The 72,089-nt window shown below is 42.2% G+C and overlaps 1 protein-coding gene across 2 annotated transcripts; it reads left to right on the top strand.

The window, feature by feature from the left end:
* Positions 1-16,589: 16,589 nt before the first annotated feature.
* Positions 16,590-60,591, top strand: KCNG3 (potassium voltage-gated channel modifier subfamily G member 3). Of its 2 annotated transcripts, none has more exons than XM_028117179.1 (2): positions 16,590-17,221; positions 59,946-60,591. In XM_028117179.1, the coding sequence occupies exons 1-2, from the start codon at positions 16,590-16,592 to the stop codon at positions 60,589-60,591; spliced, it is 1,278 nt and encodes a 425-aa protein (XP_027972980.1). The 2 variants fall into 2 exon arrangements, with proteins under 2 accessions (XP_027972980.1, XP_027972979.1); XM_028117178.1 differs by having other exon boundaries at positions 16,590-17,254.
* The last annotated feature ends 11,498 nt before the right edge of the window (positions 60,592-72,089 follow it).

Genomic DNA, 72,089 nt, shown 5'->3' with positions numbered 1-72,089 from the left:
ATTTAATCAATGCAGTTTTAGCAAGGCCCCACAATTAGCATAACCAGGTGCCTGTTGGTTCACCTTCAACAAGAACTGTGTCTTAGGGAGTATTTGAAAAATCCAAGGAGAGGGCAAACAACCAGCTTCAGAGGCAGGCAGCCACCCTTGCACCTGCCTTTCTCTGGGACTGTCTGGGTGACAGAGCTCCTGGATAGCAGATTGGTGTTCGTGTTCGTTCTGGGCAATGATTTCTAGGTCTAGATGAGGTTATCTGGCTATTGACTTTAGGTGGCATTGGAGTCTCTGAGTATTCTGGCTCCCTGGGAGAGCCGTGACAGGGCAGTTCTTTCTCTGTGGCAAAAGAGAGGTTGAAATTGAAGTGCATTAGTAACAGGACTAGATGAAGCCATGATGCTTCACCCTCAAGAGACCTACAGGTGCTTCAGGCTTTGGTTACTCAGTATGATGTCATATAGCATTGGTTCTCCCCAAGTTGGCCTTCAGGCCTGGAAGGTGGCCTTATGACAGGTGCCCTTTTTTTTTTTTAATTTTTAAAAAATTTATTTTAAATTTTATTTCTGTCTTTCACCAATGCCCAAATACAAGTTGTTTTGTTTTTTAAAGATTTTATTTATTTGTTTATTTACTTATTTATTTGAGAGGAAGAGAAAGAGGGAGCAGAGGAGAGGGTGAAGGACAAGCAGACTCTGTGCTTAGCGTGGAACCTGATGAGGGGCTTGATCTCATGACCCTGAGATCATGATCTGAGCCGAAATCAAGAGTCAGAGGCTTCACTGACTGAGTCACCCAGGCACCCCTCCTCCCCAACAAAATACAAGTGTTTAGGGCCTAGTGCTTCCGTATTCTGAGACAAGCTAGCACCACCCAAAGACTGGAGACAGCCATCTCTAGCTTAAATCTAGATCAGGGTATGTGTAAACTTTCCACAACAACGGCTGCAACCATTTCAGGTGTATATAAAGCTTTTTTTTCAGGAGGCCAACCAAAGGGGACTTGTAGGGAAAGCGGAATGAGACTATAGGAATGACCCACAAACCCCAGGAACTGTTCTATGTCTTTGATGGCTTGAAGAGTTTCAAGTCTAGGACCATGGTCACCTTTGTTAGAGTCAGCACATCCTGGCTAAAGATATACTCTGGGAGGGCCACCTCAGGCCAGAACACCTCTCTGTTTCTGGAGAGGTGATTGTATTCGTTGTGGGGAGAGGGGGTTTCTGAGTTACTGTTCCAAAGAGAATCCCCAAATCCAGTGATTTAAAGAATAAAGAAGCTGATTTCTGTTTTGCATAACATCTGAGATGAGTGTCTAGGCCAATAGGTAACGTTGCTTCTTGAGGTTATTTAGGGGCTAGGTTCATTCTTCTTATGGCTCCTTTGTCTCCTATGGCCTTCTCTCCCTGGCTGAAGCTGGGCCATCACCTTGTCCAGATTCCAGCAGTAGGGAGGTAGGAAGAGACCCTGTGTCAGCCCACATTTAGAAATTTGAGGCCAAGTTCAAGGAATATAGATTGAACTATGAATCCTTTTAGGATAAAGATTGCCTAAAAATTCGTCTTTGTGGGGGCACCTGGCTGGCTCTGTTGGTACAGCATGCGACTCGATTTCAGGGTTGTGAGTTCAAGCCCCATGTTGGGTGTAGGGATTACATAAAAATAAAATCTTAAAAAAAATTTCATCTTTGCATCTTAAATCCCCAGAACCTAGCACAGTAGCTATACCTAAATGCTGCCAATAAATACACGTTGAAGTTTGTGTTAGTTATGTTTCTTTTAGTTGCAAGAAAATATTATTGAGAGCTTAGCAGGAAGCTTCTCTGGGTGACTCCTAGAATTTACAAAAAGGAGCTAAGTAGGAAGTCTCGGGAAAAACGGGAACTAGCACAGCTGCAGGGAACCCAGCAGCTGGTTCATGGACATTTTCTGTAGGGCAATACTCTGGATTCAGCTCCCAAGACCCTCAGCCTTGGTTGTTATTGATTCATTGAAACTCCAGATCGACAGGCAAGAGAATGTGACTGTCCCAGGCTGGGCCAGCTGTCATCTCCTATCAGTCAGCCCCAGCCAGGAATAGGGAGGAAAAACACAGACAAGACCCCCGGGGGGCCAGCCCAGTGTTTGGACATTTCTAGAGAAGGGAAAATTGTCCCATGACTTATCCAAATGCCTGACCTCGTTCAGGAAGTCTTACAAGCTTTAGTTTGTTAGGTGCTGGAACCCAGCAGGGCAGATGTAGCCGCCATGGAATAGGACAGGCTATTCAAAGTAGCTGAGCCTTGGAGGTGGTTTTGAAAATGTGTATAGCTCGGAACACACGCTAGGCAGTGGTAATCTTGGCAAGGTCCCAGCTTGTTATTTTCATGCTTTACAAACTTCCTAGGAGACCCTGGCAGTTACCTTGAAGGTCTGATGAACCCCCACCATGAGTGTGGGTCTCTGTGCTTCTGGAGAACCTGGATCTTCTGCCTTCCCCTGCCTGTGCTTGGACCCAAGAGATGAGGAGCAGCTCAGTCCAATCTTTATTCCACCACTAAGACCACACCTTGGCTTCTTGCCCTTGCCTGAACCAGTTCTGCTAAGCAGTTTGCCTAGATGTCCTATTCCAGAGAGGCTGGCCACCTGAAAGTGGGTGGAAAGAACAACATTATTCCAGAGCAAACCCCATAGCAAGAGCCACAGCTCACCTGTCCCAACCTTCCTGGAGACGTCACTGCACTCTGACTATACTCTTGACACAAACTGGAGACACAGATACCTTACATTCTGCAGTGAGTAACCCCTCATGATCCTCTCGCATGTTGAAGTGAGGAAGGGAGGATGGTTGTTAACTGTCTCTCTGTCTCCCCATTCAGGTCTAAAATTAGGAAGACTGCTCAGTCAGCTTCTATCACACAGCTGGAAAGATTAGGAAATTATTTGCATGAGAACTTGGACAGCTTGACTCAGCTGCCTTAGAAGGAATCAGATACAATTATCTGGCAACTAGCCAGCCTAGATTAGCCAGTCTGACAAAGGGACTCCCAAACTGGCTTGAATTAATGAGGAGAGGGTTCTGCCTACTCTTGAGCGCCATTCATTCCTTTTGAACTCTCATTCATCGCCCTGCATGATACCTGGTTTCCAAGTGGGACACTGGGTTCACCCAGTTTGAGTTACCCACGAAGGTGGTACAAGGGTTTAGGAGGTTTATTGGTTTTTGATTGCTGTGTAACAGATTACCCTAAAACTTAGCAAGATAAAAGAGCATTTATTATCTCAGTTTCTGTCATCAGGAATCTGGGCAAAGCTTTGCTGGGTATCTCTGGTTCAGGATCTCTCACAAGGCTGCAGTCAGTTTGCCAGCTGGGGTTGCAGTCATCCCAAGGCTCAGGGGTAGGATCTGCCTCCAAGTTCACTCATGTGGCTGTGGGCAGGCCTGGGTCCTCTCTATTTGTTGGTCACAGACATCATCTCCTTGCCATATGCGCCTCTCTGTAGAGCAGCTCACAACATGGCAGCTGGCTTCCCTCAGAGTGAGCAAACAAGAGAGCTAGAGAGAATGCCCAAGATGGAAGCTGCAGGCTTTTTGTAGCCTAATCTTGAAAATGGTATCGTATCACTTTTGCTGTGTTTTATTTGTTAGAAGTGACTGACTTGGTCCAGTCCATATGCAAGGCGAAGTGATTATCCAAGAAACCACTGGGGGTCAACTCTCAGAGATACAATGCCAGTAAGGGGTTTGTCAGTTCTAGGAGATGCCAGGACAGAGGAGTAAGATGTTTATCAAAGTCACGGACTTGAGGCCAGAGCTAAGAAGCTGGGATGTTAGAGTAGAAAGTCCAGGCAGAAGAAGAGTCAGGTTGGGGAAGATTTGGGGGAAAAAGACCAGAGAGGTAAAGTGCCATTCTCATCACCTCATATCAGAAGGTGCTTACTATTAACACGGTATCATTGGTGAGGTTGACCATTTTGCTCAAATTGTTCCAGTTTTCACCACTGGAAACCCTTTTAGGTGACTTTTCTGTCGCTTTGACATACTGACATCATGGCGGTGGTTTGGTTTTATTAGCACTTGCTGACTTTCTGACACTACAAGATACTCCAAGTTCATTGTGTATATTTCTTGCCTGGTCCTAGACTCAGACATTCCTCCAAGGAGACTTGGTTCCTTTTACTGGAGAATGGTATTAGAAAACAAGATCTGGGGACGTCTGGGTGGCTCAGTTGGTTAGGCATCTGCCTTCGGCTTGGGTTGTGATCCCAGGGTCCTGGGATGGAGCCCCACATCGGGCTCCCTGCTCAGCAGGGAGCCTGCTTCTCTATCTGCCTGCTGCTCCCCTTGTTTGTGCTCTCTCTCTCTCTCTGACAAATAAATATTTTTTTTAAAGATTTTATTTATTTGAGAGAAAGAGAATGAGAGATAGCATGAGAGGGAAGAGGGTCAGAGGGAGAAGCAGACTCTCTGCTGAGCAGGGAGCCCGATGTGGGACTCGATCCCAGGACTCCAGGATCATGACCTGAGCCGAAGGCAGTTGCTTAACCAACTGCGCCACCCAGGCGCCCAATAAAATCTTTAAATTAAAAAAAAAAAAGAAAGAAAGAAACCAAGATCTGGGCACTGGGTGTGCTCAACTCAACTGTATCTTCAACTTTTATTATTTCCTCACCTAAGATAAAGTGTGGTATACTTTGCAAAGGCCTACTTTGGTTTCCATTATGGCTTCCTAATTTCTTTGTAGACTTTGATATGCATTCTCTCTTCTGCTTTCTCTCTACATTTAAAGGTGCTTAAATGGCTGTTTGGACTGATGTCCATGGGTTGTCACCGCTAGATTCCTCAGTCACATTTACTGTTTCAAGTCTAGACTTAAGGTCCTGCAGCCATTTCCTTCCTTCCTAATGTAAGGGTATTGATTGCCATTTTGCAAAATAAAACTATAATCTTTGCCTTGAGTTTGAAAGCCTGTAAAAATTAGAATTCTGTAAAACCACTGTTGGGGAAGGAGAGAGGAAGTCAGCTGGACATCCAGGGAGCTAGGTTGATTTGGGACCCTAAACCTGAAAAGGCTTGAGTTTCATGAACACATGTCCATTTTTTGAGCTTAATAAAAAGCCTGGAGGTGCCCGGGTGGCTCAGCCGTTAAGCATCTGCCTTCAGCTCAGGTCATGATCCCAGGGTCCTGGGATCGAGCCCCACATCGGGCTCCCTGCTTGGCGGGAAATCTGCTTCTCCCTCTCCCACTCCCCCTGCCTTTGTTCGCTCTCTTGCTGTGTCTCTCTCTGTCAAATAAATAAATACAATCTTTAAAAAAAATAAAAAGCCTGGATCAAAGAAAGAGGGAGCAATATTTATGGTGTTGGTTTTTTTTTTAATAATTTATCTCTGTGGCTACTGCCCTGAAACCCAAATATGGCCCCAAATCCCTTTTCCTTCAGTTTAACAAACACAAACCAAACTTTTTCAGAAAGAGCTTTCAAAATAAACACACACACGCATATATAAATGAAAATGTGAAAGTATAGATTTTTTACAAACAGCATAAAAATGGTGAGCTAACAGCACAATTTTCTTGTCCTGAGATAACCATGATTTGCCCAACTTTCATTATTGCAGATCTGGGATTCTTCAAACCCTCACTTCTATCAATCACCCTGAGGGGTGGGGAGGAGGCCAGCATTGCTGGTCTGATGGGAGTCTGAGCTCTTTCCCTGGCCTTCCTGGGAATGAGCTCCCATTTGCCTCTCAGACCAGCCTGGGAAGCCTGGCTGTCCTGGCACTTCTCTGGCCCTCTCAGATTCTTCCTGATTCCCAGCTTACTGATTCCAGCACTCATGGTCTGGGCTTCAAGTTAGCTAGGCCTAACTTTCCAAATGTCCCCCCTTTTCAACTTTTCCTTTTTGGGGGGGGTGGTCCCTATTTCTTTGCCCTGGAAGTTCTACTCTTTTCTCTATCCAAAGAATATTCCTGAGGATCCTGATAAGTCTGGTTATCCTCTTTCATGGAGTTAGGTCCCTTGACAGCTTTAGGTGCAGTGTTACCTTTGACTAGGTGGTCTCTGGAGGCCACTGTCTCCTTAACTTAGAGCCCATAGCTTTTCCAGTGTTGTGGTCACTGCTCTTTCCCTTCTAGGCCTCCTAGTGGTTCTTTTCTTAGCCTCTGAAATGTTCAGTTCTAAGGATGCCTATTAAACCAAGAAGATTGACCGACTGAAGCTCAGTGACTGCAAAATCCTTTCTCAGTCAAATTCTGTACAGGGACCTGGTGTTCCAAGTAGTTCTCATTTTGTCCTTAAAATCCCTCTGACCTGAATTGGTTTTTGCCATATAAATCACTACACTTTAACATCTAAAAAATACCTTAAACATCTACCAAGGTACTTGCTAAGGCAGAGATAAAATGGGGTGCCCCCTGAGGGGGGTAACTGGAGTCGCCAGTCTCTCCTATGTGCCTAGTTGATTATTTAGCAGGTTAGAAGTGAGGGCAGAGTGAACATTCCTCTAGGGGATCCCGTGGTGACTAAATCAAATGAAGTGACAATGTTACTTGTATACCTTGCATTTTCACAGTTTGGGAGAATTGATTGAGTGGCACTATTCAAACTGGTTTCCTTGAGGGTCCTAGAAGTAAGGGGATGTCTCAGCAATATTTAATCTATATAGTATATAAATATCACTCTTGACTTGGTTACTAGGGAGAAATCACAGTGAACTAGAAATTGAAAGTCCTGACTAATGCTGACTCAATGGAAGTTAAACTTGCATTTTCTCCCTTTCTGTAAGTATCTGTCGCTGTTGAGATAGACCACTGGTACAGTCACTGAGCGTTTTGCTAATCCCTTGACACTAAGTTAAATACACATTACATCTAGAGAAGAGAATGCCTTGGCATCGTCAAAGGAAACTTGGTAAGCCTATTTTCTTCTTTCTTTGGAGATTTACACTTACATTTACTCTAATTGTTCCTGCAGTTTCATCCATCACAATAGAAACTAGTGTAAGGGTATAAAAAGCTTCTCAGTATTCCTTTGCTACATAGATTTTTATTTGTGATTACTTTCCTCTGGAAAGGAAAAATCCTCCTTGGAAGACTGGAAGTACTAGCAAATGTTAAGCAGAGGGCAAGTTCCCTTGCAGGCATAGGAAGAGCCTATCTGAAGATAGGATCTGATGTCACTTGGCCACGTGGCGTTATAGCTGGTCATTCATTTTAGCATTTCTTGCTGAGCCATAGCCTCTGTTCTCTGACCCAGGCCTTGGACAGGCTTATACCAACCTAATTGCATCTGCTCTAAACCTCCTTTAAAAACTGTAAATCTTCCAGATTGCTGTATTTTGCGGCTTTCCACTAAAAGCACACTTTTTACTCACCTGTGAGAACATGTGCCTCAGGGATAAACGAGGTTGGGGTTTTGCCATAGAACGGTATGGGATCACACAAAGCAGAATTGGATGATTTTATCTCCAAGAAAGAACTGGAGAAAAATAGTCCGTATTTTAAATACTGTACCTTAGAGAAAAATGCAATTGCTGTTGAAGAGTGTATCAATTATTAAGCGTGGAGCGAATGCTATTTTGGTTGCATCTACAATGAGAAGATCATTTCCAGGAATACCATACGCTTCGTTTCAGTCAACCCCAGCCCCAATCTTTCCTCTGAGGCAGAAATAATAGCACTGGGCATAAGGGGGGGGGGGAGGGCTGGGATTGTGGTTCAGGGAAATAAGATTGTTACAAGGACAGAAGGGTAAGAACAGCAGGTGTTTTTCAAAGCAGATTCCTAAACTAGTTAATTTTGGTTCATTAATGTTCATAAAGGCAGACCTCTTATTTGCAGAATGGATAGAACATAGCGGGGAATTTTCATTCATTTTGAAAACGTCTTTGATTTTTCTTGTGTGTAGAATCCTTTCTTGGGCTGTATGAATATGCCCTGTGATGTGGTAAGGGGCAGAATGGGGGAATCCCTCTTTCTCTGCTTGGCTCTCCCACTTCCTTCCTGTCTGGGCTCAAAGCCTGCTTTGCTGGAAAGCTTCTCTTGCTGATCTGGACCATCCAATCAGGCAGTGGGGTTTCTGAAATGTCAGTCTACCATCAGGGCAATAGCCTTTTACATTTCTTTCCATATTTTTTTTTTAAAGATTTTATTTATTTATTCATGAGAGACAGAGAGGCCGAGGGAGAAGCAGGCTCCCAAGGAGCAGGGAGCCCGATGCGGGACTCGATCCCAGGACCCCGGGATCGTGACCCGAGCCGAAGGCAGACGCTTAACCATCTGAGCCACCCAGGCACCCTCTTTCCATATTTTCTATAGTTCCCTGAGCCAAGACACATAGAACCTCCTGGATCCACATCCAATCCTTTCTGGACAGTTTTATTTTTTTGGTAACAATTTTGAAGTGTTTAATTCAATCGTGGCCTTTTTTTTTTTTTCTTGAAGCCTCTGGTCTGATTCCACAATATCTCCTTCCTCTAGCGACAGGTACCAGTGGATGATGGCATCTGGACACAAGTAGAGCTGACTCCAAGATTTTTTCTAATGAAAGTACCTGCTAGGGAAGGACTCCAGGGCTGGGGCCTGACCCAGGGTTGGGGCCTGCTAAATGAGTAGGGCTTCTGCAGTGTTTTGTTTTGTTTTTTTTTTTAAAGATTTATTTTGAGAGAGTGAGAATGAGAGAGAGAGAGACAGAGACAGAGAGAGAGAGAGCACATGAGAGGGGGGAGGGTCAGAGGGAGAAGCAGGCTCCTCGCCGAGCAGCGAGCCCGATGCGGGACTCGATCCCGGGACTCCAGGATCATGACCTGAGCCGAAGGCAGTCGCCCAACCAACTGAGCCACCCAGGCGCCCTTCTGCAGTGCTTTTAAATGCTAGGAAGCTGGCATACACTATAGGTCCAGGGAAAACCGGGCCAAGATCTTCTCTGCCAATATGCCAACCATTTAACAAAATTGAAGTGGTTTTTCAGAAAGAGCCTGGGTTTTTCAAGTTGGTCATTTCCAACTTCACTATTACCTATACACGGATACTGCCAGTTTAGTGCTCTATTTAGAACACTGTTGTAACTGACAGTAATAGTCATTAATTCCCTCACTCAATAAATAGTTATTGAGCTTCAACAAGGAGGCTGGTACTGTTCTAGATGCTGGGGACATTGCTGTGAACCAGTCCCAGGGTTCCCATTCTCAGAGCAGAGTCTGGTGGTGGAGACAGATGATAAACAAGTAACAGGTGGATGAACAAGATGAATTTTTTTTATAGTGATAAGGGAATAAAAAAGTAGGTTGATATGCTAGCATGGGTGGTCAGGGAAGGCCTCTCCAAGGAAGTGACCTTTGAACTGAGACTTGAGAAACAACGAGTCAGCCACATAATGCTCTGGGTCAGAGTGTTCCAGGCAGAGGGAGCAGCAGGTGCATGGCCCCAGATGTAACTGAGCAGAGGAGGCAGGACACAGCAAGAATTGGCCTGAGGGAAAAGAGAATTTGTAGGAGGCTATGTGCTGAGATTTTTTTTAACAATTTTTTTAAAACTATAAACATAATCTTTGAACTCAGTTAAAAAAAAAAAGACAAAATGTTATAATCAATAACAAATATGTCTCATATTTACTCTAAACTTCCCAGTTCCTTGAGCAGGAAAGAATCACCCATAACTGTATTTTATGTATCTTTTCAGAAGCCTTATCATCTATCTGTATTTACATCCACGTATCTTACGTATAAAGAAGGAATAATTTAACCCATAGTGCAGGACCTAGACTTTGTTTAGCAATTTGACTTAGTAACTTTTTTTAAAGATTTTTATTTTTAAGTAAGCTCTACACCCAACGTGGGGTTCAAACTCACAATCCTGAGACCAAGAGTTGCATGCTCTACCGACTGAGCCAGCCAGGTACCCTGACTTAGAAATGGTTCTATATGAACCTGTATATGCTGTATTATTTAAATAACCAGTTCCTTAATTATGGACATTTAGATAATTTCTAGACTTTTGCCATTGAAAACGATGCAATGATCCTTAAATGTACATACTTATGATATATGTAAGTTTATTTGTAGGATAAATTCCTGTTGTTAAAATTGCGGGACCACTAGGTGTGTGCATTTAAAATTTTAATAGACATGGTCAAATGCGTGCTGAGCTTTTTTATACTCTGTAGAAACGAGAGGGCCTCTTTATGACAGGCATTGGGAAAAAGTGCATTCTGGTCTGGTCTGAAGGAGTAATTGTCAACATTCAAAAATAAGCTTAGGGGTGCATGGGTGGCTCAGTTGGTTAAGCATCTGCCTTCGGCTCAGGTCATGATCCCAGGGTCCTGCGATCGAGCCCCGCATTGGGCTCCCTGCTTGGCGGGAAACCTGCTTCTCCCTCTCCCACTCCCCCTGCTTGTTTTCCCTCTCTCGCTCTCTCTGTCAAATAAATAAATAAATCTTAAAAAAAATAAGCTTAAATGAAGCTCAAAGTTTAAAATTTTTATTTTTGTATTATGGACAATTTCAAATAAATCAAAGAGGGAGAGATTAATATCAGGAACTCCCATCACTCAGCTTCAACAATTATCAACTCACAGCTAATCTTGCTTCATCTACATCCTCAATCCACTTGCCCCTGCCCTTGATTGTTTTGAAGCAAATATCAGACATTGTATCATCTCCTACCTAAATATTTCAGGGTATGAAAGTGACTTTTTCTTAAAGATTTATTTATTTGACAGAGAGAGAGAGAGACAGAGCATGCGCACAAGAACAGGGAGCAGCAGAGGGAGAGGGAGAAGCAGTCTCCCCGCTGAGCAGGGAGCCCAACGTGGGACTCCATCCCAGGACTCTGGGATCATGACCTGAGCCCAAGGCAGACGCTTAACAAACTGAGCCATCCGGGCACCGCTGAAAGTGACTCTTTGAAGATTAGTTATCTTGTAGAATGACCCCCATTCAAGAGAGCTCACATGACTTGGGATTTTGGTACTGGGTCTAGTGCTTCCTAGCAGCTATGGGTCCTTGAGCAAGTCCAACCTCTTGAAGCCTCATTTCCTCATCTGGACAATGAGGGTTACAGTAAGAAGTTTTTGTGGAAAGCTGAGCTTGTGGTGCCACACAGAAAGGGCTCTTAGTTACTGTAAGGAGCAAGGGACACAGAGTGGGGGGAGGCCATTACATCACAATCCAACATAGTGTGCGGGAGTGAGGGTTGGGTGGGGATAAAGAAGGGCCATTCTGTAAATGGCACCACAAAGGTTTTTGCTGTTAATGATGAAGGACAGCAGCATATGCCACCCCAAAATATGCCACTTTGGCATAAGGACTATTTTGAGCTAAAAGCACTTACAAAAACGTCAGGTACAAGAAGGATGCTCTGACCCTGTCCCCTTTTCTTCCTAAAAGCAGTAGATGAAACCCCCACATGGAAGATATCCTCCCCATACCAGGAGGTTAAGTACCATTTTTATCATCTCTCAGAAGCTGAGGCTGAGAGAATTCCATCCAAGCCGACTTTGTCAAAAGAATTCCTCTTCCTTTTGCCTCCCCATATATTTTATTAACTTTTCTGCAACTGCCTTTCTTTTTCAACGTAGTATAAAAGCATTTAGGTTCTGCCACTTCTTTCGGTCTTCATTTCCTCAGGAGGGCTCCTGGGTCACATAAAACTTAAATAAATTCATATGCCTTTCTCAGCTAATCTGTCATATCAACCTAATTCTCAGGCTCAGTCGAAAACCCTAAGAGGTTAGAAGTAAAATTTTGCCTCTCCTGTAATGATTACATGTTGACCCTCTCAAAGCTGGAGATTTAAGGACAATAGTGTTCCTTTTGCTTTCATAAGACTACAAAGTGCCCTGGAGCAGAGAATAAGGCAAAGGCATTGGTGTTCGGATAGGGGTGAATGACCCCTCTACTGGCTTCTCACTTAAGAATGGGGTCCATTTGGTGGGATGGTTCTGAGGGCAGGTTATTAAAAGTTGCAGCTTTACCTTCTACTTGGGTAATTGTGCATAGTAGGTGAAGTCATCTGAGTCATTTATATAAAATCAGAGACATTGGAAGACTACATGTCCATTAAAAAAAAAAAGCTGACTTTTTAAAGCATCCACTGGTTTTGCAGATGCTGAGAAATAAGCTGGTCTAACCATAAACACTTGGAAATACGAATTAACAGCAGAATTAGAGCTTTTTGTTATTATTTATTTACTTATTTTTAAGTAGGCTCCATACCCAGTGTGGAACCCACTGTGGGGCTTGAACTCACGATCCTGAGATCAAGACCCGAGCTGAAATCAAGAGTTGGACGGCTAACTGACTGAGCCACCCAGGTGCCCCAGGAGTGAGGGCTTTTTATTTTTATTTTTATTTTTTTTTTAATTTCTTTTTTTTTAAATTTTTTATTGTTATGTTAATCACCATATATTACATCATTAGTTTTTGGTGCAGTGTTCCATGATTCATTGTTTGTTCATAACACCCAGTGCTCCATGCAGAACGTGCCCTCCTCAATGCCCATCACCAGGCTAACCCATCCCCCTACCCCCCTCCCCTCTAGAACCCTCAGTTTGTTTTTCAGAGTCCATCATCTCTCATGGTTGGTCGGAGTGAGGGCTTTTTAAAGCAGAGTCGATAGGTAAGCAGCAAAGATGGATAGTGCCCACAAGGTATTTCAACTTATAAAGCTTTGGGGCAGGGTGTTCAAGAGTCCCTGAGCTCAACCAATCATACAATGCAAAGTAATAGAAGAATGTGTGTTCCATCCAGACTCGGCATTGTGACGGTCACAACTTTTCACTAAATTTTTGATGTTTTAGGTTACTATTTGTGATCGGTCACATTTTCAGATGCATTGATTTGTATTTATTTTAGAACCCAGGAATGAGAATGAGCATGGCTTGATTGCGCTAGGGAAAGCACACCCGGAGTATGATTTTGCCAGGATCATGCACTGAGCTGTATACCACCATCGCATCACCTCATGCAACCCTCATATCACCGTGTGCTATACCTATTACCATCCTACGGATGAGAAAACTGAGGCTCAAAGAATTTGCTCCAGGTCACTTAGTGAGTAAGTTGTGCAGGCAGAATCTGAATCTAGGGAGGGCCCTAATAACCAATTTGGACGCCATTATACAGACAGTTTGTAATTCTACAGTTTTATAGTCCTTTTAGGTTCTGAACTGGGGAACGGCTTGATGAGAATGAACAGAAGGAAGAGCTGCCTGGTGGCATAGTACAGGATTCACAGAGGGAGGAAAGAACGGGAGTGCTGCCAAGAGATCAGATGGAAGGTTGTGGCAGCAAGACTGGCCCTGGAGATGGGAGGGACCAGAGTCTGGAAGTAGAAAACTTTGTTCCAGCCTAGTCTCTACCATGATGCTGCTAAGGGGAACCGAACCACCTCTCCCAAGTTACAGCCACATCTCGGTAAGGAAAACTTGTTACTTCCCTAAATAAAGCTTGATAAATTGAGACTAGAAAATCTCTCGGTTCTTTCAAATTCTAAAATTCTGCTTGGTGCCTTTAAATTTTAATGCATTCTAAAGATTTATATATGAAGGCCCCAAATGTCATCCAGAATCCAGAAAAGAATTTAGATGAAATGATTCTCAACATAATCTTCTCAAAGTACAAAGGAATACAATTTTTAATAATTCTAAGAAGAGTTTTTAAGAATACTTTCTAAACCTGATTATATTGAGACAAGCCAATCATTTCTGCATCTCACTGTGTAAGAACATGATTTTTTGGGGAAAAAAACCATGATTTGGGTATTGCTACTGCAGTAGTGGTTGATGATATTAAAATCAAATAAACATATTACTCTTGAAACAAATGAAGTTATTTAAACCTATCTCTCTAAGAAATTTTATGAAAATATACCTAGGAGGCACAAATTATCATCAAATTAATTTTTTTTCTAAGCTCAAATTTAATTTAAAATGTGATATTTCTTCAACTGGTTTAATCAAGACTTTAAAGGGATTTTAGATAGAGAACACAGGAAATAAATATAACGGAGCAAATAATCAACAAAATAGTTGTTCTGTGTTCTGTTGCTGTGATGCTTCTATAAAGTATTTTTAACAACTCCCTGAGGAACTGGCTCCTGCTGGTGTGAAGCCAGGCTCTTCTCTCCGCTCACATCTGCAAACTTTTCTCCATCCTCATATCCTATAACAAATCCATTTTCAAGCCCTGCTCAGTCCTTGGCCCCAGTGTTTCTCAAAACTGACCCTTGCTCCAAAAAAAAAAAAAAAGAGAGAGAGAGAGAAATAAAGAAAGAACTGACCCTTCCTCTTGTACAAAGATTTGGGGGTGGGGTTCCCAATCCTGAGTTGCAAAAATGGTTTTCTGCATAGAATAAACTAAAGGGCAAAAGAATCTTTCTGATTAGAGCTTTCATCAAGCCATTTCTATTATTAAAACCTTCAGGCATCCCATTACTTATACTTTGAAATCTAAATTCTGCTGTCGAGATCCGGGTCCTCTGAGCCAAGCAAATGCATTAGCTTTCTTTAAAGACTAATCCTTTACATCTGAGATTCGGCTATTTGGAGTGCTTTTCTGCTCTTTCTCTCTGCCAGCTCATGACCATCACCTCCTTCCATTCTATCTTGAAACTCATTTCCTTCAGGATGTTTTCCTGGTTTAGTAGCAACTTTGCAAATAAACAACTTTTGTTTTTGAGCTTTTAATCACATTAAGTGCTTTAAGATAAGTTATCCAAGTCAAGGGATAAACAACATATAGAGATTTCCATTCTTTAAGAAACCACCCAGAGTGATTTTACTTTGAGAGGAGGGACAGCACTTCAATTTTTTGGTGTCTGCTTTTTAAGCTAGGAATCTGCAATAGAATCAAAGCAAAATGACTCTTTATGGTGACCTCTAGTGGGCACGGGACAATCCTACAAAATTATGAAAAGTGAAGGGCAAAGTAAAACCCTCCCCAGTAACCAGCTGGGTTACTCTGAGGTCAGATGACCGCATCCCATCCCACCCCACCCCTATTTTTTCCTTCCAGCATTTGTTTTGCATTTAACATAGTTTGCCTTAAAACTCACCTGTTTCGCCTCTGGCGGGCACGGCGCGGGCTGGGCTGCCGGTGTCGGGTGTCGTGTGAATTGATGGTAGCAGTTTAAAATAATCCCTGCCAACGGAACCCACTCCCTGGGCATCGACCGGAGCGCAGGGCAATTGGCTCTGAGGAGCCTTTAAAGGGCTTTTCGAGCTCCGAGAGCCAGAGCTGCAGCCGGCTCTGGGGTGCATCGGGGAAATCAAGACATAATGAAAAGGAGGACGCAGACGAAGGCTACGGGAAAATCCTGTTCTTGCCAGTGGCAGAGCGATTCTCCCCGCTTTCACCCACTCTACAGGAAGCGTCACGGGGGGGGTGGTCCAGACGCGCTACACGAAGGCGCCCTTTTAGGACCCGCGCCCCAGAAAGCAGGGGCTGGGGCCGCTCCACCCCCGCCCCCGGGAGGACAGACGGGAGGGCGACACCAAGCCTGGGTGCTGGGGTGTGTGGCCGCCTTCGGAGCACGCGGTACGTGGGTCTCCGCGCCGCGGGAGGAAAAGCAAGTCGGCAAGAAAAGCAATTGCTGGGGCGCCTTCTCTGAGAAATCCCTTAGGGCGGTCTCAGAAACCGAGCTGAGTTCCGGATAGTTTCTGGAAAAAGCTCTCCAAACGCCGTCTGTCCCCGCCCCTCAAATCCTGCACCCCAGTCCTCACCCCTCCTTACTCTTCGGTCGCTTCCCTTTGGGGGGGCTGGCTGTTAAAAGGGCCCTCGGCAGCTGCCCAAGTCACCCGTGAGGGCCCGGGGCTGCACGCGGGAACAGGCACACTGGCCGCGGGGCTCCCCATTGCTCCCTTCCCCGCCCCGCGGACCCCTCCTGGCCGCGGCGGGCGGGAGCGGAGTGGGAGGACCGCGTCACGAGGCGGGGAGCCCGAGGTCCAGGGCGGGGCGCCGGGGAATCCCAGCCGAGCGAGCCCGGGAGGTGCGGGCGCGGGTGGGAAGAGGAGGGCGGCGCGCGGAGGGAGGTGAGCCGAGCGGAGCCGGGAGGCGAGGAGGGGGGAACCGCGAGGAGGCCCCGCCCCCGCCTCGCGGAACCGGCTCTCCGCCGCCTCGGAATCCGCTCACTTTGCCTCTCGCCTCTGGACGGCGGCGGGGCGGTTGCCGGAGCGGCGGCCAGAGGGAGCGCCGGGGACGGGGAGCCATCCCGCATCCGCGTCTCCTCCCGGCGCCCGCACCCCTCGTGGGGGGGGCGCGCCAGCGTTTGAAAGGACACCCCGGCCTCACAGGGGGCATCCCCGGGCGCTGACAGCCTCGTTCTCGGCCAGTGGGCGCGCAGCGTTGGCGCCTGAGGGGACTCCCCGGCCACCTGCAGGTGCCACCGCGCCGAGGGAGAGTCGCTAGCAGCAACGCTGGGCCGCCGAGGACGCTGGAGCCGAGGGGTCTCCGGGCCAGCGAAGGGCAGGAGCAGACACCGCAGCCAGAGCCGGCCCGCCAGCCCGCTGGCCCCGACGGCGCGCTCCCCTATCGGCCAACTGCAGCCAGGCCCCGCGCGGCGGCCGGGGGTGGGGTGGCGGCGGCGGCGGCCTCGGGCTTCGGGGCTGCGGGGCGGCCAGCCATGACCTTCGGGCGCAGCGGGGCGGCCTCGGTGGTACTGAACGTGGGCGGCGCCCGGTACTCACTGTCCCGGGAGCTGCTGAAGGACTTCCCGCTGCGCCGCGTGAGCCGGCTGCACGGCTGCCGCTCGGAGCGCGACGTGCTCGAGGTGTGCGACGACTACGACCGCGAGCGCAACGAGTACTTCTTCGACCGGCACTCGGAGGCCTTCGGCTTCATCCTGCTCTACGTGCGCGGCCACGGCAAGCTGCGCTTCGCGCCGCGGATGTGCGAGCTCTCCTTCTACAACGAGATGATCTACTGGGGCCTGGAGGGCGCGCACCTAGAATACTGCTGCCAGCGCCGCCTCGACGACCGCATGTCCGACACCTACACCTTCTACTCGGCCGACGAGCCGGGCGCGCTGGGCCGCGACGAGGCGCGACCCGGCGGTGCTGAGGCGGCCCACTCCAGGCGCTGGCTCGAGCGCATGCGGCGGACCTTCGAGGAGCCTACGTCGTCGCTGGCCGCGCAGATCCTGGCCAGCGTGTCGGTCGTATTCGTGATCGTGTCCATGGTGGTGCTGTGTGCCAGCACGCTGCCCGACTGGCGCGCCGCGGCGGCCGACAACCGCAGCCTGGATGACCGGAGCAGGTACTCCGCCGGCCCTGGGAGGGAGCCCTCCGGGTAGGACGCACTGCTTCTCTGCCCGTCCCGTCCGTCCTGTCGCGTCTGTCCGTTCCGTCCGTCCGTCGGTCGCGTCTCCGTCCTGTTTGTCTCCGGGCTGCCGAGCCAGGCCGGGTTCCGGGCCTAGCGAGGCCAGCCAGGGGACGGGTTGGCCCTCACTTCCCGCTCCTATTTTCCTGGCACCAGGCAGCTGTGGTCCGTACACTAGACTATTCTCTTGACGGCGAATCGCCAGGCATGGGGAAGGCAGGTAGAGATAAACAAGCCTCACATCTTTTACTTTTTTTTTTTAAATTTACTTTTGAGCAAATAGAAACCAGTTAACCAGATGTCCCTAAACTTTTATTGTTAGTATTCAACAATTTAACCTTGGGCTAAGAGCAACTTGAATTATTTGCCAGTTTTTGGTGGTGTTTGAAAAGATGAAGTTGGTTATGGTGAAATATGGTCTACTATATACAGGCCACAAATTGTATACACTTTGCATAATATGTACTTTAATGGAATTATTAGATTCTAAAGGAAATTAACTTAACGATAGACTCTAAATAATGGATGTCTGTGCCCTTTTCTCTTTTCTTTTCCGATGGAGTTAGCAAAGCACCTGTCCATCGTTTGGTACCAAAGATAGACACTGTGACTTTCAGAAGGATCTTCAGTATGGGGAGGGAAAAAATCACTACCTTGGAAAAGAAGAAACATTTAAACTGCCCCAAATCCTGAAACAGTATTGGAGTAGTTAATAGTTTTTTCTTTTCAGTTTATTAGGATGAAAGAAAATATTTTAATCTTTACTTTTATCGTGTTTACCTTTCAATAGAGATAGCATACTTCTGTTTTTAGTACTGGTGAGTTTATTTTGCATGTTTGGTAGGAAGAATAAACAGTAAAGTTGGATTTCAAGGCAGACAGTCTCTTTGGGCCCAAACACAAAATTGTATATTCTGTTTTAATTTTGATGCTGTTTTTTAAATTTTTTATTCACTTAAAAATTTTTTTATTTATTTGGGGGAGAGAGAGAGCACAAGTGTGGGGAGAGGCAGAGGGAGAGGGACAAGCAGATTCTCCGCTGAGCAGGGAGCCCCATGTGGGGGCTCCATCCCAGAACACTGAGATACCATGACCTGAGCCGAAGTCAGACACTTAACCAGCAGAGCCACCCAGGTGCCCCTTGGATACTGTTTTAAGAGGCTCCCCCTCCATTCATTTTTATTGGTTTTATTTATTTATTTTTCCTCCATTCATTTTTAAAATTAGGTTGTGCCTGATAATCTTTTCCTGATAGACAGGTACATGTTTCCAATGATATTATGTGTCTTGAGATTGCAGTGCATTACTTGCACATAATATTCTTCCTTTGGAGAGTGAAGATTGTTTTTTAATCTAAGAGGTAAATAAAATTGTCTAGTTCCACAGAGTCCATGACTGATACATTGATATCTTGGCATGAAATCCAAGATACATGCTTTAAAAGGAAATTCATTAGTAAACTAATTTTGTTTAATGTATTCTGTTCTGAGTTTTTGATTTACAGATAAGAATTACTTATTTAGTATTCCATCAGTACAATGAAATGAATTTATATATCTAAATACATAAGTGCCCTTGATTCTTTTAGAGGACCATAGGAAAATGAGCCATAACTCGGCTTGAAATGATTCACTAGTAATTGTGGAATTCTAAGGTTAGTGAAAAGTTCAAGCTACATTAGCAAAGGAAACAGGAGAATTGAGTTAGACTTCCCGGGACTGCAAAAGAAGTGAAGGAAGAAGAGGAATGCTTGATTTATGTATATGTATTTTATATATGCATGTAATAATCCAAGTCAGAACTGTTTCCTAGATACCCAGATATTTCAGGCAAAAGCATGTTTTTCTTGGCTTAAAGGTCCTGTTTTAAGGTTTACTCTCCAAGTGTAGGTATATGAAAACCAACCTCTGTAATCCCAAACAGATAAGCTGAAGGATGAGTGAGCAGCTGAGGAGGCTGGAAGTCACAGAGGGAGCCTCCCATAGGCCTCCTCCAGCTGATAGGGCCTCTACACTGGCACTTTGGCAATAGTCTCTCAAACCCTGCTTGCTTGTAGTTGCTGAAATTAGTCTTTTTAAAACATCATTCTGATCATCTGACCATATTTGGCATCTACAAGATAAAGCCAAAACTTTTTCCTTGGCTTTTAAGGCTCTTTATGGTTTCACCCCAATCTGCCTTTCTTTTTTTTTCCCCTTTTCTTTTTTTTAATTTTATTTTTTTAAAGATTTTATTTATTTATTTGATAGAGACAGCGAGAGAGGGAACACAAGCAGGGGGAGTGGGAGAGGGAGAAGCAGGCTTCCCGCCGAGCAGGGAGCCCGATGCGGGGCTCAATCCCAGGACTCTGGGATCATGAGCTGAGCTGAAGGCAGATGCTTAATGACTGAGCCACCCAGGCGCCCCTCCCCTTTTCTTTTTAAAAAAAGATTTTATTTATTTATTTGACAGAGAGAGAGAGAGAGAGAGAACAAGCAGAGGGAGCAGCAGAGGGAAAGGGAGAAGCAGGCTCCATGTTGAGCAGGGAACCAGATGTGGGCTCGATCCCAGGACCCTGGGATCATGACCTGAGCTGAAGGCAGACGCTTAACTGACTGAGCCACCCAGGTGCCCCCACAATCTGCCTTTCTTGACTTATCCCGTCATCATTTGCAAGCATCTTTTTTGAGTATCTGCTGTGTTCAAGGCACTGTTAGTATTCCAAATATTGTAACTTTTTTTTTTTAAATAAATGGTGTTAAGTTGATGATACAGGAATCAGAGGCACAACTGATCAACTATTGAGTTGTTCTGGCACACAATTTGGCCTTCAAAGTGGAGGAGATGGATGGAAACAAGTCATCTTTGGAAGGTTGCAGAGGTTGTATACTGCCCAACAGTGGTGGTGGGGAGGTGTCATTTATATGAACTGTAGTGTTCACAATCTTTACAACTGTGTGTGCCCCGTCTGAGAACATAATAAGGAATATTTTCCAGGTAAAAGGAAGAGCAGGGGCATAGGCATGAAATTTGCATATTAGAGAGTGTGAGTCCAGTGATGGAGTGAGAGGTGGATAGAGAGCAGATGTTAGAAGGCCTCCAATGAGAAAGAGAATGATTTTATTTGTAGGCAGTAAGCTGTTGGCACATTTGAGGTGAGTGGGTTATGCATATAAAAAACAAATGTCATGAGTTGTGTACTGTGAATTGGGATGGTGAAGATGGGAAACAGGAGGATGAGTTTGGAGATCTTTGCAGAGGGAGGGAATGAGGGTGTGGGTTGTATTGAGGTGGTTAGAATGGAAAAGAAATGACCACTCTGGGAAATATTAGGAAGACTCATAATAAATCCAGGGCATTGGAAGGATACAGGCAGGCGTCAGGGACTGATTATGTGGGCTTCCAGGAGCTAGGAACACTCCCGACCACTTGCAGCCTCCGTTTGTCCAAACTGGTCTGCTTACTTGTTCCTGAACCACTCCAGTGTTCCTTACTGTGCAGTCCCTTGCCTATTGAAATTGGATCATCCATCAAGCCCAACTCAGATTCTGTTTCTTTTTTGAAGCTTTTCCTGCCTGCCTTAATAGATGTGATGTTTTCTTTGAATTTCTTGAGGGATTGCTTATTTGTACTATGTATTTACTGTCTATAATATCCTTCCTAGCATGGTAGTTATTTTTTCATATAAACATGTCCTAGCTCCTAAACTAGATGAAACAAAAAGCCCTAGAAGGCAGCTAAATGCTCCTATACTATTTATTATGACAGCATCTTTTAGAAAAAAATTATTATTCTGGCACAATAAATTCTACTGTTTATATTACAATTTAGAATATAACCTTCCAGGAATATATCTTCTGTTGCATAAATAGAAGAGCTGTGTGACGTAAGGCCTTGGATTTCAGCTGGTGGAACTCGTAGTTGAGGAGGATGGGATCTTGTGCTAGAAATGAGGAAAAAAAGTTTTAAATCAAAGAATGATTATCAGGTACTGATTGTGGAAAAGGAATAAAGACAAGCATAGCATTTTTTTCATTAAACTTTGAAATTTTAGAATAGCACAGAATCTCAAGTTTGGAAGAAATCTTGAGAGGTCTTCCAGATCAATAATTTGAAAGCTTTTTGTGTATGAATGTGACCCTTTTAAATTGATATGTTCTGAGGGTTAATAATCATATAAATAACGGCTTAAAGTCCAAAAGCTACACAAACAAGCCTTTCTCCATCTCCTGGGTATTTAGTTCTTTTCCCTAGATGTAACCAAAGTTGTTTGTATTCTATGTGTCATTTTAGAGACATTCTATGTATTTGCAAGCATATCATATATATTTACAGAACCACAACAAAACCAGTGCAATAATACTGTCCTGAAACTTGCTTTTTAAACTAACCAACATGCCATGGAGATTGTTCTGTATGAGTGTATAAAGAGCTACCAAATTCTTTTATGCAGCTGCATAATATTCCACTGTATGAATGTCCCATAACTTTTGGACATTTATGTTATCTCATCTATAGAAATGCTTTAGTGAATATCCTGTATGTGTACATTATTTTTGCCTTTGCTCATAGGATAAATTCCTGAAAGTTAAGACATAGGCTCAAAGGGCATGTGCATTTGTAATTTGCATAGATAATTCCAAATAGTTCTCCAAAAAGATGATGTCATTTTATGCTCCTGCCAGCAAGGTGTGGAAGGACATGCTTTTTCAAATGCCATAAGTGTTGTGATACTTCTGATCTTTTTTTTTTTTTTTTTCTTGATACTTCTGATCTTTACCATACCGTACTGGAGAAATATCTATCTAGTAGCTTTAATTTATTTTTGCCTTACTATTTTTTTAACATATACTGAAATGTAATATAAACACACAATCCTGTAATATTTGATGTCAGAAAATACATTAGGGACAACTTTCAAATCATCCCAGCTTTTGTACAGTTGGACCTTCTACCATAAGCAGATTTTAGTTATTTTTTTATTCTGGTGACTGTGCCCAGCAGTGTGGCTGCAGGGGCACATGAGATGAGGTCCCTCCTCATGCAGTCGGTGGGCTGGTGGTGATAGCAGGAAGGGAGGACAGACCGCAAAGGAAGCAAATAAACAAGAATTTCAGATCGTGAAGGGAAATCAAATAGGGTGTACAGGTATAGAGTGCAGCAGGAGTGTCCTTTGCATAGGATGTGGGGAGGTGACATGAGTGGAGACCTGAACGATGAGGAAGACCCAGCCTTGGAGGAAGGAGGGAAGAGTGTTCTTGACAGAGGGAACAGCAAAGGCAGAAACTCTGGGATGACAGTGAGCTTGGCTTGTCACCAGAATGGAAGGAAAAGCCCATGTGGGCTAGCAGTTAGTCCAAGGGCAAGAGAGGGTTAGATGAGATTCCAGGGGAGGCAGAGACCTATCAGGCTCGGCCTGTGTGCCATGGGAAGGAGTTTGGATTTTCTTCCAAGTGGGGCAGGAAAGCCTTTGGAAGGTTTTAAAGCAGAGGAAAGATACCATCTGATGTGGTTTCAAAACACCGGTGACCACTGGGTGGAGAATGAAGCAGGGGCAACAGCAGATGTAGCAAGACCCGACAGGTCAGAGAATATGGGACTTGATTAGGGGAGTAGCAGTGGAGATGGTGAGAAGTCATTGGATTCAGGTAGATATGTGGGTCTTTATCATGTTCCTAATGGTGACTCATCCACTGGTACTAGGAAAAGATCTTAATGAAGCAGTTAGAGCTACTGGCTGTTGGGGTCCCTCCTGCTGAACTGGCTTGGCCTACATGTCATGAGCTGGGAATCCAGTTGTTTTCTACAGGGTCTGCTTCTCATTTGGGGGGGTATTGTGAGGAGAAGGATCTGGAGAAGGGATCTTTCGAGAGTCAGTGGGAGAGGGCTCGTTAGCCATTTTCCTTTCTGTACAACCCAAACCATCTCGTCAAGAGGACTTCTGGTAAAGATCTTTGGTAAATGCATTCACAGCCTTCACTAATGAACAGTTCTGGTAATCTTAGAATGCTGGTGGTCTTACTGTTTGGTAAGACAAACTACAGATTTTTCAGGCAGTTCGCCTTCCAGGACCATTGAGGTCTGACATTGCCAAGGAGATGAATGTTTTTTTGGCATTTTAACATACAGGCATACTCTTTTTTTTTTTAAACTTTATTTATTTATTTATTTATTTATTTATTTATTTATTATTTATTTATTTATTAATTATCTCTACACCCAACAGTGGGGCTTGACTCAAAATCCCCGAGATCAAGTCGCATGCTCTTCTGACTGAGCCAGCCAGGCACCCTGACATACTCATATTTTAAAATCGCTCAGTGTTGCTAGCCTGTGCCATAAAAAGAGGCTCTTTGCTAGTCAAAATTTTGAGGAAGGTGGGTCAGATTCAAAGTACTTATCCCTTTTACTTTTTGGTCCCTTTTGCCTCTGAACTTCTGTCCCCTCAGCCAGTCTCAGCTGTAGTGTTCTCTTTTGAGTTTTAAATCTCTTTATTGTGCAAAGTCTTGCTGTAATTTTAATTTGTTCTTTAGAAATTCTAAAAGTTGCTTCATGTTGGAATTTTGATCTTTAATTTGTATTGCTTTGTGTTGTGGTAGTGAGACTCTGAGGAGATGTAAAGATGTTCAAGTTTTTTGCAATGTTATTTTTAGCCCAAGTTTAAAAAATGAGATACATAATGAAAATGAAACACCAGGTGATGGAAATTTAAAAATCAAGTGTATTACTTCTGTTGCCTACTAGGTCAATATTACATGAATTCAGTAGGTTTTTAAGTACTTTAAAAATAAAAAGCAATATTTGAAACTGAAGATGAAAGTCTCAGTGCTTTTACTTTGCAGATAAGGTGGATATTTTCAGAAGCTGGTAATTAATAGATCTCTGATAGGATTGAACATAACCGTGAATCTCAGTTAAATTCTGTTCTTACACAGTGGACTGTTTTAATATGTGTACAGGGTTTTTTTATCTGCTGCCAATTTTAGAATTCAATGGAAACTTTCGTCAGTACCCCTTTTTTAATCAAGGTGCCTTTTTTCTCCCTTAGTAAGCAAGTGATTTTCAATGTTATTCTTTTTTTTTTCTTTTAATGAAAACTTTGCTCACTGAAAAAAGTATGGTTCTAAGTATTGTGAAGTCAAGAGTAAATATGCCCTTTTCTCCTCAGTCCCATTACCCCATTTCTGGATATTCTTTCCAGAAATGCACATATAAACCTACACACACATTTGTATGTGTATAAATTATATATACATATTATATAGAACTTTTTTTTTAAAGATTTTATTTATTTGACAGAGACACAGTGAGAGAGGGAACACAAGCAGGGGGAGTGGGAGAGGGAGAAGCAGGCTTCCCGAGGAGCAGGGAGCCCGATGCGGGGCTCAATCCCAGGACCCTGGGATCATGACCTGAGCCGAAGGCAGACGCTTAACGACTGAGCCACCCAGGCACCCCTATATAGAACTTTTTAAAGATTTATTTATTTTAGAGAGAGAGAGAGCAAGGGTGTGCACAAGCAGGGGGAGGGGCATAGGGAGAGGGAGAAGGAGCGGGAAAGCAGATTCCCCGCTGAGCAGGGAGCCCATAGCAGGCCGATCTCAACACCCTGAGATCATGACCCTAGTGGAAACCAGGATTCCAAGGCTCAACTGACTGAGCCACCCAGGCTCCCCTTATATTATACAGATATTTAAAAAAATTTATAACTGGGATTGTTCTATAATCTTGTTATTTGCTTTTTTCTCAATATCTTGGAACTCTTTCCATATCAGTTGATACGAATCTTCCTCATTCTTTTGAAAATCTGTACAGTGTTCTATTGTATGGATGGGCCACAATTCAGTTCAACAAGCATCTGTCCTGTTAATAACAGTGATGGCTTGGGTGCCTGGGTGGCTCAGTTGGTTAAGCGACTGCCTTCGGCTCAGGCCATGATCCTGGAGTCCTGGGATCGAGTCCCACATCGGGCTTCCTGCTCAGCGGGGAGTCTGCTTCTCCCTCTGACCCTCTTCCCTCTCGTGCTTTCTATCTGTCATTCTCTCTCTCTCAAATAAATAAAATCTTTAAAAAAAATAACAGTGATGGCTTTCATAGTAATATTTATTTAATATTTAATATATGCTAGCCGCTTAAGTTTTTACATGTATTTTGTCATCTGAGTCTCCTAACAATCCTGTGAGGTGGCACTGTTACTATCCCCATTTTATGACTGAGATTTGGATAGGTGAAGGGCTATGTCAGTTCACAGAGTGGGTAAGTGGTGACCTGGTGTTTGATTCCCACATCCCTGCTCCACACTGCTGTGCAATGTTTGGTTTGACTCCTGTTTTTCAAAAATGCAAAGAGTGGGCACCTGGGTGGCTCAGTTGTTAAGGGTCTGCCTTTGGCTCAGGTCATGATCCCAGGGTCCTGGGTTCGAGCCCCGCATCGGACTCCCTGCCAAGCAGGGAGTCTGCATCTCCCTCTGCCTCTCCCCCTGCTTGTGTTCCCTCTCTGTCAAAGAAAGAAAGAGAGAGAGAGAGAGAGAGAGAGATAGAAAGAAAGAAATCTTTTTAAAAAATGCATACAGTGGTACAGAACTATCTTTTTTTTTTTTTAAAGATTTTATTTATTCATTTGAGAGAGAATGAGAGAGAGAGCACATGGGGGGGGAGGGTCAGAGGGAGAAGCAGACCTGATGCGGGACTTGATCCTGGGACTCCAGGATTATGACCTGAGCCGAAGGCAGCCACTTAACCAACTGAGCCACCCGGGTACCCTGAACTATCTTTTTCATATATCTTTGCAAATTGGTGTGAGTATACATGTTTGATAAACTCTAAGGTGGAAAAATAGCTGGATCAAGAGGATTGTGTTTATTTTATTTTATTTTTTTTAAAGATTTTATTCATTTGACAGAGAGAGAGAGACACAGTGAGAGAGGGAACACAAGCAGGGGGCGTGGGAGAGGGAGAAGCAGGCTTCCCAAGGAGCAGGGAGCCCGACTCGGGGCTCGATCCCAGGACTCTGGGATCGTGACCTGAGCCACCCAGGCGCCCCAAGAGGATTGTGTTTAAAGAAATTTTTTTGATACATATTACCCAATTTCCCCCTAAACTATGAAATTCAGCATTACTGTTTATTCATAATAGTGACTATAATAATAATAAGCAATTAATAATCAATAGAATGCTATAATTAATAACATTTATTAGCAAAGATTTGGAAATCACTGCCTTTTAAAATATATAATGGCTTTATCGAGATATAACTAATATACTGTTGAACTTTCCTTTAAAGGGTACAATTCAGTGAACTTTAGTATATTCACAGAGTGGTACAAGTATCATCATCTATACCACTTTATTTTTTTATTTTTTTTAAAGATTTTATTTATTTATTTGACACACAGAGAGAGATAGCGAGAGAGAGAGAGAGAGGGAGAGAGGGAGAGAGCACAAGCAGGGGGAGCGGCAGGCAGAGGGGGAAGCAGGCTTCCTGCATGAGCAGGGAGTCCCACGTGGGGCTTGATCCCAGGACCCTGGGATCATGACCTGAGCTGAAGGCAGCGGTTTAACCAACTGAGCCACCCAGGCGCCCCCCATCCATACCACTTTAAGCATTATGTCTTGATGGTGTGTTTGAAGGAGTATAAAATGTGTTAGAAAGCTGGAGCCCGTGAATGGCTAAGAAAGAAACCCAGGCATTTTGGCTGAGCAGATGAATCAGATGAAGCAATAGGCAAAACATTTCTGTTTGAATGCATTCATTCATTCATGAACTGGTGGGTTCTTTTGGAGTGTTTGGAACAGCTATACATACTTAAGTGATTTTCTTCGCCTGTGAGCAAGGACTCCTCAGCTTTTACTCCACTGGTGAAGAGAAGTGTATAATTGAGGCAATCATCTGACTTTCTCAGGCAAAAAAAAAAAAAAATGTCAAAAGGAAAACGTTATGGTGGAAAGAATCCGGGACTCCCAAGTCAGAAGGCCTCCCTCGAGTTAATTCATTACCTTCCTCTGGGCCTGTACCCTCATCAGGGAAGAGTCAATGAGAGAATGAAGACTGAGCCCTCAGCAGGAATCCAAACTTCCTTAGTTCTTTATCTTTCCCTGTACTGGGCCCCTTCTCACAGTCTCTCTTTACTTGAGGTTGCTTGTGAACGTCTTAGCTCCCTTTTAGTCTACAGGTTCTTTGAGAACAGAAATTCTGTGCTTCATCACGTGTAGTTCAATGCCTTGCACATGGGTAGTCACTCAGCATGTATTTTAAATGAATTATACATGTGAAAGAACCATGCAAATATAATAGCATTTTATCTTTTTTTTAAGATTTTATTTTCACGTAATCTCTACACCCAACATAGGGCTCCAGCTCACAACCCCGAGATCAAGAGCCGCACACTCTACTGACTGAGCCAGCCAGGTGCCCCACAGTTTCATTTTTGATTGAAAAATGTGTATTTATAAGTTGCTTTCAACCTATGAGCAGATTATATTTTAAGAAATCAATTGCAAAATGGTTTTATGGTGTCCCATTCATTGATTCATTAAATTTGACAAATATTTATTGATACCCATTTATTATTATTCTGGGTGCTGGGGATAAGGCAGGGAGCAAAACAGAGTCCCTGTCCTCAAGAACCATCTACTCTCATAAATAAATATATAGCAGATAGTGATAAGTGCTGTGAAGAAACAAAGCAGAATGAGGGGTTTATAGAGTGTGAGCCACGGGTCCTGAAAGTCCTGTCTGATCAGGTGATGGATGTCTGAACAAGGCCTGGGAGGGATGCAGGAGGTAGCCATGAAAGTATCTGGCCGAGAGAGTTCCAAGCATAGGGCATGTAAGCACAAACCTTTGAGGCGGGTGTGCCCTTGGTCTCCTGGAGGAACAGCAAGGAAGCAGAGTGGTAGGGAATTGGGGGTGATGGTGACAGTGACAATGGGAGAATGTAGTTCGTTCATTTATTTATTTGTTTATTTATTTATTTAACAGAGAGAGATAGCAAGAGAGAACGAGCACAAGCAGGGGGAGTGGCAGGCAGAGGGAGAAGCAGCCTCCCCGCTGAGCAAGGAGGCTGATTTGGGCCTCAATCCCAGGACCCTGGGATCATGACCCATGCCAAAGGCAAGACGCTTAACCGACTAAGCCACCCATAAGAATGTAGTTCTTGTAGAGCCTTACAGGTACACTAGCTAAAAGAATTTACTTACTTACTTACTTACTTACTTATTTATTTTTAGAGAAGGGGAGGTGTGGGGAGGGGCAGAGGGAGAGTGAGAGAGAGATTAGCAGGCTCCATGCCCAGCTCGGAGCCCAATGTGGGGATCGATCTCACGACACTGAGATCATGACCTGAGCCGAAATCAAGAGTTGGATGCTTAACTGACGGAGCCACCCAGGTGCCCTAGGCACCCCTGATTTAGTTTTAAATTTTAAAAGCTCACTCTGGCTCCGGTATAGAGGACAGACTCCAGGAGGCAAGGGTGGAACCAGTGAGGCCAGTTAGGACCACCATTACACCTAATACTCAAAGCGCTGCCTAGAGTCCTGTGTCCAGGCCGCTAGCTGCCATGTTGATCTGGGTTGTGGTGGCAGGGTTTCCTTTTTCATTTTCTGGGTAGAGAAATTATTGTAGTCGGTAACATTTGCCTCTGACATCGTCATAGGACCAGGATCTCTGCTGTTCCTCACACTCCGTTGCAGGACTGGTGGTCTGGAGTGATGGTGAGCAGACTGTGGCCCACAGACAGCTCAGGCCCACTGCCTGTTTTGTACAGCCCCTGAGCTAGGAATGGTTTTTACACTTTCATCTTTTATTTTTATTATTATTTTTAAAGATTTCATTTTTAAGCGATCTCTACATCCAATGTGGGGCTCGAACCCATAACCCAGAGATCAAGAGTTGCATGCTTTTCTGACTGAGCCAGCCAGGTGCCCCACTTGTTACACTTTTAAAACGGTGGAAAAATAATCAAAAGAAGCATACTGTTTTATGACTCGTGAAAATTATCTGACATGCAAGTTTCAGTGTCCATAAATAGAGTTTTATTGGAGCACAGCCAGGCTCATTTGTTTACATGTTGCAGCTTCCTTGCTGCTTCCGTGGAGTTGAAGGGTTGCAACAGAGACAATGTGGCCTGCAAAGCCTGAAATAGTCACTGTCTGGCTCTTTACAGGAAAGGCTTGCCAATCCTTGGTCTAGAATGGTCTTGTCATGGGTTTGGGCCTGTCCAGCTGTGTGCCCTCAAGCACATTCCTTCTCTGAGCCTTGGTGCGTCCCCCTTTGTAAAGTAAGAGTAGCAGATAGAGAGGGTCAAGTTGGGTTCCTCTAAACCAGCTGGATGCCAGATGCTGCCCTCGGATCTCAGAGAGGCCCACCCTGACTCACGGATTGTTCTCTTTTCCCAAGATACTTCCCCTAACCAGAGCTCATTATTCCATCATAAGAGCTCTGGTACAGCAGGGACTTTTATGAGTATTTACAGTTGGTGTGGGAAATCAAGTATTTAGAAGTTAGGGACTGTGTGTGAATTTCAGATTAAAGATTTAGATTTATCAGCGCACTCTGCACTGATGCATGTGAGAAGTGGCTGGGGATGGGCGGGTGACCAAAACTGGGATTCGCACGGTGTCGGTCCTGTTAAATCCGGGACTGCATTGATGTAACAGATTAAAAGGTTACGATTGTGTAGGAAATAGAATGGGAAGGAAAGGAAGTGAGTCATATCTGTTAATACAGGGTATAACGCAGTTGGCCTTGAGGCCTAATCAGCTTGGTGTGCAGTAGCTTCCTGTATAGTGAGGTGAGACCAGAAGGTGAAACGGTCCTGCTGTAGAAGGGACGCTGATGTGGCAGCAGAACCAGAGCCATCTGGGGTGTCGTGCAAGGGCCTCCGGTGCAGCGTCATTGACGTCCAGGGAAGACCCCGTGTTCCCCGAATGCCAGGCGCAAGAACACGGTGGAGGGGGGCAGTGGCGCCAAACGGTGTTAGTAGTATTCTCCGCCACCATGTACTCACAGCTAAAAAAGAAAAAAAAAGTGTCATCAGGAATGCCCTTGACATTGCAGTCAAAATTATTGCTTTTATTACAGCTGATCCTTGAGTGTATATTTTTAAGTATCTTCTGGGATGAAATGGGAAGTTGCAGAAGGCAATTCTGCCGCACAGGGAAGCACCGGCTGTCTCGAGGGAGAGTACGTGTACAGTTGGATGAGTTGCAAGCTGTACTAGCAGCTTTTTTCCAGAAACAACATTTTTATTTGAAAGAACGACCGACAAACGGTGACTATTCAGGCTTGAGTACATGGTGTAGCAGACATTTTCCCATAAACAAGCAAGGTGAGTCTGTCGCTTCAAGGAAAACAGCAGGACAGTATTTGTTGCCAATGATAAAATGTAGAGCTTTTTTTTTTTTTAAAGATTTTATTTATTTATTAGAGAGAGAGAGAGCTAGGGGAGGAGGGAGGGGCAGAGGGAGAGGGAGAAGCAGATGCCCCGCTGAGCAGGGAGCCCAACTCGGGGCTCCATTCCAGGACCCTGAGATCATGACCTGAGCCGAAGTTGGGGGCTTAACCAACTGAGCTGCCCAGGTGCCCTTAAAATTAGAGCTTTCAAGTAAAAATTAGGTGCTCAGAAAACTCAGATTTGCCACTGTGCACTTGCTGGCTTCCTGGCTCATAACTTTTCTGATGAGATTAGTAGCGATATTAATAACTATGACTTTTAAAATATAGAATGAGATGTGTTAACATTTGGAAGATCTGCATAATTCAGTAACCAGTACATCCTAAATGACCCAACACCTGATGTTACAACACCATGCAAAAGATCCATCCCGGGTGTCTGAGGGACAAGGGGTTTTGATGTTACTGAATACCAAAAGTTCAGTGATAAGAGTTGTTTCCACGTTGCAGCTAACCTTGAGAAAACTCCCACTTTTCTTGAGTTTTGGGGTAGTATCAAAGAAGCATATTCACAATTAACAGAAAAGGTTATTAAATAATCTTTCTTTTTCCAACGACATATTTTTGTAAGGCTAAATTCTCTTTATATTCTTCGAAACAACATAGCACAACATATTGAATGCAGAAACATGAAAATTTAGCTGTCCTATATATATTTTTCAATTCTCTCTCTCCTTCCTTCTCTCTCTTCCTTTTTTCCCCTTTCTTTTTGTCTTAGAATTCAAAAGTGGAGAAGGTTGTCAATGCATTTACATATAATTTGAATTGAAAAAAATAAATCCATCTGTTCCTTAAGAAAGTACATCTGATTTGAATGATTGGTTTAACAGTGAAGATTGACTTCGTGGATTCAGTTACGTGATGGGCATGTTCCAAAAGCTGAATGAGATAAGTTTGCAGTTCCTAGGTTTTGATGAAAATATACTTAAAGCACGTAAGATATAAATATTTAATTTAAAGTGTTGTATTGTCGGGGTGCCTGTCTGGCTCAATTGGAAGAGCATGCGACTCTTGATCTCCGGGGTCATGAGTTTGAGCCCCACATTGGGGTTAGAGAGTACTAAAGTAAATAAATAAGTGAATAAATAAAATAAAATGTTGTATTGACAAAGATGTATTGAAATATTTTAATATCCCAACCTTCTCTAATATTACCAGATTTAGGGCTGGTTTCTGAAAGTAGAGGAGTAATTGCTGTATTTGGCATAAATCTTGGTCTAAGTGCTTTTTTTAATGTGGTACCTCCCAGGAAGTAAGAAAGTGAGTGATACTAATGATGGGCAACGAATCCTTTTGTAGGTTAAGTGGTTGTCAATTTTGCTTTCCACATATTTGAAGAATATAATTGATTCCATAGTAGATTATTATTATTTTTTAAAGATTTTATTTATTTATTAGAGAGAGAGAATAAGAGAGAGAGAGAGAGCACAAGAGGGAGGAGGGTCAGAGGGAGAAGCAGACTCTCTGCTGATCAGGGAGCCCGATACGGGACTCGATCCCGGGACTCCAGGATCATGACCTGAGCCGAAGGCAGTTGCTTAACCGACTGAGCCACCCTGGCGCCCTATTATTATTATTATTATTATTATTATTATTATTATTATTATTTTAAAAGATTTTATTTATTTATTTGACAGAGAGACACAGCGAGAGAGGGAACACAAGCAGGGGGAGTGGGAGAGGGAGAAGCAGGCTTCCCACCGAGCAGGGAGCCCGATGTGGGGCTCGATCCCAGGACCCGGGATCATGACCCGAGCCGAAGGCAGATGCCTAATGACTGAGCCACCCAGGCACCCCCACAGTAGATTATTAAAAACAATTTTTTCCAATTTTACAAATATCAAACCTGTAGGAAAGTTGCAAGAATAATACAAAGATTAGCCTCTCTCTATCTATAATTACTATTAATTTGAGAGTTGGTTGCAAACATCTTGACACTTCGTCCTTAAATACGTAAGCATGTATCTTCTAAAAACAAGGATGGGTGCCTGGGTGGCTCAGTTGGTTAAGCGACTGCCTTCGGCTCAGGTCATGATCCTGGAGTCCCGGGATCAAGTCCCATGTCGGGCTCCCTGCTTGGCGGGGAGTCTACTTCTCCCTCTGACCCTTCCCCCCCATGCTTTCTCTCTCTCTCATTCTCTCTCTCTAATAAATAAATAAAATTTTTAAAAAAATAATAAAAATAAAAACGAACATTTTACCACCTAACAATACAGTGATCACACTCAGGATATTATTTAACATTGAAGTTTTTGGAGACTCTAGGCCAGTTGTTTTATAGATGTCCCTTAATTTGAACTTGCCTGACGGTCTCATAATTATTTTTTAAGATCTTTTTTTTTTTTAAAGATTTTATTTATTTGACAGAGAGAAACACAGTGAGAGAGGGAACACAAGCAGGGGGAGTGGGAGAGGGAGAAGCAGACCTCTCGCAGAGCAGGGAGCCCGATGGAGGGCTCCATCCCAGGACCCCAGGATCATGACCTGAGCCAGAGGCAGACACTTAACGACTGAGCCACCCAGGCGCCCCTTTTTTTAAGATCTTATTTATTAGAGAAAGATAGTGCACGCGCTAGCATGAGTGCATGCACTGTCTCGCGCAAGTGGGGGTTAGGACAGAGGGACAAGTGGACTCCCTACGGAGCCTGGGGCCCAACTTGGGGCTCCATTCCAGGACCCTGAGATCATGACCTGAACTGAGCCACCCAGATGCCCCTGATGGTCTCATAATTATATTCAAGTCAAACCTTCCCTCTAGAAATACTATGTAGATGTAAAAATAATTTTTTTTAAAGATTTCATTTTTAAGTAATCTCTACAGCCAGTTTGGGGCTTGAACTCACAGCCCTGAGATCAAGAATTGCATGCTCTGCAGGTCATACTGACCAGGTCAGTAAGTCAAGAGAGCATCACGAAGTGTCAGGAAACGAGAGTGGTCGCAGATGGGGCATCATGTTAAGTGACTGGCTGGCCGACTGAGCCAGCCGGATGCCCCTGTAAAAAGAATTTTTGATGATAGATGATAATAGATCAAAATGTGATATTTTTTGCATACACTTGAAAGGAGGTAAAAGAATCAAATAACATTCCTATAATACAACTTCTTCCATTTTCCTCTACTTGTTTAAATAAGAATCCTCAAGGGCACCTGGGTGGCTCAGTCAAGACTTCGGCTTGGGTCATGATTCCAGGGTCCCAGGATCGAGCCCCATGTCGGTCTTCCTGCTCAGCGGGGATTCTGCTGCTCCCTCTCCCTCTGCTCCTCTCCGGGCACATGCTCACTCTCTTGCTCACTCTCAAGTAAATAAATAAAATCTTAAAAAAAAAAGAATTCTCAGCCTGTTTATGTGTAAAAACAAAAATAGGAAAAGAAATGATGCTGATCTATGTCATTCTACCATGACATGATTAGAAATACTCATTTATTAATTTGGATTAAATTATCCACCTGCTACAAAGACATGAACTAAGTGAAAAGAAAAGAAACCTATCAGTTTCATTAAAAGATAAAGTTCAAATAAAATTTTACTTTTTGTTGTATGTTGAACTTTGTATTGACAATGAAAAAAATTAGCACAAATTACAGGAAATTAAATTACAGATTCAATGGAAATTAAGAAAATTAAGATATAAGCATTTTTTGTTATCTCAGTGATGTATGATATGATGTTTAAATTTTTTTCAAGCATTAGAAATATATTACATCAGAGCAAAATTATGTGAAAGAAGCAGAATGGAAATATAAGTTTTATGAGAAAAAGTAACAATGTAAACTTTCTGTTAAAGGAGAGTTTGTTGGTGTATTTTTTTAATGAAAGTTGGTGGGTTGTTATCAAAACACTACAGTATTTAGATTCATTGGGTAATTTTTTTAAAGTGAGGTAACCATTTCATTTTATAAATGTCAGTATTTGCAACATGCCAGAATTTGCATGCTTTTTAACTATTTTAACTTAAAAATTATTGTGTCAACATAAAAATGTCCCAGGGAGATAATATAGCTTTTCTAAATTCTTTCCGGAGTCACATGAGCAAAATGTTTGGGAACCCCTGTGCTCGTGTGAGTTAGAGGCAAGGTGAGAGCTGCCGGGATGGTTTTGGGGGACCACGTTGTTAGAGGTCAGTAAGTCAAGGGAGCATCACGAAGTGTCAGGAAACGAGAGTGGTCGCAGATGGGGCATCATGTTAAGTGACTTTATAGGAAGGGGACAGGATGCCAAGGAGCATTTAAATCTTAAATAACAATACTGAAACAACTGGAAGACAACACTAAGCTTTTGGATTTTATATAATCCCTCTTCATAGAACACTTCATGACGGGGTTTTACCTACCCCTTTATTCATTTATTAACAATGTGCATTGACTTCTAATCACCAAAGATATAATTGTATGATATGATGTAATACGTTTTGAAGAGAAACAGAAACACTTTCTTTTTTGTCGCTTTAAAGCAAAAACTCTGAGGCAGCATGGGTAGTCTGCGTGTCATCTTGTGAGCACCTTCGCATATGTTCAAGGTGGGAGTCGGTGAAATAAATATTACAGAGCTGCCCAATATATGCCCAGCAACATGTGATTTGCTTTATTTATTTTATTTTATTTTTAAAGATTTTTATTTTTAAGTAATCTCTACATCAACATGAGGCTCGAACCTAAAGCCCCGAGGTCAAGAGTTGCGTGCTCTACCGCCTCAGCCAGCCAGGCGCCCCATGAATTGCTTTATTTAGACAAAGGACTCCAAGGTTATTAGTATGTCAGGTTACAGGTTAGGCGATCGAGCAGTCAAGTGACTAACTGCAGCTGCAGGTCACCAGAATGTTAAAGCATTGGGAGTCACCCGAGTCTGATTCCAGAGCTTGTGTGCTTGGGGGAAACTCCACTGCGTTCTGTGCCATGCAGCTCTGCATCTGGGAATGTAGGGGAGGTGTAGAGACCTTTGATTCATGTGTCAGGAACCAAACTAAGGACCATGTTGAATTTAATTGATAGTTACTTTTATCTGTCATTTAAATAAATGGAAGTCAACGAAAAAGCAGAATATTTCAGTCTCTATAAAGAAAGATAAAAATTAAGTTTTACTAGCTAACAGTACAATATACAACGGGCTTTTATTATTTTATTATTTTTTAAAGATTTTTTTATATATTCATTTGAGAGAGAGAGAGCCAGCAAGAGCATGAGCAGGGTGGAGGGGGCAGAGGGAGAAGCAGATTGCCTGCTGAGCAGGGAGCCCCACATGGGGCTGGATCCCAGGACCCTGAGATCATGACCTGAGCCGAAGGCAGATGCTTAACTGAGCCACCCAGGCGCCCCTACAGTGGGCTTTTATTTTTTATTTTTTTAAAGATTTTATTTAGGGCACCTGGGTGGCTCAGTTGGTTAAGCGACTGCCTTCGGCTCAGGTCATGATCCTGGAGTCCCAGGATCGAGTCCCGCGTCGGGCTCCCTGCTCAGCAGGGAGTCTGCTTCTCCCTCTGACCCTCCCCCTCTCATGTACTCTCTCTCTCTCTCATTCTCACTTTCTCAAAATAAATAATAAATAAATCTTTAAAGATTTTATTTATTTAGTAGGGAGAGAGAGAGGAAGCACAAGCAGGGGGAGTGGCAGGCAGAAGGAGAAGCAGACTCCTTGCTGAGCAGGGAGCCCGATGTGGGACTCGATCCCAGGACCCTGAGATCATGAGCCGAAGGCAGATGCTTAACCGACTGAGCCACCCAGGTGTCCCTACAGTGGGCTTTTAAACACATGGTCCCTCTTTCTCAATTAATCTGTGTAGTTTATTTAAATTTTGTTTTTTGCTCTGAGGATTTTTTTTTTTTTTATATAAGAGACCATTGAAAATAAAGGAAAATTTAAGCATTAAAAAAATATAGAATTCCTGGGGCGCCTGAGTGGCTTGGGCAGTTGGGTGTCTGACTCTTTTTTTTTAAATTTTTTTATTTATTTGACAGAGAGAGACACAGCAAGAGAGGGAACACAAGCAGAGGGAGTGGGAGAGGGAGAAGCAGGCTTCCCGCCGAGCAGGGAGCCCGATGTGGGGCTCGATCCCAGGACCCTGGGATCATGACCTCAGCCAAAGGCAGACACTTAACAACTGAGCCACCCAGGTGCCTGACTCTTGATTTTTGGCTCAGGTCATGATCAGGGTGGTGAGATCCAGCAGGCTCTGTGCTCAGCAAGGAATCTGCTTGAAGAGTCTCTCCCTCTGCCCCTCCCCCCACACACATATGAGTGCAAGCACACTCTCTCTCTCTAATAAATAAATAAATCATTTAAAAAAAGGTAGAATTCCTTATGCCAATCAAAATGTGTTTTCCTGGAACACAACTACCAATAACTTAAGCAGAACAAATCAATCTGAAATAAAAGAAACACATGTTTTATGCAAAGGTAATAGAGGAAATTATACATAAAACAATGATCAAGTCTTTCAAGCATGGAAAAAAGTATAGAGGGTAGTACACCCAACACTTGTGTACCTACCACTCAAGAATAAAGCATAAAAAGTACAGCTGAAGTCCACTGGGTGCCCCTTTGCTGTTGGAATCCCTTCCTTCTCCACAGAAATAGCCACTTCCCTGACTTTGGTGTTACTGTTTCCACACATTTAAAAATACTGTTTCTGTGTTTGTACATACATGTATGTAGCTACACATGAAATAGTGTTGTTTTGCGCACTTAAAACCATTTTTCTAAATGGTATCATCAGTGGCATCTGCAGCTTGCCTTTTGAGCTCCCATTTACATTTTTGGGATTTGTGCCTGTTGATATCTATAGCTGTTAGCCCCCCTTTCATTTTAACCGTAATATTGCAAGCATTGATTTATTTGTTCTTCCCTCAGTGGAAAGTTAGCCTTTACTGTAGTGCTGCACCGAATAGTTTTGTTTATGTCTCCATACACGGGTAGGAGAATTGCTTTAATGTGTCTACCTGGGACTGGAGTTTCTATATTGAAAGGTATGCACATCTCCCCTGTATGTTGCTAATAGCTTTCCAGAGTAGTTGCACTGATTTATTCCCTTACCGGTAGGGAATATGAGTCTTTTTTGCTCAGTCCTTGCCATATCCACCATATCAGATTGCTATAAAATAATCTCATGTTTAATTCTTTTTTAAATCAATTTTATTGAGCTATAATTTACATAAAATGAAGTGCATCCATTTTTAAGTATACAGTTTGATTGACATTTGACAAATGTATGTATCTGTGTGCTTCCCATCCCAATCAGGATACAGAACATTTTGCACCCTAAAATTCCCCTCTGCCTGATTGCCTTAGGCAACCACTGATTTCTGTCACTGGACCTAGAATTTAACATGACTAGAGTTGTATAAGTTGTACTCTCTTGTGTCTGGTTTCTTTTCATCGGCATAATGTTGTTATTGTTGTTTTAAAGCTATTTATTTAAGTAGATTCTGCAGCCAACGTGGGGCTTGAACTCACCACCCTGAGTGGGCAGTCACATGCTCTGCCAACAGCCAGCCAGACGTCCCATCAGCATAATGTTTTTAAACATTCATCCATGTGTTATTTATATCAGTAGTTCATTACTTAAACAAATTTTTAGATGTAATTTACATAAAATTCACCATTTTCAAGTGTACGGTTGGGTGGTTTTTACTATAGTCACTATATTGTGCAGCCATCACCACGGTTCCAGAACATTTCATGACTCCAGAAAGAAACCTCTTACCTTTTAGCAGCCAGTCTCCCCTTTCCCCCCTTCCTCCTATCCCCTGACAACCACTAATCTATTTTCTGTCTCTATGGATTTGCCTGTTCTGAACACATCCCATAAATGCAGTTATACAATAATGGAGCCTTTTGTGTCTGGCTTCTTTCACTCAGCATAATGTTTTCAAGGTTCATCCATGTAGTGGCATGCATCAGTACGTCATTCCTTTTTATGGCTGAATATGAATCTATTGTATGGTTATGCCCCATTTTGTTTATCACTTGATGAGAATTTGGATTGTTTCCACTTTTTACTTTTACGAATAATGCTGCTGTGAACGTTCGTATATGCAAGTTTCTGTGTGAACGTGTTTTCATTTTTTTTTTTTAAGATTTTATTTATTTATTTGAGAGAAAGAAAGAGAGAGTTCATGGGGGGGAAGGTCAGAGGGAGAAGCAGAACATGTTTTCATTTCTTTGGGGTAGATACTTAGAAATGGAATTGCTGGTCATATGATAATTCTAGGTAATTTTTTGAGGAAAGCTCATTCCTTTTCGTAGTATTCCATTGTATGAATATATCACATTTTGTTGATCAGTTCCTCAGTTGATGGGCATTTGCAGTGCTTCTTGTTTTTATTTTTTAATCTTTTTTTAAGATTTTATTTTTAAGTAATCTCTACGTCCAATGTGGGGCTCACAACCCCGAGGTGAAGAGTCACATGCTCCACCAACTGAGCCAAATAGCCGCCCCTGCTTCTTGTTTTTAGTAATGAATAAATCTGTTTTGGACATTCATGTACAAGAATTTGCATGGGCATACTTTCTTTTTCCTCTTGGACAAATACCTAGGAGTGAGTTTTTGGATCATAGAGTAGATGTATATTTAACTTTTAAGATACTGACAAACTGTTTTCCAAAGTGGTTGTACTATTTTATACTCCCACCAGCAGCGTATGAGCATTCCAGTTGCTTTGTGTCCTCACTAACACTAGGTCTTGTCAGTCGCTAATTTTGGCTGTTCCAGTGGGAGTGTATGGTATGTTGTGGTGGTTAATTTGCATTTTCCTGATTACTAGTGAAGTTGGGCATCGTTTCATATCATTTTTTACCATATACATTTCCTCTTTATGAACTATGAGTTCCTATCCTTTGCTCATTTTTCTGCCTTTTTTTCCCTTAATAATTAATTATACATCCTGGGTGCTGATTTCTGTCAATTATGTACATTGCAAATATCTTCTTCCTGACTGTGGCTTGTCTTTTGACTTTGTTTATTGTGTGTTTTGGTGTACAGAAGTTGTACATTTTAACATAGATTTATCAATATATTCCTTTATAGTTTGTTTTATTATTCTTAAGAAAACATCTGATATATTCAACATCATAAGGATTCTTACATATTTTTAAATATTTTCTTAAAATTTAAAAGATGTATTTAGAAAAAATTTACTTAACTTTTACTTTTCAAATTTGGTCTTTAATCTCCCTAAAATTATTTATGATGTGAGGGATCTCATTTTTTTCGTGTGGATAACAGTTCCTGTAGCATTGTAGAACAGTCCAGTATGTACCCCGCTGATCTGGAGAGCCTTGTCTGCCATGTATCCCATCTCTGTGAGTATATGGACCTCTGGGTTCACTGCTCTCTCCATTGCTTTTTGCTGCCTTCGTTTTTTTTTGTTTGTTTTTTTCTTTTCTTTCTTGATAAATCTTGCTAGGGGCAAGCTGTAATTAATCTCTTCAGGGAACCAGCTTTTGGTTTTATTCTCTCTTTTTTGTATCTTTGTGTCCTTTATATTTTTGTGGTTTTGATCTTTATTATTTTCTCAGTTCTTCTTTCTTCTCCCTTCTGCCCTCCAGTTCTGTTTCTGAGTCATACAACATTTGCTTTAATGAAAACTCATTTCAGGAAATCATTAACTCTCTTGATTGTGTCATATGTTTTAGCCCGTGAGAAGTCCATCCAGGGCACTGGGGCCACTGCCAGACTGTTTTCCAGAGTTGTGCCATTCCCTACCACCACCCATGATGCATAAGAGTTTTAGTTGTTTCACGTCCTTGCCAATATTTGGTGTTACGGATCTTGTTAATTTTAGTTATTCTGTTGGGTGAATAGTAATATCTCATTGTGGTTTTAATTTTCATTTTCCTGATGATGAGAATATCGATCATCTTGTTTATGTGCTTATTGGCCATTTGTATATTTTATTATGTGAAGTGTTCAAATATTTAACCTATTTTTTTAATTGGTCTTTTTGTCTTTATTATTGAATTATAGGAGTTCTTTATGCATTCTGGATGCCAGTCCTTTGTCAGATAAATGTTTTGTATGTATTTTCCTCTAGTCTCTGGCTTTCCTATCATTTTCTTAGTGATGTCTTTTGTTGTACAGTAGTCTCCCCTCCATCTGCAGTTTTGCTTCCCACGGTTTCAGTTACCTGCAGTCAACCACGGTCCTAAAGTAGATAATCCTCCTTCTGACATCAGAAGGTGAATAGTAGTCTAACACTGTGTCACGGTGCCTATGTCATGCATCTCACTTCATCTCATCACGCAGGCCTTTTATTATCTCACATCATCACAAGAAGGGTGAGTATGGGGCAGTAAAATATCTTGAGACAGAAAGAGGGCGAGAAACCACAATCACATAACTTTTATTAGAGTATATTGTAAAAATTGTTTTATTATTAGTTATTGTTGTTAATCTCTTACTGTGCCTGATTTGTAAATTAAACTTTATCAGAGGTACGTTTGTATAGGAAAAAACATAGTATATATAGGGTTTGGTACTGTCCATGGTTTCAGGCATCCAGTCCACTGGGGGTCTTGGGATGTACCCCCACAGATAAGAGGGGACTGATGTACCAACGTTTTTAATTTTGATGAAATCTAACTTGTCAGTATTTTCTTTTATGATAACTACTTTGTGTGTCCTGCATATGAAGTTTGCCCACTGCCAAATCACGAAGATGATTCCTGCGTTTTTCTTTTCTTTTTTTTTTTAAAGGATTTTTTTTTTTATTTATTTGACAGAGAGAGACAGCGAGAGCAGGAACACAAGCAGGGAGAGTGGGAGAGGGAGCAGCAGGCCTCCTGCTGAGCAGGGAGCCCGACGCAGGGCTTGATCCCAGGACCCTGGGATCATGACCTGGGCCGAAGGCAGACGCTTAACTACTGAGCCACCCAGGCACCCCTTCCTGCGTTTTTCTTATAAAATCTTTATGGTTTTAGCTTTTATACTCCATCTCATTAATTTTTGTGTGTGATATGAAGTTAGGATTGTAACACATTATCTTTGGCTTTTTACTTTTATTTTTATTTATTTATTTAATTAAAAATATTTTAAGTAATCTCCATACCCAACATGGGGCTCAAACTCACAACCCCAAGACCAAGAGTTGCATGCTCTACCAACTGAGCCAGCCAGGTGCCCCATCTTTGTTTTGTTTTTTTTTTAAATCAACACAATAAATACATCTTTTGTCCTAAATATTTCGTGAGCCTCGTAAGGGAGCTGAACTCACTAATGATGAACTTTATTATACCTTTTGTTTGTTCAGACATTTACTGAATACGTCACGACTAGGCACTATAGTGGTTTTTTATTTTATTTTATTTTATTTTTTTAAAGATTTTATTTATTTATTTATCAGAGAGATAGAGAGCACAAGCAGGGGGAGTGGCAGGCAGAGGGAGAGGGAGAAGCAGGCTCCCCGCCGAGCAGGGAGCCCGATGTGGGACTCGATCCCAGGACTCTGGGATCATGACCTGAGCCGAAGGCAGTCGCTTAACCGACTGAGCCACCCAGGCGCTCCATAGTGATTTTTTAAAAGACAGACACAGCCCCCATTGCCCCTTAGCTGGGGAAACATAGATAAATGTACAAGCACATCACAGTGTGATATGTGCTATGTTAGAGGTCAGCATTGGCTGTTTCAGGGGGCATGGGAGAAACCCAGTCATGCTAGGAACCGAAGGCGAGGCTCTCCAAGGGTGTGATACTTGAGCTCAGACTCGAAGGCCTGGTTGCTGTTAGCCAAGATGGTGGGGGGGTTAGATGTGCAAAGGAAGACGCATGAGAATACTTCACATTGCTTGGAACAGATGGTGCAAGGCGGTGAGTGGCATGATCTGGAGCCTTGTATGGTGTGAGCATGAATTCAGCTTTTATCTGATGATAGTTGGGAGTCAGTAACTCATTCCTGGGAGTTGAACAGTGCTGCTTTTAGTGCTGCAAATGTTTTGTATCCTTCACTGTAGAAGAAAACACTTAGCTTGTTGTTTCAATAAGACCTAACTTGTGCATATTTTTTTTTAAGATTTTATTTATTTTTTTCAGTAGTCTCTACATTGAATGTGGGGCTTGGACTTATAACCCGGAGATCTAGAGTCCCATGCTCCACTGACTGGGCCAGCCAGGTGCCCCTAACTTGTGCATATTTTAAAATAGCCCTATAATTGGTTAGAAGGACAGAAATCATCTTTTGTTTATATGTGTATGTTGGGAGCTTTGTGTGACGAAGTATCATTTATGTCAGATGTTTGCGTGTGAGAACCTGGTACACAGTAATTAAACAAAAACAACTCAACTTGAGCTCTGGACCTATTATTTACCTGTGGTTAGAAAATAGTAAATAATGATATTAACATGAAATACCTCACTTCTGAAAATATCATTCTTTTGAAATTCATTTTGAGTAGCTTTGTAGGTAGAAACTATTTTTGACATCAAAATGATAAAATGGTATTAAAGAAAGAATTGATGCCAGTTTTTATAAGATGGTCTTGTCTGAAGAAGAGGATGGCCTCCTGATATTGCTTCTTGTTTCTTAATTCTTTTACTAATAAATTGACAAATAAATAAAAAGGGAGTAGAACTCTTCTGGGTCATTATATATGGAATGGGAACAGAACAGATTAATTCTTGTGGCAAAACTGATTTTCTTGTATTTAGGTGGACTTGTGTCTGTTTGGGGTGGTGAAAGTGCTGGGAGAGATCACTGTGCCCGCTGGATGAAGGGGGACCCACCTGGAGTGGGGAATCAGATGGCCTGGATTTCTGTTGCTCTCATCTCCTGGAAGCCTTGTAGTAATGAGACTTGGAGCCACGGACTTTGGGTCTCTTCACTCATATATGTATGTCCACTGAGAACATGGTAGTCTTCTAAAACACGTTCCTTAGCAGCCGAGGAAGAGAAGCTACCCCGATGTCCCTGACTTTGAGAGTCTCAGCCCACACCGCACTGCCCCATGGTTCTGCACAGTCATCCCAGAGCCAAGGTCCTCAATTAGAAGGTAATGAACATGGGGCGCCTGGGTGGCTCAGTTGGTCGAGTGTTGGACTCTTGGTTTCAGCTCAAGTCATGATCTCAGGGCCATGAGATTGAGCCCCACCTTGGACTCCGAGCTTAGCAGGGAGTCTTCTTGAGATTCTCTCTCTCCTTCTCCCTCTGCCCCTACCCCGGCTCCCACACACTCTCTCTAAAATAAATAAATAAGATCTTTAAAAAGAGAAGGTAATGAACATGAACACTGAAGCAAGATGTTGATGAAATTCTTCTTTTAAAAAAAAAAAAAAGATTATTTGAGGGGTACCTGGGTGGCTCAGTTGTTAAGCGTCTGCCTTCGGCTCAGGTCATGATCCCAGAGTCCTGGGATCGAGCCACACATCTGGCTCCCTGCTCGGCGGGAAGCCTGCTTCTCCCTCTTCCACTCCTCCTGCTTGTGTTCCCTCTCTTGCTGTGTTTCTCTCTGTCAAAGAAATAAAATCTTTAAAAAAAAAATTATTAGAGAGAGAGTGAGCCTGAGTGGGGGGTGGGTGGGGCAAAAGCAGAGGGAGAGAGAGAATCCTCAAGCCAACTTCCCGCTGAGCACAGAGCTGTCTCGGGACTGGATCCCAGGACCTTGAGATAACGACCTGAGCCGAAATCAAAGAGTTGGATGCTTAACTCACAGCCACCCAGGCGCCCCAAGATGTTGATGAAATTCTTTACAGAATTTCACTCCAGAAAGATGATTTCTGTCGTTCCATCTGTTAAGGAAATGAAGAAGATGGTTCAGAGTGGCTGCTTTCTCTTGTAGTGAGTTTTCTGGGTGGTTTCCCTTTCTTTACTTGCCTTTCAGTTTAGGGACAGCCTGGTTCCCTCTGCCTCCTACATCTCGCCGGGAGGTCTGGGACAGTGATGAATGTCTGCCGAGTGCTGGGCATCTGCTCACATCCTTGTAGCTGGACTCTCTACGCCCCCATAGCCCGCCAGTGGCAGAGTTCTGCTGAAGGCTTCTGACATCCATCTCCCATCATTTCATTTCATTCCATTCCTGCCATCTCCCGCTAGTTTGGGCCTCCCATCTGTCTTGCCTGTGTCATAGCCTCCTGACTGTTTGCACCCTCCAGCCATCCCATACACTCCTGCCCGGTGCATGTTCCCACAGTCCACTTGGCCTCTTCCGAGCTCAGGGGTCTGGCAGCACGCCCGGCACATAGTAACCTCTTAAGAAATGCTTATTAAATGAATGAATCCACCTGTTGCCAAATCTTTAATGGGTTTCCTTTGCCGTAACTTGACTTTCATAACTCACCAGCTTCACTGTCAGGCTTCTGTGTACACACTCAGCCATAATTCCCACAGTCACCCCCTCTTCCCACTGCACATCTCACTTTGCAACCAAGTGAGGCCCCTGTTCTCTAGGTACCACAGTACTTTTCTGCTGTGCTTTTTCTGACTTGGCCCCTCTGCTCCTTTTCCTACTGTCACTGCTTGGTTTTTGGCCTTTATTTTTGCTTTTGAATATTTTGTGGTCCTCTAACCAGACCTCCTGTTTTCAGTCTCTCTTCTAGCAGAAATGTCCATGTTGCAGACTCAGCACCCTAGCCTGTTGCTTGTTTCCTCAACTGTAAGATAGGGATAATGCAATAGTGATGACTAACTTATGGGCTCTGAAGAATAATAATATATAGTTCAAAGTTATTTTATTTTTTTTAAAGATGTTATTTATTTATTTGACAGAGAGAGAGATAGCAAGAGAGGGAACACAAACAGGGGGAGTGGGAGAGGAGGGAGAAGCAGGTTTCCCGCCGAGCAGGGAGCCCAATGTAGGGCTTGATCCCAGGACCCTGGGATCATGACCTGAGCCGAAGGCAGACGCTTAACTGACTGAGCCACCCAGGTGCCCCCAAAGTTATTTAAAAATATCACATGGTTAATACTTAAATACATTCCAGTTGTGAAAAATTCAACTATTCATAGATGTTTATGGTAAGAAATGAATTCCCACCTTGGGCGCCTGGGTGGCTCAGTTGGTTAAGCGACTGCCTTCGGCTCAGGTCATGATCCTGGAGTCCCGGGATCGAGTCCCACATCAGGCTCCCTGCTCAGCAGGGAGTCTGCTTCTCCCTCTGACCCTCCCCCCTCTCGTGCTCTCTCTCTCTCTCTCTCAAATAAAATCTTTAAAATAAATAAATAAAAGCATCTAAAAAAAAGAAATGAATTCCTACCTTTACAATCCTCTATCTGCCAATCTCCCTCATTCTTTTTTTTTTTTAAGATTTTATTTATTTATTTAACTGACAGAGAGAGAGAGGGAGAGACAGTGAGAGAGGGAACACAAGCAGGGGGTAGTGGGAGAGGGAGAAACAGACCTCCCACCGAGCAGGGAGCCCAATGCAGAGCTCGATCCCAGGATCCTGGGATCATGACCTGAGCCAAAGGCAGACGCTTAACCGACTGAGCCACTCAGGCGCCCCAATCTCCCTCATTTTCTTAGGATAACCACTGTTAATTATTTGATAACTTGGCCCCATTCCTGGGTACATTTGTACCTATAAAAATGACTTGGGGGTGCCTGGGTGGCTCAGTTGGTTAAGCGACTGCCTTCGGCTCAGGTCATGATCCTGGAGTCCTGGGATCGAGTCCCACATCAGGCTCCCTGCTCAGCAGGGAGTCTGCTTCTCCCTCTGACCCTCTTTCCTCTTGTGCTCTCTATCTCTCATTCTCTCTCTCTCAAATAAATAAAATCTTTAAAAAAAATGACTTGGTATATTTAAAGTACCAACTTCTAGTCATTTTAATAAATGGTATCCATGATCATTGCCATCAAATAAACTTTCATCTTTGTCACCTGCTGCCTCCATTAGGCTTTTTTTTTAAAAAAGCTTAAGTGTAGCGGCTTTCATGTCTCCAAATTTACCCAATACTTTCCTGCCTTTGCTTGTACTGGTCTTACCATGACAAATTAAATTGCCACTTTTTTTTTTAAGAGATTTTATTCATTTATTTGACAGAGAGAGAGAGCATTTCAAGGGGAGCATCAGGCAGAGGGAGAGGGAGAAGCAGACTCCCCGCTGAGCAGGGAGCCTGATGTGGGGCTCGATCCCAGGACCTTGGAATCATGAACTGAGCCAAAGGCAGATGTCCAACTGACTGAAACATCCAGGCGCCCCTAAATTGCCACTTTTTCAAAGAAGCTTTCCATAATCTCTTGGGTGACGGAAAACTTACCTTTTCCTAAACTTCATGCATGTTGATTACAGCATTTATCACTTTCTACGTTTTATATTTGAGTGTATAGGGTAGGTTGTTGTTGGAGAGGGGATGTCTTACCTTTTCACTAAGTTTTAAATTTGGGGGGGGCTAAGTTATAGTCTTTCTCCTCCTCCTCTTTTCCCATTAACCAGTTTTTAAAGGATATGATAAAGGATACAAAACAACAGCCAGATGAAGAAATACATAGGGCAAGGTATCGAGAAAGGGTGTGGAGCTTCCATGCCCTCCTCAGGTGCACCATTCTCCCCAGATCTCCATGTGTTCACAAACCAGAGGCTTGAAGCTTGAAATTGTATCTTTTTTTTTTTTTTAAGTAACATCTGTGCCCAACGTGGGGCTTGAACTCATGACCCTGAGGTCAAGAGTCATATACTTTACTGACTGAGCCAGCCAGGCATCCCCAAAATTGTATCTTTTAAAAAAGACTTTTTATTTTGAAATAAGTTTATACTCACAAGAGGTTGCAGAAATAGTGTAGAGAGTTCCAGTGTACCCTTCATTTGGCTTCCTCCAGTGATAACATCTTACATAACTATAGTTAAATGCTATCTGTAATTCATCTTTCTAGGCGTCTCTGTGGCTCTGTAGAGTCTGGTATACAGTAGGTACTCCTTAGTCTTACTGCATGATGAATGAATTAATGTACTCCATGGGCTTAGAACCACAGCCAAGTAATAGATTGTCATCCCATATTACTCCAGGACATTGGCTTGCCCTGGCTAGTACCGACCTGTCTCAGGAGACTCAGACCAAAGCCATGGACATTTCCTGACTCTCTTCATGAGCATTTAGTTGACCCACCAGGCAGGGAGGACGAGAAAGGGTTCTTTTTTTTTTTTTAAAGATTTTATTTATTTATTGGACAGAGAGAGACAGCGAGAGCAGGAACACAAGCAGGGGGAGTGGGAGAGGGAGAAGCAGGCTTCCTGCTGAGCAGGGAGCCCGATGTGGGACTCGATCCCAGGACCCTGGGATCATGACCTGAGCCAAAGGCAGACGCTTAACGACTGAGCCACCCAGGCGCCCTGACGAGAAAGGGTTCTAGAACTTATTTCAAAATAATACCTGAGGAGGGATATGGATGTGTGTGTGTGTGTGTGTGTGTGTATGGAGGAATTAGCTATGAGCTGATGGTTGATGGGACTGGATATTTGGGGGTTCATAATTCCATTCTGTCTTCTTTTGCATATTGAATGGGTCTCAATTCTTCATCTCGAAAGTTACACACACACACACACACACACAAACTGCCACATTGCCAGAGCATTATAACCATTTCTTAGGTTTTAGAATCCATCTCTATGGGGCACCTGGGTGGCTCAGATGGTTAAGCATCTGCCTTCGGCTTGGGTCATGATCCCAGGGTCCTGGGATCGAGCCCCGCATCGGGCTCCTGGCTCGGCAGGGAGCCTGCTTCTCTTTCTCCCTCTGCCTCTCTCCCTGCTCGTGCTCTCTCTCTCTCTCTCTCTCTCTCTGTATCTCTGTGTCTCAAATGAATAAATAAAATCTTAAAAAAAAAAGAATCCATCTCTATTAAGTCACACTAGCAAGACAGATTTCCTAGCAAGAAACATACTACCTCAGGTTCTACCACATTGCATTCATGTATTTGGGTTGAAAATGAAACTGATTATTATGCCTAAAGGAGAAGGGAAGGGTTATGGAAACACTCTGAAGTTTGATGGAGATTTACATAGGATGAGTCGCCCCCTGTCCTAGCAGAGCAGGTGGTATGGTCCTTGGATGTACAGTCAAGATCTTGGTTGTTCCTTTGTAGAAGGTCACTGGTCCCTCTTTATCTATAGAGAGAGAATGTGGATTTGGTGCCTGTACTGCTAAAACAGGACAGAGAGATGACAGAGAGAAGTGGTGCCGTGCAGTTAGGAGGTGGAGCCCCGTTTTACTCAGGCAGGGAGAGAACCACATGCTCCTGTTTGCTACTCGGGGAGTAAGTGGTCGGTGGGGGGATAGACCTGGCAGAATTACAGCAGCCCCTTAAAAACTCCAAGTAGGGAGCCCAGTCTTGCATAGCCAATCCTCAACTCCAGGTGGCCTTTCTGTTTATCACTGTCCTTCTCCTGCCAGTGTTCTAAAGAAATGGCCATCCAAACACAGGCATGAGTAACACAGAGTATCAAGGGGGAACATAAAATAACAAGTACAGGGGCCCCTGGGCGGCTCAGTCGGTGAAGCGTCTGCCTTCAGCTCAGGTCATGATCCCAGGGAGCTGGGATCGAGCCCTGCATTGGGCTCCCCACTCAGTGTGAAGCATGCTTCTCCCTCATTCTCCCTCTATGCTCTCTCTCTTTCTCTCTCATATAAATAAATAAGTCTTAAAAAATAAAATAACAAGTATACATTGATTACAGCAATAAGGAAATACATGAATCCCAGCCAAGATTCAGTGTAGTACATAACCAATGAGTATGTATTATCAGTCTGCCATTTGTGAGCCGTGGGGCATGAGCAAATGACTTGTCTTTACTTCATTTTCCTCTGTCATAAGTGGTGAAAATAAAAAACCTATTGCATTTCGTTGTGCGAATTAAATTAATACATGTGAATTTAGAGAAAGATGCTTGGTACTTGAGTGGGTACAGAATCTATTTGTATTTATTCTCATTATTGATCTAGGTTGGAAGATAAAAAGATGTGAATGATACAGATTTTTTTTTTGAAGGTAATTAAAGTGCACAAGAAAAATCAAGATTTGTTATTAAAATTCTGCTATTTTCCCCATTCAACTTACTATTATGGAGAAAACTCTTGTAAGGACATAAAAGACACTCTAGGTAATGTGGTGACATTGACGGGCAGTGTGTTGGAAATTTTTATTGCACCGTGTTATTCTTACACTGTATGTGCCTGTTAGAAATGTGATTGGAAAAAAAAAAAAGAAATGTGATTGGAAATGCCTTGTACATTTAGGCCTGAAAGCCTGGGGTAGGAAGCGTGTGACTTTTCCTTTTGTGGCATTCCTGGGGTCGTGCTGGTCGATTCAAGCTGCTGACAACTCCATCATGGTGATTGCTCTTCTATTTGGGCATGCTTTATATTTTTTCTTAAATTTGTTATTAAATTGGGCAGATAATATACGCTTATGGTAAAGCATTTAACGGTACAAAAGGGAATGAAGTAAAAAGTGAGTTTCCGTCCTGTATCAGGTTCCTAAGTTCCCTCCCTAGAGGCAGCAACCGGTGTTAATGGTTTCTTGAGTGTTCTTCCAGAACATGTGTGTGCACACACACACACATTCACACAATCATAGCATAATTTATGTACTGCTCTGCACCTGTACATCTTGAAGAATGTTTCACATCAAAACACAGTAATACACTTTATTCCTTTTCTTACCCACATAGTATAAGGTAGAGTCATAAAGTTGCCAATATCAATTTCATATGATTCAACCTAATAACTTTGAGAAATATATTTATATAATCAATCTCCTATGCATAGACGTTTCTCTATCTTTTTTTATCCTTGCGTATTACAAGCAGTGGATCTCGTACAGTTCTTGTGTGAATATGAGGGTAAGTGTGTGGGATAAACTCTTGCAGTGGATGGCTGGGTCTCATGTGCTGTATTAAGCTTGATATATCCTGCCAATTGCTCTCTTAAATGGCTTTACCAATTTATGCTGCAGCCAGCAGTGTATAAGAATACAGGCAGAATTCTTGAAAGAAGAAAGAACGGAAGGCTAGAGCATTCATCCTTGCCTTCTCCTTCTACTCAGGAAGGCACTGAACTGATCTCCTTTTGAGTGTGAAGGGAGGACTGTGAGGCCAGAGATGGTTTGTAACAATAATTGTAGTCACAATTTGCTAAGAACTTACTATTATTTTTTTCACTTACTATTATTTTATATTATTTCATTTAATTCTTATGACAGCCTAAGAGATAAGTTCTATTATTGTCACCATTTAACCGATGAAGAAAATTCAGGAGGAGAGATTAAATAGCTTATCCAAAGTTCCGTAGTGAGTTACTAGTGGAAAGGGGTGGCCTGCCTCAAGATCCTGCTATCTTCCTCCCTGTGCTGTATAGTTTCATGTATAAAAGAAGAACATAGTATTTTTATTTTGGGTAAAAAATGACCAAAGTCTATTATCTTTACACACACACACACATTTGTCTTTAAGGAACTTATATCTCCTCTTTCCCCACCAAAACAATAAGGTTGATTTTTAAAATCCTTTTCCAATTTAAAGATAATTTGAAGCTATTATGTCAAAAATATACCTGTACTTCCATGTTTGTTGCAGCATTATTTACAATAGCCAAGACTTGGAAACCATGTAAGTGTCCATTGACAGATGAGTGAATGACAATGTGGTGCGTATATAATGGAATATTATTCATCCATATAAAGAAGGAACTCTTGCCATTTATGGCAATATGAATGGACCTTGAGGGCATTTTGCTAAGTGAAATAGGTCAGACAAAGAAAGATAAATACTGTATAATCTTACTTACAAGTGGAATCTAAAAAGAACCAAACTCAAAGATAGAGAGAACAGTTGCCAGAGGAGGGCCTTAGGGATGGGAGAAATGTGGGTGAAGGTGTCAAAAGGTACAGACTTCCAGTCACAAGGTCAATAGTTCTGTGGGGATGTAATGTACCGCATGGTGATTATAGCCAACCATACTGTATTGTATATTTGAAAGTTGCTGTTAAATAGATCTTAAAAGTTCTCATCACAAGGAAAAATATTTGTAACTATGTGAAGTGATGGGGGCGCCTGGGTGGCTCAGTCAGTTGAGTGGCTGCCTTCGGCTCAGGTCACGATCCCGGGGTCCTGGGATCAAGCCCCACGTCGGGCTCCCTGCTCAGCAGGGAACCTGCTTCTCTCTCTCTCTCCCTCTGCCTGCCTCTTTGCCTACTTGTGCTATCAAAAAAATAAATAAAATCTTTAAAAAAAAAAAAACTATGTGAAGTGATGAATGTTAACTAAACTTATTGTGGCAATAACAGTATATACATATATCAAATCATTGTGTTGTATATCTAAAACTAATACAATGTTATATATCAATCACATCACAATAAAACTGGAAGAAATAGAAAACAAATTTCATTTTTATTTATTTATTTATTATTTATTTATTTTAGAGATTTTATTTATTCATTAGAGGGAGTGAGAGAGAGCACACAAGCCGGGGGAGAGGCAGAGGGAGAGGGAGAAGCAGACTCCCCCTCTGAGCTGGGAGCCCGACGTGGGGCTCGATCCCAGGACCTGGAGATCATGACATGAGTTGAAGGCAGACACTTAACCATCTTAGCCACCCAGGCGCCCCTAGAAAACAAATTTTAAAGATAATTTAATAGGAATAGTTATTGGGATTTGAATTAATATAGCATTTTATGTCATATTCTTTTTCATTTCATTTTATTTTATTATTATTTTTTAAAAAATTTTGGAGAGGAAGGGGGGTGGGAAAGGGCAGACGGAGTGGGAGAGAGAATTTTAAGCAGGCTCCAGGCCCAGTGCAGAGCCCCTTGTGGGGCTCGATCTCATGACCCTGAGATCATGACCTCAGTCGAAATCAAGAGTCGGACCCTTAACTGACTGAGCCACCTAGGTGCCCCTATGCCATATTCTTTTTTTTTTTAATATTTTATTTATTTATTTGACAGAGAGAGAGATAGCGAGAGCAGGAACACAAGCAGGGGGAGTGGGAGAGGGAGAAGCAGGCTTCCTGCAGAGCAGGGAGCCTGATGCGGGGCTCGATCCCAGGACCCTGGGATCATGACCTCAGCCGAAGGCAGACACTTAACGACTGAGCCACCCAGGCGCCCCATGCCATATTCCTATACATTGTGATATACTTATTTTTAATATAGTTTTGTTATAATTACATATATGTGTGTATATATATACACATATATGTACAAATGTGTTTACATGTATAAAATTTATAACATGCATGGAATAACTATTTCAGATGGTTTTCTGTTCTGTTGTATGTTTGCGTAGTTCATTTAGCTTCATCAGATCAACTATCTGGTAAAAATATTCAGTCTTTGACTGTTTTTATATTTATATTTCTTAATTGTCCCTGTTGTATCAAATTTTTTTTTTAAAGATTTTATTTATTTATTTGACAGAGAGAGGGAGAGAGACAGCGAGAGAGGGAACACACACAGGGGGTTTTAAGATTTATTGTAGAGAGAGAGCACATGAGTGGGAGGGGCAGAAGGAGCAGGAGAGAGAATCTCAAGCAGACCCCGCCCTAAGCGTGGAGCCCAACCTAAGGCTGGATTCCCAGACCCAGAGATCATGACCTGAGCCAAAACCAAGAGTCAGGTGTTCAACCAACTGTGCCACGCAGGAACCCCCCCCATTTTAACCATTTTTAAGGGTACACTTCAGTAACATTATAGGTATATTCACATCGTTATGAATGGATCTCCAGAACATTTTCATCCTGAGAATCTGTAACTATCTGCCTATTAAAAAACAACTCCTCTTTCTCCTCCCCTGCTAGCCCCTGGTAACCACCATTCTACTTTTCATTTCTATGAATTTGACTACTTTAGATTATTTCACTTAGCATAATGTACTCAAGGTTCATCTGTTTTGTAGCATGTGACAGATTTCCTTCCTTTGTAAGGCTCCATTGTATGTATATACCACATTTGTTTATCCATTCATTGTTGATGGACCTTTGGGTTGCTTCCATCTCTTGGCTGTTATGAATAGTGCTGCTATGAACACAGATGTGCAAATATCGCTTCTAGACCCTGCTTTCAATTCTTTGGATATGTACCCTGAAACAAGATTGCTGGATCATATGGTAGTTCTATTTTTAATTTTTTTGAGGAGCCCCCCCCAATGATTTCCTTTAGTGACTGCACCATTTTGTAATCCCACCAACAGTGACCAAAGGGTCCAATTTCACCATACCTCCACCAACACTTGTTATTTATTTATTTATTTTTAATAGTAGTCATCCTAATGGGTGTGAGGATACATCCTCATGGTTTTGATTTGCATTTCTCAGATGATTAGTGATGTTGAGCATCTTTTCATATGCTTGTTGGCCATTATATATCATTTTTGAGAAATGTTTATCGAACCCTTTGCTAATTTTTTAATTAGGTTATTTGATTTTTTTTTGTTGAGTTTTAGGAATTCTTCATATATCTTGGATGTTGACCCTTTATCAGATATATGATTTGCATATAACTTCCCCCTTTCTATAGATTGCCTTTTTTGATTAAAAAAACATAAAAAAATTTTAAAAGATTTATTTATTTATTGTAGAGAGAGAGAGAACGCACGAGTGGGAAGGGCAGGAGAGGAGAGAGAATCTCAAGCAGACACTGCATTAAGTATGCAGTGATTTAAAGATTTATTTAGGGGTGTCTGGGTGGCTCAATCTGTTGAGCATCTGCCTTCAGCTCAGGTCATGGTCCCAGGGTCCTGGGATTGAGTCCCACATCAGGCTCCTTGCTCAGCAGGGAGCCTGCTTCTCCCTCTGCCTGTCACTCCCCATTTGTGTGCGCGCACTCTCTCTCTCTCTCTCTCTCTGACAAATAAATAAAAGTAAATAAAAATCTTAAAAAAAAAAGAAACGTCATTAAAAAAATATTTATTTATTTGAGAGACAGAGAGCGCGAGAGCGCGGTGGGTTGGGTGGTGGGGAGGAGCAGAGGGAGAAAGAAACCCAAGCAGATTCTGAGCTTAGGGCGGAGTCCATTGTGCGGTTCAATCTCACAACTCTGAGATCAGACCTGAGTGGAGACGAAGAGTTGGTGGATCAACAAAGTGGGCCACCCAGGCGCCCCTGTAGATTGCCTTTTAATTCTGCTCAGAGATTGAATCCTTTGACACACAAAAGTGTTTGAGTTTGATGTAGTCCCATTTGTCTATTTTTGCTTTTGGGGTCATACCAAGAAATCACTGCCAAGTCCAATGTCATGAAGTTTTTTCCCTGTTTTCTTCAAGGAGTTTTATAGTTTGAGGTCTGTAATCCATTTGAGTTAATTTTTGTATAAGGTTTCAGAAAAGGGTCCAACTGAATTTGATACCCTTTTGGATAGTGTGCTTCGGTAATCCCTTGAAGGTCCCGGAAGAACCTAAAAGCTTCTTGTGGCTGTGGAGTGGCTATCCCAGGCCCTTGAGTTCTTTCAAAGTCATTTACATTGTACTGGACAAACATCTGTGGGCACTTGCTAAGTGTCTGATGGGTCTGGGAAATGAGAGAAGGTAACAAAAATAAGGTGGGGAACTCTCTGGGGTGATGTGAATGCTGTATATCTTGATAGGAGTTTGGATGATAGAGGTTATGGCTTTATCAAAAACTCAGTGAATGCACACTTAAGGTTTGTGTATTTCATTGCATGTAAAGTTTACATCAAAAGAAAAAAATGAAAAAAATATTTAACTCTAGTTAAAGATATGCACTTCGAAGTTTTTAGAAGCAAGTGCACTTTGTTCTTAAAAAAGAAAGATATATTGGGGCGCCTGGGTGGTTCAGTCCGTTAAGCATCTGACTCTTGGTTTTGGCTCAGGTCATGATTTCAGGGTTGCGGGATCGAGCCCTGCGTTGGACTCCATGCTCTGCCCTTCCCCCCACTTGCACATGTGCACACGCGTGCTCTCTCTCTCTACAATAAATAAATAAATAAATAAATAAATAAATAAATAAATAAATAAAATCTTAAAAAAAAGAAAAAATGAAACAAATATTGAACTCTAGTTAATGATATGCACTTTGAAGTTCTTAGAGGGAAGTGCACTTCCCTCTTTAAAAAAAAAGATTAATAGATGGGTAGATAGGTGAATAGGTGATAAACAAGTATAAAATATAAATGTAAATGAATTTGGGGCGCCTGGGTGGCTCAGTTGGTTAAGTGATGGCCTTTGGCTCAGGTCATGATCCTGGAGTCCCAAGATCAAGTCCCGCATCGGGCTCCCTGCTTAGCAGGGAGTCTGCTTCTCTCTCTGACCCTCACCCCTCTCATTCTCTCTCTTATTCTCTCTCTCTCTCAAAAATAAATTAAAAAAAATTTAAAAAAATGTAAATGAATTTGCTCCATGTTTGAAATTTTTCATAATAAAATGTTGATGGAAAAAGATGAGAAGATAGTACACGGGGAGACTTACTTTTACCTCACACACCGTAGTTACTGGCCTTGTATGTTTTGTCTAGCCTTTGTCCGGGTGGGAGGGTGAGGGGTAGAACTGTTTAGTACTAAAGGCATCTGCTCCCCCTTTGGAGCCTCTGGAAACCTCTGAGTCATTCCCAGATGTGCTTTCTATCATGAGGGATCCGTCGAGTGACCCATGGTAGCCAGCAATTGTGGTACCTACAGGAAGGAGCACATTTTACGGCATACCTCAGTGTACAATTATATGTAACCGAAACAAAAATTTCATCAAGCTATACTCTGCACTCTGATATTTTCTATTCCAATTTCTGAAACAAATGTCAATTTTGATCCATTAATGGGTTAAGAACTGACAGTTGAAAAAATGCTGCTCTAACACATAAACCATGGAGACCAAAAGATTGACATCTATCACTTCACATTCACAGCGAACATTGCCATAAAAACCTTTAGCGTTTTCAGATATTCCGTAGAACTTCAAAGCCCAAGAGACCCAGGTTTCGTTACACGTGCCACCGCAATCTCTCAGTTGTGTGACCTTGGCAAAGATGTTTAACTTCCTAACCTCAGTTCCATCATCTGGAAAATGGGGCTATCAGGGGAAATACACACTTCATAGAGTCCTAGAAAAGGACTACATGAAGTGATATCTGTAAAATGCTTCACACAGTGCCCAATGTAAAGGCTTCAAGAAGTGGTAACTATTTTTATTAGCCATGAATTCGTAGGCTTCTGTGTTTGGGCCTCGAAAGAAATCAGAATGGGCTTCCAAGAAATATGGTGTCCCTCGGTATCTTTTTTTTTTTTTAAGATTTTATTTATTTATTTGACAGAGAGAGACACAGCAAGAGAGGGAACACAAGCAGGGGGAGTGGGAGAGGGAGAAACAGTCCTCCCACAGGGCAGGGAGCCCGATGCGGAGCTCAATCCCAGGACCCTGGGATCATGACCTGAGCCGAAGGCAGACGCTTAACGATGGAGCCACCCAGGTGCCCGCCCTCAGTATCTTCTTTCCTTCTCTTTTCCTGTTTGTTTGTTAGAAGTAACCTTGGGGAGTACCCGACTGTTGGCTATAACCCTGAGTAAAACAGTACTCAGTTTTCTAGCAGTAGGTGGTGGTGGCTTTGGCGAGAATGCCATTTGGAAACCTAGGGCGTTTTGGCAACCCTCATTGTGTTTGTTGTCGGTGACTGCCTTGGCATAGTCCTAGGTGAAAGAGGGATGCCTGGGGTGTCTCACTGATTCATCCCTTTGGCATGGAATTCTGGATAAACTGCATCTGACTTGGGGAGGGGGGAGGGGGGTGGGCAGGAAGAGCCCAGAGGGCCTCATTACAGAGGTGTTTACCTCTTTGAAATTCCCTTACTGAGGGATTATTTGGATTTCCTCCTTTTTAATCTGAACAATTTTGGCTGCTGGTGGAAATAATTAGAACATGTTCTGGTATTTTTGGCACCATTAGAATTTTTGCTCTTCTTAATTGAATAGAATCTTTGGGTTTTATTGCTGGGAGAGCCCTTACAGGATCAGTGTGAGCGCGCGCCCAGCAGGCCGCCCGGCAGGCCCCTTTGAGCAGGCGCGGCAGCAGGCCTTGGGCATCGCTTGGCTATGGGGGCGCTCTCTCCAGGCCGGCTGGGGAGGGGAGACAGCACTCTAGCTGGAGAGGCGGTGCACTTTAACCACAGCCAACCTAAGAAAGTAAGGACCATCACTACTGTGTGCTGTTGCAATCCCTTCGGAGTGTGCATCGTACTGCTTACCATATAGACCCGTTTATTACTAGGATAGCGTCCAATTTAGAGATCTCGGTAGCTTAATGCAACAAAGATGTATTTGTTGCTCACATATCTTGTCCAATCTGAGTCAGGGTGGGGAATGTCTGTCTCTCCGTACGGACACACAAGGGCTTGGGCTGGTAGGGGCCCCAACCATCTTGTAGCCGTCTAGGACACCTGCCTTCCAGGTTGTCATGACAGGGAAGAGAATTAGCACTCACCCTTCTGTGCTTTTGCCCAGAAGTGATAGAGTCATTTTGCTCATGGCTCATTGGTCTAAACTGGTCATATGACCCTGCCTGCCTGCAGGGGGGCTGGAAATATGGGGGGAACCTATGGAATAGTTGATAAACATTACCAAGGAGAAGTCATATGTGGTATTCTATTTGCTAAAACTATATATTGGGGAAAAAATGCATCTTCCTATTCTCTAGAACTACCAAGTTTCTTTACCTGCCCACTTTCCTAAGCCTCCAGATTCAAAGAGGCCATCATGGCAGCCACTTTTACTGATGGCCTGGTGGGGACAGGGCAGCTGTGGCCAACCACAGGGTAATGGCATTCATGAGCAGAGCAGCAGATAATACAGTAGAGAAATAGTGGGGGCAGCCATGGCTTCGTGATGACTTGGTGTGGTTACTTTGTGTGGTAGGCTGAAAAACACTCCCCCTTTTGCCCCAAACATATCAGGTCCTAATCCCTGGAACCAGCAGGTGTTACTTATATGGCAGAAGGGGTTTTACAGATATGATTAAATTAAGGATCTTGAGATGAGGGGGTTATCCTGGCTTAGCCCAGTGGGCCCTAAATGCTATCACATGTATCTTCATAAGAAGGAAGCAGAGGAATCTGACACTGTGACAGATGAGGAGGCAGAGACTGGAGTGATAGAGCGACAAGCCAAAGAATGCCCACAGCCCCCAGAAACTGGAAGAGGCAAGGAGTGGATTCTCCCCTAGAGCCTCTGAAGGGATTGTGGCCCAGGAACTGGGGAACAGGGCAAGAGTGAGAATTTTCTTTCTGTACTCTCTTTTTTCATCTTTTAAATTTAAACCATGTGAATGTACTGCCTATTCAGTAAATAAAATTAATCTTTACAACCCTGCCAACCCTATAGTAGGGGAACATAGTTCAATTTATTTATTCAAGGCTTTATTTATATCAAGGCTTCCAAAACCGTGTGCTGAGATTTAATTTCCTCAGCCTTGGGGAGTACAGGCAAGGGCCAGGGGAGCTAGAGCCCCCCGGGTTGGTGTCTTTGACTTCAAGAATACTACCCCTTGCTGCCAGTGTGCTATGTAAATATTGTTATTTCCAACACGTGCAGTGATGTGGAAAGGTTGGTCAATACAGCTCTAGGTGAAATGTGGCCTTATATTTTAAAATACATGTCACATAAAAAGAGCTATGGAAAACAAACCAACCAACCAGTTGGGCCCTTGGGGAACAATCTAGTGATCATTTCACTCCAGTGCAGGAGCCCTCAGCCTTTTTTCCATGGTGACCCTTGCAATGAGGATGGTCATGACCTGGCGCTGTCCCAGTGAGGCTACTGGCGCTCCTGCCAAACCCCCAAATTAGCTCAGCTTCCGTGTTTCCCACAGGAGCCTGCAGGAAAAGAAAGCAATGTAACATGTTAGGAAATGATCTTGAGTTCACTCTTATTTACCAAGAACTAAATCACTGAAAACTTGGGTATGTCCACTGTCTGTAAGAACTGTCACTGACATCACAGTGGGGACCGCTGTCCTCACAGTGTAAATAACACTTCATATTGTGGCTAGCTGCATGGAAGGTCATTTTAAAACACCAAGTAAGAGATCAATTTTCTAAAAGATTAGTGGCAGGCAAAAAAAAAGAAAAAACCTTAGTGGTATTCATGCAGTATATAAATAGAAACTTGATCAATTCAATTTTCATTTGAACTGTAATCTTTGTAGTTCTGTTGTGTCCTGGTGGGTCTGATGATGTTGGTAATGCTGTCTGTTCTTTATGTTTTCTGGAAAAAGTAACTGAAGTCGTTTGTCGGTGTAGTACTATCTGAAGATATCTAAGAGCTATTAAAATGCTTAAAAATAAAATGATCAATTCTTCTTTTGTTCTCTTGACAGGATAATTGAAGCTATCTGCATAGGTTGGTTCACTGCAGAGTGCATCGTGAGGTTCATCGTCTCCAAAAACAAGTGTGAGTTTGTCAAGAGACCCCTGAACATCATTGATTTACTGGCAATCACACCGTATTACATCTCCGTGTTAATGACAGTGTTTACAGGCGAGAACTCTCAACTCCAGAGGGCTGGAGTCACCTTGAGGGTGCTTAGAATGATGAGGATTTTTTGGGTGATTAAACTTGCCCGTCACTTCATTGGTCTCCAGACACTTGGTTTGACTCTCAAACGATGTTACCGAGAGATGGTTATGTTACTCGTCTTCATTTGTGTTGCCATGGCAATCTTTAGTGCACTTTCTCAGCTTCTTGAACATGGGTTGGACCTGGAAACATCCAACAAGGACTTCGCCAGCATCCCTGCTGCCTGCTGGTGGGTGATTATCTCTATGACTACAGTTGGCTATGGAGATATGTATCCTATCACCATGCCTGGAAGAATTCTTGGAGGAGTTTGTGTTGTCAGTGGGATTGTTCTCTTGGCGTTACCTATCACTTTTATCTACCATAGCTTTGTGCAGTGTTATCATGAGCTCAAGTTTAGGTCAGCTAGATATAGTAGAAGCGTCTCTGCTGAGTTCCTCAATTAACGCATTGCAAATCGATTCTTACATACAGTTTGGCAGAAAGAGTTGACGCTACTTCCTATTCATTATGCAGTTCTTGCTGGGTGAGCACTACAGTGGTACTGTCATCATGTTGGTAGGGTAAAAATTATCCTTTCCAGCTGAAGGGATGAAAAAATTTCCTTATAATGGAGTAAATAGGATTGAGACTTCAAAGGAAAAGTAATAACTCCTAGAATAAATTTTAGGATCTTATTTTATTTAGGCTTGTCTCCTCCTTGCCTTGAACAATTACACTTTTTGTGTTTGTTTTAAAGTATATTATTTGAACATTTTAAAACTGAAGGTACTATTTTCCAAATGTTTTTCCATCTTATGAATTCAGAAGAAGCTTGGAAGTTACAGTGTTTTTTGTTGGAGAGTAACATTTTCATTTCTAAATGTTTTATAATCTCTCATATCAATGTCAGAAGTATCCTGGAAACATATGTCACACGCAGGAACTGTTTAACAAATACTTTAAAAATTTTGGCCAAATTTTAAACTGTATAATGGAGCTAGATACAAGCAAGGATAGTATTTGAAAAACTTTTCCAGCACGTTTCTCAATTCCCGGATTTATTTTTGTTTCTATTATTCACTTTATCATACAGCTTCATGGAAGCTTGAGCATGTTTTCTTTTTTCCATTTTGGTTTTCTTTTATCTCTTTACTGAAATGACTCAACAGAGTATTTCAGAATAAGGAGAGCTTGTATTGTTTAGCATTTTATTGGAGTTCATTTTACTTGAATTCATTGCTGTTACTAGGTGATAATTGTCCTAACATTCAGATGTCCAAACAAGAATATTTCCAACATAAAAATGATAATAGAGATAGTTTGATATTACAACCCATATTTATCTTCTTCTGCTCTTAATTTTTTTCCGTGGGTTTAATAAGACTTACCAGATGAAAGGATGTTTACATAGCCTTTTTATACCAAAGTCATACTTAGATGTTGTCACTGGATTATCATAAAAAGAGAAATTAAATATTTCCTTACTCTTGGTTGCTATGTAGCTAAGCCAATTTTAAGCCAGCTAAAAACAATGAATATATAATTGTTTGATCTGAGCTTCATCATTTTGAATTGCAGCTACACCAAAACTTCTTATATCAATGTTGAACAATATGCCACATTAATCTGGGTAGATTATTAGGACTAGATAATATAAAACTTATAACTATTTAGTGCTAAATTTTAGCAATATGAATTAAGATTTTCCTTTGTTAACCAGTTGCCATAAAGAAGTCGGTAGACAAACACAAAAAATTAAAGTCATAGATTCACAGATAGTTTAATGTTGTACACTGTAATTTAATGGGAGTGTAGAGGGTGGGTAGAGAAGGGATGGGGCCTGGATATATTTATTGAAGAACAGAAATGTTCCTTTGAAGAATAATAGCCATCATCTAGTTCAGACCTCAGTTAGTACAGGTAGACAATCAGGGTAAGAGAGGATATGACTGTGGAGGAATTAGGGCCAAAACCTGGATCACTAGGAACCTACCTACCTGGCCCAGCAGCTTTCCTTTTTTTTTTTTTTAAGATTATTTATCTGAGAGAGAGAGAGGGAGCACGAGTGTGCGGGGGCTGGGGGCGGGGTTGGGAGGGGCTGAGGGAGAGGGAGAGAGAGAATCTTAAGCAGACTGTGCTGAGCCTGGAGCCTCTCAACCCTGAGATCAGGACCTGAGCCAAAACCAAGAGTCAGAAGCTTAACTGACTCAACCACCCAGGCACCCCACCCAGCAGCTTATTCTCAACACATGTCTGGGGTTTGAGAAAAGCCCCGAGAAGCCACACTTCTTTGCCATTGCCATTGCTGGCGTAATAATAACAAAACTGTTCCTTTTCCGTGATATTTTGGCCATTAAAAGAATCTCACCTCATCTTTTTTACTACTCTACACTGGTATGCTACTTATTATATGCTCAAAATAAATTCTGTTATTTATTGTATATTTATTGTATTTTAATATATTTGAAATAAATGGCATGGATTTATTTTTTCTTACCTGTTTTGATTAGGCTTTACGATTCATGCAAATAATATGCAGATGTTAGCATCCCCATATTACTAATAAAAATATGGTAGCCATCCATTTTGCTGGCACTGGGAAGCCTTCATGGGAATATGTCTTATGTTCCCAAGTAAATTAAAACTATCTCGAGGGCTGAGACCCGCTTTTCTTGCACACACCTTCATATCCCCACAATGTCTGTGACAGATTTGGGCACAGACTATTTTTGACTGATTTAGGGGGAGAAATTTCTGTGTGAAGAGGCAAGGAGAAGCACACAGGCAAATGTATACATGTGGAGCCACACATGTGAACACACAGACTTTGAGGCTGCCCTTAAGTAACAAGAAATCTCTTGTTGGTGATGGCAGACTAAGGACTTCTTTTTTTTTTTTTAAGATTTTATTTATTTGAGAGAGAGAATGAGATAGAGAGAGCATGAGAAGGGGGAGGGTCAGAGGGAGAAGCAGACTCCCTGCTGAGCAGGGAGCCCGATGCGGGACTCGATCCAGGGACTCCAGGATCATGACCTGAGCCAAAGGCAGTCGCTCAACCAACTGAGCCACCCAGGTGCCCCAGACTAAGGACTTCTAATGACTAATTCTAATGACAGCTCTGCTACCCATTTACTAAGAACGATGATGAGAAATGATAGAATAGTTTATTCATGAGTTAAAAAAATATATTGCGGATGTTGTCATTTTCTAGGAACAGAGGCATTTTTCTTACGACTTTCCCTGAATGTTACTGCCTTAAAAAAGTCACTTAGTTGCACTTTCTTTTTTTCTTTTGAAAGAGAGAAAGAGAACGCGAGGTGAGGAGAGGCAGAGGGAGAGGGAGAGAGAATCTTAAGTAGGCTCCACACCCAGTGCAGAGCCCGACACAGGGCTCGATCTCACGACCCTGAGATCATGACCTGAGCCGAAATCAAGAATTGGATGCTTAACTGACTGCCCTAGGACTACTTCTTTAGTTGTGCTTTTAGACATTTCTCATAATTCCATCTTCATGGCACAAACACTTTCATCAGGATCTCTGTGAGTACCAGTGAGTCAGATATTATCCTGTTATTACGATGCCCAATGAGGAAAGAGGAAATTTTGTTCTGATTTTACCACACGTGAGATTGTGACTTAATCTTCCATATAACTTGTCTTGTATCCTCTAAATTGGTGTTTTTTCAGATTAAAGGTATAAATTATAGCATACATTTAAAAGTGAACATACTCTTAAAAACTCAAGGCCTTATTTATCTCTTTCTTTTATGGCTCTATTGTTATTGTGGGTGGCTAGTTGAAACTACCGTTTGCATTTGCTTTGCTTTTGGGTTTTGTAGTTACTTGTAACCACACATTTGTAAGTTCTCCCTTTCTTGAAAAGGTAGAAATATATTCTTTCACAGTGGCTGTCAGTAAATCAAAGTAATATTCTGTTTTTAAATTTTTGTCCAAATGTCCTGCCTAGGTCTCTGGTGACCTCGGAGGCGGGGAAGATGGGGTTACATTGGATATTGGTGTTGGAAGGATTTCCTTCGTTGGCTTGGTATTTTCTTTTTTTTTTTTTAAAGATTTTATTTATTTATTTATTTGACAGAGAGAGAGAGACAGTGAGAGAGGGAACACAAGCAGGGGGAGTGGGAGAGGGAGAAGCAAGCTCTCCGCTGAGCCGGGAGCCGGACGTGGGGCTCAATCCCAGGACCCTGGGATCATGACCTGAGCTGAAGGCAGGCACCTAACGACTGCGCCACCCAGGCGCCCCTGTTGGCTTGGTATTTTCTTTTTTTAAAAAAATATTTTATTTATTTATTCATGAGAGACAGAGGGAGAGAGAGAGGGAGAGAGAGAGAGAGAAGCAGAGGGAGAAGCAGGCTCCCAAGGAGCAGGGAGCCCGATGTGGGACTCAATCCCAGGACCCCGGGATCATGACCTGAGCCGAAGGCAGACGCTTAACCATCTGAACCACCCAGGCGCCCTGGCTTGGTATTTTCTAAAAGCAGCTGATTTTTCTCTCTTTGCTAAAGAAATGAAAAATAAAAAACGAAACCTCCTGGTTATGCTTCACTGTTAAGCTTCTCCAACTCCAAACTTAACCCATAGCTTCACAAAATATTTCCAGAGTTCTCTGATCCTACGAAAGTGTACATTCACTTATGGTGTACAATATACAGTCCAAACAAATATGGTGTAAATATGTCCTAGGGCCATAGTAAGTTAGAACTAAAGGGCCCTGGAGACCTCTGGTCTACTTGCCCCCTTCCTTCGCCCTTTCTCTTGTCCTTATGTCAGCAGCCAGGGAAGTGTGCTTCCCCTGGCTTGTGATTTAGCTCTCATCCCCATTTGCCTGCGACTTTCTTCATTTTTAGCACTGAAAGTCCCCCATCCAGGGAAGTCCCTTCATCTCAGGTGAACTGGGACAGTCGGTCACTGTAGTGTCAGGTTAGGCCCCAGAAACCTGGTTTCCAGACTTTTAGTTCAGTAGTCTTTGACATACTTCTGTTTTAGAACATCAGAAAGCATGAAGGATTTCTTGTTTAAATATTTTCTATGGGGCTTTGGAGCCCTTTCTTATAGGTATAAAGAGCAAATGCTCCTTTTAGACACCCTAGATGTCAGGAAGGATGGCTTGGGACCAGTGTATAGGGAACTCAGACTTCTGGTAAAGGTTTTCAATTGCAGAACTTCATAGTTGCACACCCATTCACATATATACAAATAAGTGCAATTCATAGTTATCATTGCATTATTTAGGGGTACAGATTGAGAAGGGTCATAGCTGAATAAGGAGTAGCATGGGTTGACACTTCCATGGAAATTTTTTTTTTTAAGTAAGCTCTAGGCCCAATGTGGGGCTTGAACTCATGACTCTGAGGTCAAGAGTCGCCTGCTCTACCGACTGAACCAGCAGGGCACCCCTTTCATGGAATGTTCTGTAAAAATTCCATTTCCTTCCAAAGACTTGTGAAAGAAATGTCATCTGCCAGTGTGATTACATTGTCCCGTTCTGTGATTAACTTTTTTTTTTCTTTCAGCAATTCCCCACTTAGGCCTCAACTTCCAGATGTTTCCAGTTTTTTATCAGACACTCCCAATAAGTACTTAAACTTTGGACCATTAGCTTAATTGTCAGTTGATTAATGACTGGAATTTGAAAACCTGCATTAATGCTATAACTTAAACAAGTCAATTTTAAGTAGCTTTGGTGAGAATCCTTTGATTGAACACTCAACTGAGTACAGTGAAAGCAAAATGACATTTAGTGGATGAAAGCCTGAGGGAGTAAATATTTGGATCTCACCTACCAGAACTAAGTAATGCCTTGTCACTTATATCTGAAGAAGTGATCTTGCTTTATTTATGCAACGTTGTATTAGGATTGAAATTAAAATTTCACGTACTTTTGTGTTAGTTTTTCCTCTTCTTAGACATCAATTATTTAATTTGTTTTGAAATAATCCTGTAATTCTGCCCATGACTGAGTAGAGGCCACATACATACAGAATATGTACTATTGTAAGGTGTTTTGTTTTTAAAGAAAGGACACATAAGTAATGACAGGTGTTTTTGCTGTATTAATATAGAATGATTTGTTCAACTTACATATTGCTTTTTAGCTATGCTACAAGCTTGATCTTGCAGCTCTGATGGAATTCCATGCTTTCCTTCTCTACAGCATAGAGGACAGGAGAATTTCACGTTTTGGGGGGAGAGCAGCATTTGAGTTATAAATCCTGAACTCTGATATAAGAGGGTATGTGTGTGTGTGTGTGTGTGTGTGTGTGTGTGTGTATGTGACCATACCTATACATATATTTATTTTGTCTTATTGTTTTAGCCAGAGCCAATATTTTATATGAAACACTTAGAGGTAAAAAGGCAAAATCATGAAATAGATGAAGGCTTAGCTTTCAGATTCAAGTGAAGGGCTGTTTTTGTTTGTAGGACGGAATTGGACAAGTTGCGATTTTTGCTTTGAGATAAACTGCCTAACTTCTTATCTGTATTTTTATTCAGTTTTTCTTATCATTTGGAAGGTTTTAAAATAAATAGTATCAATCATAGTTGTAAATTAGAATAATGGGTCATGATCCCCTTCGTGATAAGATTCATTTTAGAATAATTTAAGGGAAATCACCTTTTATTAACTCTTCCAACCAACTCAGTTGAAAAAGATCAGGTGGAAGTTGAGCAACATATGTATGTGTCTTTTTCTTTTTCTTTTTTTGTTTATGTCTTTTTCTTAAATACATTTTTTTAAAAATTTATGCACCTTTATGTGCTTCCTTGCGAGGCAGAGAGAGATAGGAACACTGCAGCATGCAAGAAATAATTAGGTGCATCCCACTTTTTGTAATAAATAGGTTTCCCAACATTTGTATGGGAAAAAAGTTGGTAAACTTCATCATATTTCACATACACAATAATGGATGTGTACAGGTACTCAGCTAGGGAATCCTTTTAACCTGTGAGTCAACCTTCTTTTGTGTTATTATCCTCTAACATATGTGGTTTTTTTTAAATGAAAGAACATCAATTTTTTTTTTTAGATTTTATTTATTTATTTGACAGAAAGAGACGTAGCGAGAGAGGGAACACAAGCAGGGGGAGTGGGAAGCGGAAGAAGCAGGCTTCCCGCGGATCAGGGAGCCTGATGCGGGGCTCGTTCCTAGGACCCTGGGATCATGACCTGAGCCGAAGGCAGATGCTTTAAGACTGAGCCACCCAGGCGCCCCACATATATGTTTTTTTAGATTTGATTTTTCATGTATATAAGAATGAGGTCTCTTGAGAAGGGCATGCCTGCATAGGAATCAGAATCAGATCAAATTACTGGAAAGCTACCATGTGTGAAATCAGAGTCGAGGAATTACATTTGACTTAACAAGGAGGATTTTTGTCAGCTAATGAAATATGAGGTGGTCCTAACAATGCATATTTTAAAAATTGAGATATAATTCACATAGCATAAAATTGATCATTTCAAAGTGTATGATTCTGTGATTTTTAGTACACTCACAGAGCTATGCAACCATCACCACTCTCTAACTTCAGAACATTTTCATGTACTCCATACTCGTTAGCACCTATCCCCTGGTAACCGCTAATCTACTTTCTGTCTTTATATAGTTTTGCCTATTCTGAACACTTCACATAAATGGAAATGTGGCCCTTTGTAAAGTCTGGCTTCTTTCACTCAGCATAATGTTCTCAGGGTTCATCCATGTTGTAGTGTGAATCAGGCCTTCGGTCGTTTATTGTTAAGCAAGGTTCTTTCCTGTGGGTACACCACATTTTGTTCACCCATTTCTCTGTTGATGAATATGTGGGTTGTTTACATTTTGGGGATGAAATGGACAATGCTGCTGTGAACATTCATGTACAGGTTACTGTGTGAGCATGTTTTCCCCTCCTTCCCATATATACCTAGGAATGGAATTACTGGGTGGTCATGGTGACACTATGTATAACTTTTTGAGGAACGGCTACAGTTTTCCAGAGCAGCTGAGCCATTCAATATTCCCACTAGCAATGTATGAGGGTTTCAGTTTCCCCACATCCTCCCCAACACTTATTTTCCTTTTTTTTTTTAACAATTGCCGTCCTAATGGGTATGAAGTATCTCATTGTGACTTTTTAAAAAGTGATCTCCACATGCAACGTGGGGTTCAAACTAATGACCCCAAGATCAAAAGTCAGATGTTCTACTGCCTAGGCCAGCCAGGTGCCCCTCATTGTGATTTTGATTTGCATTTCCCTAATGACTAATGATATTGAGCCTATTTTCATGTGCTTATTGATTATTTACGTATCCTTTGGGACAAATGTCTATTCAAATAATTTTCCCATTTAAAAAATGGGTTATTTGTCTTTTTATTGTTGAATTATAAGACTTCTTTATATATTCTGGATACTAGATCCTTAACAGATATATGATTTGCAAGTATTTTCTCTCAGTTTGAAGGTCGTCTTCACTTTCTTAATGGTATCATTTGTAGCATGCAAGTTTTAATTTTTGATGTAGTCCAGTTTATCTTTTCTTTTGTCTCTTGTGCTTTTGGTGATGTATCTAAGAAACTCAGGGTCATGAAGATTTACTCCTGTGTTTCCTTCTAAAAATTGTATAGTACGAGGCCTTACTTTCAGGTATCTGATCCATTTTGAGTTAATTTTTGTATATGGTATGAGGTAGAGGTCCAACATCATTTTTTGGGAGGCAGTATCCAGTATCCTCTACATTTGTTGAAGAGACTATTTTTTTCCACCATTGAGTGGTATTGGCATAACTGTGAAAAGTCAGATTACCATAGGTGTATGGGTTTATTTCTGGATACTCAATTCTCTTCCATTGATCTATATGTCTGTTATGCCAAAAGTATAGAGTAGACTCAGTAGTAAGTTTGGAAACCAGGAAGTGTGAGTTACTCTTTACAAGATTGTTTTGGCTATTATGGATCCCTTGCATTTCCATATGAATTTAGTTTCAGCTTGTCCATTTCTGCAAAAAAGGCAGTTGGAATTTTGATAGGGATTGCACTGAATTTTGATTGAGAATGTCAATCAATTAAGGTAGTACTGCCATCTTAACAATATTGAGTCTTCCGATCCATGAACACAGTATGTCCTAACATTTACTGAAGTCTTTAATTTTTTTCCCAGTGTTCTGTAGTTTCCAGTATAGAAGCCTTGCACTTCTTAAGTATTTATTATTTTTGATGCTATTGTTAATGCAACTTCTTTCTTAATTTCATTTTCAGATTATTCATTGCTAGTGTATAAATACATAACTGATTTTTGTATATTGATCTTGTGTCCTGGAACCTTGCTGAATTTAATAGCTCTAATAGTGTTTTGAGAATTCTTTACAGTTTCCTCTACATAAGGTCATATCATCTGCAAAGAGAGAAAATTTTACTTCTTCCTTTTATCTCTTTGTCTTACTGAAATACCCCTGCTAGGACTTCTAGTACAGTGTCAACTAGATGTGGTAAGAGCAGACATCCTTGTCTTATTCCTGATCTTAGGGAGAAAACTTTCAGTCTTTCACCATTGAGTATGACGCTCTCCGTGGGTTTTTTGTAGTTACCCTTGAATGGGTTGAGAAAGTTTCCTTGTATTTCTAGTTTGTTCAGTGCTTTTATCTTGAAAGGTTTTTGGATTCTAGAAATATGTTTTAATGAAGAGCTGGGTAGATTTTGTTGTGAGTTGAGTTGAACTGTGTCAGGAAATAAATTTTGTTGGGGCGCCTGGGTGGCTCAGTTGGTTAAGCGGCTGCCTTCGGCTCAGGTCATGATCCTGGAGTCCCGGGATGGAGTCCCAGGATCGAGTCCTGCATCGGGCTCCCCGCTCAGCGGGGAGTCTGCTTCTCCCCCTGACCCTCCCCCCTCTCATGTGCTCTCTCTGTCTCAAATAAATAAATAAAATCTTTAAAAAAAAATTTTTTTTGTTGAAGCGAGTTTCTAAATCTATACAGGATAACTAATCAGGTTGAAGCCATAGAAGTGCTTGGGATAGTTTTTATGGTTCGTCAATTGATGTACATTTAATGGTTTCTAAGACTATTAAACCGATTCTCTTCCTTAACTCGTTAATTTGAGTTTGTGTTCACTTGCCTGAAGATACAGAGACTCATAGATACAAAAAAGATAATGTGTTTCTCTTGGTTGGGTTTTATGTTTTTTAAGATTTATTTATTTATTTTGGAGAGAGAGAGAGAGAGAGAGAGAGAGAGAGCGCACAGGTGCACACGAGCCCAGGGGAGGGGGCAGAGGGAGAGGGTGAGAGAGAATTCTAAGCAGGCTCCATACCCAGCGTGGAGCCCAGTGCAGGGGCTTCATGACCTGAGCCAAAATCAAGGGTCGGATGCTTAACTGACTGAGCCACCCAGGCGCCCCCGTTGGTTATTTTGTTTTGTTTTGTTTTTTAATGCCTCTTTATTACCTGACTTGCACTTCTCATACTCAGCTAGTACAGGAGTACCGGCAGGAGGCTGGAGGGTGGATAGAGGCTGGCTCCATCTCTGTGAACAGTCCATGTTAGAGCTGTTACATGCAGTTCTCTCCTTCTGCCTGTCTTGGGGATGCTTGGTAGAAATCTCGAGAAGCAGGGAGGCTGTCTGTGCTTCCTGGAACAGGGTTTCCGAGCGTGTGTAAGTCTGCCTCTTCCCATAATAGTAGTTATAGGAAGGGCAAGAATCACTGAATTACTGGGAGGGGGAAGGAGTCATCTCCAAGATAAGACTTGATAGTTAATTACCTGTGGCATTGCTTTTGGAAATGGTTTTTGTTTGTTTGTTTGTTTGTTTGTCCTTTGTGTGCACATAGTAGGAGTGTTTGCCTAACAAGTATCCATACTGTGCTGGGCCCTGTGGGGTACACAGAAATGACTATCAGCTGGCCTCACCCTGGCAGATGCCCTTTGAAAAACCCATCCTGTTCTGTGCAAAAGATCCATCCTTTGCATCCTTTGGTTTAACCTGAGCGTCCTTTACACAAATGCTAAGCCCCAACTTTTTTTTTTTAGTATTTATTTATTTTAGAGAGAGAGAACACACGTCAGAGAGGAAGCACGAGGAGGGGCAGGGGGAGAGGGAGAGAGAAACTTTAGCAGACTCTGCTCTGAGAGCAGAGCCCGACCTTGGGCTTGATCCCACAACCCTGAGATCATGACCCAAGCTGAACCCAAGAGTCAGATGCTTATCTGACTGCGCCACGCAGGGGCCCTGCTAAGCCCATTTTTAAAAATATAATCCCTCACCATGAATATAATCATTCTGAAATTCCTCTAGGAGATTATGTCAGTAAAATAATTCGAGAAAAGTTCAATAACATCTGTAAACAACACTTCCCCAAATGGTTTGGAAGATCACTTGCGAGGTCGTGTTTTGCTGTCTGACTAATTTTTAACGGATAGAGAATCCCCTTGGCATATTTTTTTATGAGTAATATTGCTAATGTAGTATTTGACTGCATACTTACTGTTCTGTAATTTTGTACATATGCCCCAAAGGCCTTTGGTTAATGGCTACGTTTTTAATAAATCTCATGAGTATGCTGGGTGAATGTTAATAATCTTCGGTGCAAATGTGGATATCAAACCCAGTGGAATTATGACCCACGATTTTGGGCAAGCTACTTTTGTCATGTTACACATTTACTAAAAATACTTAGGAAAAAAAGTTTCAAAGAGAGGTATATACTTTCCTACAAATGTATTCAGTACTATTCATAACAGCCATTCTTAGGAATAGTGGGATTCCCAATTACTAGTCATTGAATGCTTTGAATAATGGCTATGATTCCTCATATTTATAGGGGAATGAAAATTATGGCAACTTTTTCATAAAAATAATGTACTAATGTTTTATAATTCTTTTATTTTTACTTACTACTTTTATTAAGTATTCTGAAAGTAAATCTCTAACCCTAGTTGGTCATTCTAAAAAATAAAATTTGCTGAGAGAAAA

The sequence above is a fragment of the Eumetopias jubatus genome, unplaced genomic scaffold, assembly GCF_037043125.1.
Source record: "Eumetopias jubatus isolate StellerSeaLion01/CBP00866 unplaced genomic scaffold, mEumJub1_p1.0 scaffold_9, whole genome shotgun sequence".
Taxonomy (NCBI): Eukaryota; Metazoa; Chordata; class Mammalia; order Carnivora; family Otariidae; genus Eumetopias; species Eumetopias jubatus.
Note: the sequence above shows the minus strand (reverse complement) of the source record. Positions and strands in the feature narration are given on the sequence as shown.

What these genes read in the sequence shown, in the direction of transcription:
- KCNG3 (XM_028117178.1), top strand. Translation starts at nt 16,590, where the DNA reads ATGACCTTCGGGCGCAGCGGGGCGGCCTCGGTGGTACTGAACGTGGGC. An exon ending in CCTGGGAGGGAGCCCTCCGG is followed by an intron (nt 17,255 to 59,945) that starts GTAGGACGCACT and finishes TTCTCTTGACAG; the next exon opens with GATAATTGAAGCTATCTGCA.